This window comes from Anopheles merus, chromosome X (assembly GCF_017562075.2).
Source record: "Anopheles merus strain MAF chromosome X, AmerM5.1, whole genome shotgun sequence".
Taxonomy (NCBI): Eukaryota; Metazoa; Arthropoda; class Insecta; order Diptera; family Culicidae; genus Anopheles; species Anopheles merus.
Window position 1 is genome coordinate 3,220,172 of NC_054081.1, and position 69,847 is coordinate 3,290,018.

At 47.3% G+C, this 69,847-nt stretch overlaps 6 protein-coding genes across 8 annotated transcripts in view; 3 read left to right on the forward strand and 3 right to left on the reverse strand.

The window, feature by feature from the left end:
• Nucleotides 1-5,716: 5,716 nt before the first annotated feature.
• LOC121594460 (proline-rich protein HaeIII subfamily 1-like) lies at nt 5,717-8,425 on the reverse strand. Of its 2 annotated transcripts, XM_041917732.1 has the most exons (3): nt 8,331-8,425; nt 6,609-6,813; nt 5,717-6,542 (listed from the first exon to the last, which is right to left on the reverse strand). In XM_041917732.1, exons 2-3 carry the CDS (start codon nt 6,727-6,729, stop codon nt 5,719-5,721), a joined length of 945 nt encoding a protein of 314 aa, XP_041773666.1. In that variant the 5' UTR covers nt 6,730-6,813; nt 8,331-8,425; the 3' UTR covers nt 5,717-5,718. The 2 variants fall into 2 exon arrangements, with proteins under 2 accessions (XP_041773666.1, XP_041773661.1); XM_041917727.1 differs by lacking the exon at nt 8,331-8,425 and having other exon boundaries at nt 6,609-7,089.
• A 2,167-nt stretch (nt 8,426-10,592) lies between these two features.
• On the reverse strand, nt 10,593-11,942 carry LOC121595258 (sporozoite surface protein 2-like). The gene is made up of 2 exons (XM_041919104.1): nt 11,476-11,942; nt 10,593-11,410 (listed from the first exon to the last, which is right to left on the reverse strand). The coding sequence occupies exons 1-2, from the start codon at nt 11,594-11,596 to the stop codon at nt 10,647-10,649; spliced, it is 885 nt and encodes a 294-aa protein (XP_041775038.1). The 5' UTR covers nt 11,597-11,942; the 3' UTR covers nt 10,593-10,646.
• A 9,429-nt stretch (nt 11,943-21,371) lies between these two features.
• LOC121587653 lies at nt 21,372-33,494 on the reverse strand. Of its 2 annotated transcripts, none has more exons than XM_041904637.1 (9): nt 33,401-33,494; nt 32,270-32,696; nt 31,538-31,768; nt 29,665-29,832; nt 29,395-29,567; nt 29,220-29,307; nt 28,996-29,148; nt 28,628-28,924; nt 21,372-26,113 (listed from the first exon to the last, which is right to left on the reverse strand). In XM_041904637.1, the coding sequence occupies exons 2-9, from the start codon at nt 32,330-32,332 to the stop codon at nt 24,404-24,406; spliced, it is 2,883 nt and encodes a 960-aa protein (XP_041760571.1). In that variant the 5' UTR covers nt 32,333-32,696; nt 33,401-33,494; the 3' UTR covers nt 21,372-24,403. The 2 variants fall into 2 exon arrangements, with proteins under 2 accessions (XP_041760571.1, XP_041760580.1); XM_041904646.1 differs by lacking the exon at nt 33,401-33,494 and adding an exon at nt 32,839-33,368.
• Nucleotides 33,495-35,542: 2,048 nt separating this feature from the next.
• On the forward strand, nt 35,543-37,034 carry LOC121591584. Its single transcript, XM_041912286.1, has 3 exons — nt 35,543-36,161; nt 36,479-36,703; nt 36,769-37,034. The coding sequence occupies exons 1-3, from the start codon at nt 35,966-35,968 to the stop codon at nt 36,795-36,797; spliced, it is 450 nt and encodes a 149-aa protein (XP_041768220.1). The 5' UTR covers nt 35,543-35,965; the 3' UTR covers nt 36,798-37,034.
• A 13,713-nt stretch (nt 37,035-50,747) lies between these two features.
• Nucleotides 50,748-51,317, forward strand: LOC121589259 (alanine and glycine-rich protein-like). The gene has a single exon (XM_041908032.1). It carries the CDS (start codon nt 50,748-50,750, stop codon nt 51,315-51,317), a length of 570 nt encoding a protein of 189 aa, XP_041763966.1.
• A 17,707-nt stretch (nt 51,318-69,024) lies between these two features.
• The window catches only part of LOC121590815, a 15,645-nt gene continuing 14,822 nt past the window's right edge, over nt 69,025-69,847 (forward strand). Inside the window, 1 exon segment of the mRNA XM_041910831.1 lies at nt 69,025-69,257. The gene's annotated coding sequence lies outside the window, so the exon portion shown is untranslated.

Here is a 69,847-nt window from a genome sequence, read left to right on the forward strand (position 1 = left end):
ACGCCGTCTGACTCCCCTCACCAGGAAGATTTCCCTATCTCCTCAGACCCCCTCCCCCTTCACTCGTATCGAAGTCGTCAACGCTTATCGCCTCAATAAAGATTATTTTAAGCTGTATTAATAGTGCAGCTCCTCCATATCACTCTATTTCTCCGCTGTGGTAGCCGGTCGAGATTTCCAATGCATGTACTGTGGGAAGGTTGAGTTCGCTACACTGAGGTACGAGCTGAGCAGTTCAGCGTGACCCGTCGATACGAGCTCCATCCGGCTGCGTTCGTTCGCGTCTGGACTGTAAGGTGCACGTTTTCGCGAAACGCGTTTATCACGGAGGTACTGCAGCCTTCATCAGACCAGGTGCGGTGCTACCGCTGTATGGAGAGAGGCCACACATCGAGAGACTGTTGGGGAATAGAACACTCCCGTAGCTGTTCCCAGTGCGGTGGCCAAAGGTCGCTTCGCTTCGTGGAGAATCGCAGTGATAACGCCGTCTTAAGAGGCTGGATCTGGGCTGTGCTGAGGTGGTCTGCCGAAGTACCAGCAAGTCCGCGAGTTTTATCAAAAAGTTGCCGGAGGATGTCAGCGCGCCGATATTCCCTCAGTGGAATATCCCGTGTCGGATCCCGACTCCTCCTACTAAACCAAGAGGGACCCCTGGACTCACCATGATAGTTGGGCTACCATCGGTCGATGTCCAGGGGTTGTTAGTGTCACGGTGCAAGGTATGCGACGGCAGATTGGTGTCAAACCAGTTAGCTAGCTGGGTGGCCTACTTATCGAGGAAGCTACACGAGTGCACAAGCGAATACGCTCATTGAATCGTACGTGTTGTGGACAGACGTGCCGAGTCCTGGATTTGCCGCAGCAGTTGCGTTGCTGCTGGTCGACATCCAGGGATCGACAGTGCGCCCACGCACACTACAAGGCACACAATAGCGAGGTGTGCTAAGTGTGTGCAGAGCGCACCTGAGACAGTGTGTAACAGGCTACCGGCCGAGCAGGGCTCTCAATATGGCTCATGATGCGCGCGGCCCAAGTTTTTATCTGTATTGTTGTTTGTGTATTATGTATTATGTGTTCGTTTGAATAAGTGTGTATAATACTTCAACACATAAACCTACGGAGACGCGCGATTTTGCCAAAGCATCGGAGCGCCAGCGGACAAATTTGCAGCGGGACCGTTGAAAAATCGGGAAAACTCGCCGCAAAGTGTGTCGCAGCAACAGTAACCTTGCGTGACGCTTACCTCACGTGAGCCCAAAGGTCTGAAATGATCGAAGAGTCGCCCAGCAAAGGCGAGTGTCTCGGTAGGGCCTTTAGTGAGCAGATGCGCAAGACCATTAGCGAGAAGCCCGCCTCTTGCCTTCACCTCACCAAATTCGAGCACCGCCTGAAAGCATCAATCGCTCCCAAGGACAGCAAACATTACATAAAGCGAGCAAACATTACATAACTACAGACCATCGTTATGTGATATTCACCGAAAGCCCAACAATGTCGCCGACTATCGGTTGGCACCATCAGTAGTCTTTTAGTATTGTTGCTAAAAGGGCCTTTTCACCGCAAGCCACATTGGCAGCCGAGTCTCGATGCTGTCCGCCAGCTGACAGCATTCGAAGTCGAACGGCCGTAAAGGGCACTGCACGTGCACTCTCCGCGTGAGGTTTTCTCTCGTCAGTTGACAGTGTGCAGGTGCACACTGTCCTCCCCATGGACGTAGACCGGTAGCATCAGCAGCAGCGCCAACGGCAGCAACAACAACAGCTGCAGGCCTGATCTCATCGTTGTTTCACCTAGTGAGGGTCAACCCTGGGATGGCCTCTACGATCTAGTGCGTAAGACCATCCGTTTGGATCAGCAGTACAGTGACATACGCGAGGGCACATCCTACAGGGACGTCGCACTCACTCGGCCAATGAGCATGCTCGAGACAGTGTGAAAAATCATCGGTGACAAAGGTGTGAGTCGCCTTCTTACGCAGGTGAGTCAACTAGGACTGCACGTGATCAATCGCGGCTGGGACGATACGTTCGACAGCAACGGTGTGGCCTCTCCAAACATTGTTGACCTGCCATTGCGTGCCCGTCGATTGCTCGCCCTTAGCACCTGTACGCCGCGAATTTCGTTCAACGCGCTACGAGTCACGGGGTCAGGAAGGTATGATCGCGACTATGCTCAAAGTCTACGACGAGACACTTGCATCAGGACTCGCATCGGGACACCTTCTGGTGGTCTCCCTTCCTGCGAGGAAAATCTGCGAGGTCGCTCGCATGATCGTATGCTGCTGGCGATTGACCTGGAAGAGCGCAGCGTAGCGGAGCTCAGTTGCGCGATTCGAGCCGGCATCCGGAACATGTTCCAGGTGCTGATAGACATTGCGGAAGAGAATGCGTTCGGGGCAGGATATCGTGTCGTCATGTCTCGGCTCCGTGGAAGTCGGAAACCGCCAGAGACGATATCCTCGCACGTATTGTATCCGACCTCTTCCCTGAGCATCCGTCCTACGACTGGTCGCAGCTAAGCAACGGGGGAAGTGATGTGGGAGCAACAGCAGCGAACGGGTTTGAGCCGGTAACGGACGACCAGCTGCTGCACATCGCGAACCAGACCTCTAACCACAAGGTGCCGCGGTTAGATGGAATCGCGAATGCAGCGGTGAAGACGGCGATCACCATGTTCTCGGGCGTCTTTCAAGTACCAGGATCATCTCAGCCGTGCCACATTTCCAGCGCAGTAGAAGAGGCAACGACTGGTGTTACTGGCGAAACAGGGAAAGCCTCCGGGTGAGAGCAGCTCGTTCCGATCCCTTTACACGCTCGACGCATTGGGCAAGGTACTTGAGCGCCTCATGCTGAACCAGCTCTCAATGCAGCGCGTTGTTGAGGCCGGCAGTGTCGCCATGTCGTTTGGGGTTAACGGTTTTTGCATGTAGGCGCGTTGGAGGCCGTGAAGACCGTGTTCAACACGGCCAGCTGGCAATCTATTGCCCTGCAAGCATAGGGATTCCCGATCGACCTCCAACGAATGCTTGGGAACTATTTCGAAGTCCGCTTGTTGTTTTTTCGATACAAGCGATTTTGGGCCCCCTACCCTGTGGAATATTATGTACGACGAGGTGCTGTATGTTCCGCTATCTCCCGGCGTCTCGGAATCATCGGGTAAGCGGATGAGCTGGCGCTGCTGGTCCCAGGTATCACCACTGATGTGGTGTACGCAACAACAGAAGAAGCCGTGGACCCTTCCAAATCATCCACGCTATCCACACTTCCAACCTTACCACCCATCCCATCTGTCGTGATTTATGGTTCTTTGAGATATTTTTCTTATATAGAATTTAAGGTCCTTCTTTTAATTATAATTAGCACGCTCTTTCCTTTACGTCCGTCTTTAACTTCCCTAAACCCAACCCTTCCAAACCAACCTTATCTTACCCACACTCCCATCCCACCCAACATAATCTACGATCTTCACATCTCGAGCTATCGACGAAGAAGTGACGTAGAAGTGCGGTCATCCATGAGTATCCGATGCCTGGGTAGACAACAGCTGCACGACCACCTTTAATGGTCTGGCCACGTCACAAATGTCACGGAGAAGGCATCGCGTGTGGTGGCAGCGGTAACGCGCCTGATGCAAAATTTCGGCGACCCGAGGATGGTGTAGTGACGGCTTTTAGCGTACGTGGTAGAATCGACGCTGCTCCCATTTGGTCCGAGGAGAATCAGGGCGAGGGAGCGGCTGTTGAACCTCTCGGTTCGTCAAAACAAATGTCCATCAGGAAACACAGAACCAATGCCTATCAGGCAACACTTTGTGTATCACACAACTGGAAACAGATCGTGAATAGAGTTCATTCCTTGTTATTGCGTACAATCATTCACAGGTCTTTTCATTTGGTTCACTGTTCCCTCGTTATTCCACCTTCTGTCCTTCTACTTTGAATAGTGTCGGCGGCTACTGTTGAAAGTCTAGCGGAAATCCGTCATCAGGGTGTGGCACGGGCATTCCGTACCGTCAGTTATGAGGCGGCCACCCCTGCTCGCTGGACTTGTCTCGATCTGCCATCTTGTCAACGAAGTAGCCCGGGTGCACCAACGACTCAACGCGCCAAGACCGTGCTGCCACGAGGGAGGACATCCGGACCATGGAGCATCAGACCGCTATCGTCTGCTAACAGGAGGAACGGAACGCTGACGCCCTTCACAGCGTGTGTCGGCTTGCGTGGTGTTGGACACACCGGGTGCTTCCATCAGTCGGCGACTGGCAGTCATGACTTTCTATCTGGCACAGGTTTTGTCAGGAAACGGTTTTTTCCGCGATCGCGACCCAGGTCGGATGTGATTTACGACGTCCCTGGACTGTCAGTCGTGCTGGGGTGTCCCGGAGACCGCCGAACGTTAAGGATTGCTGAAGTCCAGAGGTCAGAGCACACAGCTGCTCACAATACTATCGGCTGTCCGACCGGCTGTCCGATAGGCTGTCCGATCGGCTGTTCCACACACTCTAACGTGCGGTGCTTACGGATGCGCCGAAGTGTGCGTGCGCACACTCTCATCTTACCTGAGTCTCCACCGGTGAAAGGACGACTGTAGAGGTGTGCCAAATGAACCAGAACCGCACGGTTCATTCAGTTTACGTAAAAAAAATAATGAACCGGTTCAAAAGAAAAGAAGGCTATAATTTTTTGCATATATCTAAATAAAAAATCAAGAAACTGAGTGTAAACATTAATGATCATTTTTAAATAATGAACAGAAAAACCATCCAACGTTCGCAAATTTAGAGTAAAACCAAGAAATGGCCGATTTTAAACTGTTTGTGGGAATCGCTTTCTAGTGCCAAATGATAGATTGTTAACATTGATTTGCTTTTCATGCAATGAGACCAACGGATTGATCTATAGTTCTACCTATTTGCGAATAGTGTACCGATTCACAGATTTTACATGTGCGGCTGTTTGAAAAAAAAAAAACGAAAGAACCGAAATCACGTTGACGTTCAGTTCAATGAACGACTCGGTGCATCGAAAAAAATTCTCCTATGCAGCGATGATCTCGACGTTCGCTTCGGCGCCGTGTGATCCGCTCCAAACCTTGCTCGCATTGGTTCTCAAAACCCGTAACCCTCCCCCCCCCCCCCGCCTCCCTCTCCATCTTGCAAAACAGGCAAAACAGGCAGGATCGAAGATGGGTATAACAACCATAAGGATGCTACAAGCGGAGGAGTGGGGGAGTTCTGGCACCGAGACAACGGGAAGGATCATAAAAAAGAAACATAAATGGTACAATCGAAAGCCAAGCCGGTTGCTGCCGCAAATCAAAAAGGGTGCAAGCAAAAGGAAAAACGCAAAGCGGCTGGATTGAAGAATTCCTCAATGCTATGGATGCTGATGTTGTGCTGCAAGTGAAATATTAAATTTAAAATAATAGTTTAAATCCATAGCAGGATAGGCAACCCTACGTATGGGGACACGGTCCATTCGGGGCTTGAATTCATGGCGAAGGGCATGATGTTAAGTCGTTCGAGTTGACTATACCATGGAGATCGGACCTCGTATTATGTATAGTCGAACCTTGTTATGTATAACCAAAACTTAAAAAAAAAATTCAACGTAAATTTCATGTTTGTTCAATAACTATTTTTTATCGTCCATGATGTATGACTGTATGTTATATAGATTTAATGCACAATAGTTAAACCTTAATCTACTTAGCCTGGCTACTAGTTATGATTATATGAATCCGCTGATAGAGCGAGTAGTTCTGCAATAAAAAGCAGTTCAATTATGTCGTTTTTGGCCTTATTACGCTGCAAAGGTGGCAATTTTCGCAGCACCGACGCCATAAACATGGAAAGTAGTAACTCATGTTCATCACAATTAATGGTGATTCTTGCATGCCCCGTGTTTGTGCTGGGTTCCGGCGGCAGTTCTGGCTGGTTGGCGTAGGGTTCGCTGGCCCCGCTGGGTCCCGGCGGCAGTTCTGGCTGGTTAGCTGAGGGTTCGCTGGGTCCCGGCGGCAGTTCTGGCTGGTTGGCGTAGGGTTCGCTGGGTCCCGGCGGCAGTTCTGGCTGGTTAGCTGAGGGTTCGCTGGTCCTGCTGGGTCCCGGCGGCAGTTCTGGCTGGTTGGCGTGGGGTTCGCTGGGTCCCGGCGGCAGTTCTGACTGGTTAGCTGAAGGTTCGCTGGTTACGCTGGGTCCCGGCGGCAGTTCTGGCTGGTTAGCTGAGGGTTTGCTGGCCCCGCTGGGTCCCGGCGGCAGTTCTGGCTGGTTGGCGTAGGGTTCGCTGGGTCCCGGCGGCAGTTCTGACTGGTTAGCTGAAGGTTCGCTGGTTTCGCTGGGTCCCGGCGGCAGTTCTGCCTGGTTAGCTGAGAGTTCGCTGGGTCCCGGCGGCAGTTCTGGCTGGTTAGCTGAGTGTTCAGAGTTTACGCTGGGTCCCGGATCCATGCCCGGTGCCGTGGAGTCATGCAGTATGGTGGTCCCATTGTTCGCCAAATAGTTTTTAAATAGCTCCTTTCGGGCTATGTACTGCTTCTGACATTCAGCGACTGTGTGTGAAGAATGCAGCATGTGTAAAAACCAAAAAACAAAACCATAAAATTCAATGGGCTTACCGCTCTGCTTTAGTTGCTTCGAGACGAGTTTCCATGATTTGTCCACTTCTGCTGGATCAAAGGAACTATTTTTATCATATAAGCACCGATATTTGCAGATTTCTTTGATCCATTTAGCCATTATTGTGTATTGTGTGGTAGATAAATGAGTGTGTACTGTTCGTTTGATTTGAAACTCTCAAATGAATGGCTTTTTTTTAGTATGCTGAAGGGCAGTAAGGTATATACAAATGGGATTATGAGAGCTGGGCTGCGCTCGGCCAGTTATCGAACGAGAAATACTTTTATTTTATTTCGATGAATACAAGAAAATAACTGTATTACACAGTGCACATACAGTTTAACAATATATTAACACTTATACGAGTCACAATAACGCTTTTAAAAACCCTATCCGTACGCACGCACCTAACTGTTTTGATCACCAGGCTTGAAGTGTGGCTCTTCGCTTCTTCGGGACGTCGTTCCGGCCTCGTGTCCCACGACACGATCGCGATGGCCCCGCCGAGCTCTTTGCGAGCATCAACATGCCGGCCACGAGTCTGCTCACGCCCGAATGCAGAGCCGATGGCATACGATTCTATCTTCACCATTAACAGGAGAGGGACAGAGCTTATACCCCGAACGTACCCGAAAGGTATGCATGCTTCACTCATCAGGACCCGACAGCGGCATACGGCAGGTAAGCAGTACAAATGCTGCTTCCCCCTTACGCATACATGTTTAACGAACACAACTACAGGCGGTCCCCGAGATACACGGTTGATAGGGACCGAAAACGGCCGCAAAAAAACCGCGTATCTCGAATTTCCGCGTAAGTCGAATCTCGTGATTTCTAGCCAAAATATCACTAATTTTCGTGTAAATTTGCAACTAGGGGGTGGTTTAAGCCACTTGATCAATTATTTGATATGATTCTGAACGAAATAACTGTTTCAAACCTTTTGAAATAGATTTAATATCCGATCAAAACAGAAATTATTTGGCATTTTACAATAGATGTGTCAAATCAGTACAATTTGCTCAAAGAACTATCAAACTTAGGAAACCGCGTATAAGAGGTACCGTGTATCTCGGGGACCGCCTGTATTCGGATTAGCTCGGTAAAAGTCGGATGGGTGCCAGAACGCAAAGGCGCAGACTTTTACATGATTTTGTATGTCTTCGGGTGTTTTCCCAATTGACATTTTCGAGCACATTCCCTTACACTGGAGCCTTATACTTCCCTTAAACTGCACCAGTCCTTTAAAATCAACAGTGATGCGGCTTTTTAGGAAATAGTTGGTCATGTGCCCATTTTATACTTAAATAATACCAGTTTTTGATAGAATAACATCACACAAAATTAACTTTTCTTTTTCCTGAAAAACCATAGCTACGAATGTAAAAAGAGCTCGGCGGCATCGCCCATCGATAGAGAAACGCCTATTTTACGAACACACCAAGTCTTAGCGCTTGCAACACACTTTATCACACACATATTCACAATTTCAACAACGAACGTAGCTCAGTTCGGCTGTAGCTCAATATACCGAAATAGGCACGAACTGTCAACGCGGCTTCTCCGTACGAGTCGGCACGTGGATTCGCTTTGCGTCAGCCGATTTGCTTCCATTCGCTGAAGCTTAATGATGGGATTCGACGCCTGCGCTAAGCTATACCGCCCCGGTTCGCATCAGTTGCAGGATCCATCCTTCGTCATAAAACATTGAAATTTTTCACCTTAGCACTAAATCACAATTATAGGCCACAACACAATTCACCACGCTGCAAAAAACATTTCTACACAAGCAGCCTCCCGATGTGTGGCCTCCTCTGTACATTCAGTGGTGGCAATGGCCACTCCCTGTTGAAAGCGGCCACCAATCCGACACGAAGCCGCTTATCCACTAGTTCCCTAGCCTCGCTCACGAAAACGCGCACCTTACAGTCCACACGCGAATGAACGCAGCCGAATGGGATAATTATCGACGGCCTCGATGAACTGCAGGTGACCCGTGAGCTCGGTGGCAGAGGTCAGCTCGTCCAAACCGGTGTAGCGATCTCGCCCATCCCGCAGTACATGCAATGGAGATCTCGACCAGCAATATCTCACATCATTGAAACCCACTCGCCGCATGTGGTAGCCAGCCGAGGCGATTAAAGTAACTTGACTCACCCAAAATTGTTGGAGAGGTTATCCAAAATGTTAATCGAAAAACGTGAGGAAGAAAACGCACAGTTCAGGCTCTTAATCTGATGGTGGTTGTAACGTTTGCGGCGTAAGATTGCTTTCCTCTTTCCTAGCTAGACCAGATCTCCTAGGCGTTTTCTCCCAGCATAATGTTTTCGTATCGACCAATCACGGTTCATCGCGATGTCGTCATCCGTTCCCTTCCGATGATGCTGTGGTGACTTTCGGAGGAAATCTTCGTCCGGCCTCGAGTGGTGTCTTCCGCTTCTAGACCACACGCTATCGATCGCGCTAATTTGCACGGGTGTAACATGATTGTCTTGTTTGTGCTGCACGATCCATGGTTCAACTGTTAGTTGTAGTGTCGTCGATTTTATTTGTTCGTCTTGCTACTGCTCTGTATAGTTGTCCGATGTCGATTCTGCCGGCTCTCGGTTTACTTCGCCTTGCCGGTGCTACAATGTTTCCCTCTCATTCGTCCCGCTATTGCGTGCTCGTGAAATTAATGATGGTCGAAACCGGGTATATCAGCTAGTATGCCTGTCCGATCTCCGGAGGTCCTGTCCCTTCACGAGGGATCGTCCGCTGCTACAACATCCAAAACAATCCCCTGATTCCCCGAAGAATCCCCTGATCGTCAGCAAATGGCTGCATTTTTTCACGTAACAGCAGTCAAGTTGCTGGAAGCTGCGGACATTTGCGATGAACACAAATGCACCGTAGTACCAGTGCCAAACGAAGCTCCCAACATGGGTACCAGGTACGAATGACCCCTGGGCATCGACCGATGATAGCCTAACTATGATGGTGAGTTCAGGGATCCCTTTATTTATCCGGAGGGATGGCACCCTCCGACCATAGCCTGGATACTTACTTATCTGGCGCTACAACCGCTTTCCCGTTAACACTATGACCGCCGGCCTGACGTCACAGTTTTTGAGTGAGCACGTAGCGCATGGCAAGAGAGCGATGAGAGCGACAGTTTCTCGTACCATTGTTATCACTCTTTTGTTTCATTGCGATAAGCGGCGTAGCACATGTCGTTCTCGTTCTCTCTTTCCTACCTCATTCGTTCTCAAGAGAATCACTGAGCGCCAGATGCAAAGCTGAACGGTGAGCAAAACCGTCATGCGAATCTATATGACACGGCGCTTGAAGTGTTAAGCAATACGAAAATACACACCATCGGATCCTTAGGCGCGCATATTGTTGTTCGCTTCGGCGCCGTGTGATCCGCTCCAAACCTTGCTCGCATTGGTTCTCAAAACCCGTAAACCTCCCCCCCCCGCCTCCCTCTCCATCTTGCAAAACAGGCAAAACAGGCAGGATCGAAGATGGGTATAACAACCATAAGGATGCTACAAGCGGAGGAGTGGGGGAGTTCTGGCAGCGAGACAACGGGAAGGATCATAAAAAAGAAACATAAATGGTACAATCGAAAGCCAAGCCGGTTGCTGCCGCAAATCAAAAAGGGTGCAAGCAAAAGGAAAAACGCAAAGCGGCTGGATTGAAGAATTCCTCAATGCTATGGATGCTGATGTTGTGCTGCAAGTGAAATATTAAATTTAAAATAATAGTTTAAATCCATAGCAGGATAGGTAACCCTACGTATGGGGACACGGTCCATTCGGGGCTTGAATTCATGGCGAAGGGCATGATGTTAAGTTGTTCGAGTTGATGACTTTACCATGGAGATCGGCCGAATTATGAACCTTGTTATGTATAATCAAAACTTTAAAAAATTCCATGTTTGTTCAATAACTATTTTTTATCTTACAACGTCCATGATGTATGACTGTATGTTATATAGATTTAATGCACAATAGTTAAATCTTAACCTACTTAGCCTAGCTACTATGATTATATCAATCCGCTGATTGAGCGTGTTGATCTGCAGTACAAAGCAGTTTAATTATATCGTGTTTGGCCTTATTACGCGGCAGAGGTGGCAATTTTTGCAGCATCGATATCATACACATGGAAAATAGTAACTCATGATCATCACAATTAATGATGATTCTTGCTTGCCCCGAGTTTGTGCTGGGTCCCGGCGGCAGTTCTGGCTGGTTAGCTGAGGGTTCGCTGGTCCCGCTGGGTCCCGGCGGCAGTTCTGGCTGGTTGGCGTAGGGTTCGCTGGGTCCCGGCGGCAGTTCTGACTGGTTAGCTGAGGGTTCGCTGGTTTCGCTGGGTCCCGGCGGCAGTTCTGGCTGGTTGGCGTAGGGTTCGCTGGGTCCCGGCGGCAGTTCTGACTGGTTAGCTGAAGGTTCGCTGGTTACGCTGGGTCCCGGCGGCAGTTCTGGTTGGTTAGCTGAGGGTTCGCTGGGTCCCGGCGGCAGTTCTGACTGGTTAGCTGAGGGTTCGCTGGTCCTGCTGGGTCCCGGCGGCAGTTCTGGCTGGTTGGCGTAGGGTTCGCTGGTCCCGCTGGGTCCCGGCGGCAGTTCTGCCTGGTTAGCTGAGAGTTCGCTGGGTCCCGGAGGCAGCTCTGGCTGGTTAGCTGAGTGTTCAGAGTTTACGCTGGGTCCCGGATCCATGCCCGGTGCCGTGGAGTCATGCAGTATGGTCCCATTGTTCGCCAAATAGTTTTTAAATAGCTCCTTTCGGGCTATGTACTGCTTCTGACATTCAGCGACTGTGTGTGAAGAATGCAGCATGTGTAAAACCAAAAAACAAAACCATAAAATTCAATGGGCTTACCGCTCTTCTTAAGTTGCTTCGAGACGAGTTTCCATGATTTGTCCACTTCTGCTGGATCAAAGGAACTATTTTTATCATATAAGCACCGATATTTGCAGATTTCTTTGATCCATTTAGTCATTATTGTGTATTGTGTGGTAGATAAATGAGTGTGTACTGTTCGTTTGATTTGAAACTCTCAAATGAATGGCTTTTTTTTTAGTATGCTGAAGGGCAGTAAGGTATATACAAATGGGATTATGAGAGTTAGGCTGCGCTCGGCCAGTTATCGTATTTTATTTCGATGAATACAAGAAAATAACTGTATTACACAGTGCACATACAGTTTAACAATATATTAACACTTATACGAGTCACAATAACGCTTTTAAAAACCCTATCCGTACGCACGCACCTAACTGTTTTGATCACCAGGCTTGAAGTGTGGCTCTTCGCTTCTTCGGGACGTCGTTCCGGCCTCGTGTCCCACGACACGATCGCGATGGCCCCGCCGAGCTCTTTGCGAGCATCAACATGCCGGCCACGAGTCTGCTCACGCCCGAATGCAGAGCCGATGGCATACGATTCTATCTTCACCATTAACGGGAGAGGGACAGAGCTTATACCCCGAACGTACCCGAAAGGTATGCATGCTTCACTCATCAGGACCCGACAGCGGCATACGGCAGGTAAGCAGTACAAATGCTGCTACCCCCTACGCATACATTTTTAACGAACACAACTACAGACGGTCCCCGAGATACACGGTTGATGGGGACCGAAAACGGCCGCAAAAAAACCGCGTGTTCGAGAATTTCCGCGTAAGTCGAATCTCGTGATTTCTAGCCAAAATATCACTAATTTTCGTGTAAATTTGCAACTAGGGGGTGGTTTAAGCCACTTGATCAATTATTTGATATGATTCTGAATGAAATAACTGTTTCAAACCTTTTGAAATAGATTTTAATATCCGATCAAAACAGAAATTATTTGGCATTTTACAATAGATGTGTCAAATCAGTACAATTTGCTCAAAGAACTATCAAATTTAGGAAACCGCGTATAAGAGGTACCGTGTATCTCGGGGACCGCCTGTATTCGGATTAGCTCGGTAAAAGTCGGATGGGTGCCAGAACGCAAAGGCGCAGACTTTTACATGATTTTGTATGTCTTCGGGTGTTTTCCCAATTGACATTTTCGAGCACATTCCCTTACACTGGAGCCTTATACTTCCCTTAAACTGCACCAGTCCTTTAAAATCAACAGTGATGCGGCTTTTTAGGAAATAGTTGGTCATGTGCCCATTTTATACTTAAATAATACCAGTTTTTGATAGAATAACATCACACAAAATTAACTTTTCTTTTTCCTGAAAAACCATAGCTACGAATGTAAAAAGAGCTCGGCGGCATCGCCCATCGATAGAGAAACGTCTATTTTACGAACACACTAAGTCTTAGCGCTTGGAACACACTTTATCACACACATATTCACAATTTCAACAACGAACGTAGCTCAGTTCGGCTGTAGCTCAATATACCGAAATAGGCACGAACTGTCAACGCACTCGCGAACTTGACAGTACAAATGACATGTGACCTAACAAAAATGATAATATGTGTTACTTAAACAATTGTAATAGTGTTGCAAACATTTTTATTAATCAAAACAATTTTACAAAGATTTTGATTTTTGGTTTGAACGTGTACACGACAAAGTTCGTGTTGCGTTCACACCTGCAGCGTGCGCGACCACCACGAACTGCCTGAATTTCATTCATACCTTAGGAAATGAGCAAAGTTCGTCGAACGCGCGAATTGTCACATCCGTCCGGCGTGAGAGAGCTCTATCGCTGACGGCTATCACCGTTTCAAATAGATATAGAGTAACAACGTCGCGCTAGATTACGAGCTAGATTAATGCCAGACGCAAAAATAGATTTAGAGACATTTTAAATTATTTTTTTCTGATTTCAAACATAAATCAAGTTGCTTGACTGCGTTACATGAGCTACTTTGATCTACTTGGAGTGAAATTTTGAGCAATTTTTTTGGCGCGCGAGTTCTTTTTCCGTACTTGCGTACAACCTGGGTTATAAGTACTTTTCGACATGGCAAATAGCCCGTTGTAGCGCTGAACAGACTCGCCATTTAGAAACACGGGCAAGTGATCTTTGCCCTTTCATTTCGCCGCTTTGATTATAGTTATTCTAAATTTCCTCTTCATATTGCATTCTAGATTGTCTATAGCGCTCCGCTGAGTTACAGAATCCTTCTTTCTGACCATATCTACCCCATTCGTTGCAGTGAGGAACATTATGCCCGAAAGTGCCATCACTTCGGTGCTGCTCTATTAGGGCATCCTTCAAGTCTTTCTTCGCGACTCTTGCTACCTCGTCTCTCAAACTACCCGTCATTCACGATGTTTACCTCCTTGTCCTCATTATCGCAAGGTTTTCCTTGCGATCCACATTGAGACGATTTCTACACCGTTACCACATGTACAAAAGTACAAGCCACAAGCTGAAAAAATCAGGGGCGTAACACAGATCCCAAGCGTCACAGTCAGCATAAACTACTGGAAAATCAAATATCCATAGAAAAAAATAAGATCCATAGCTTCACTGGTTTGCTTCTAGCATCATATAATTATAGCCATTCCGTGCAAAAATCTATTAAGATGATCATGTGTGTGGTCCAGATACTTGAATATCAACACCAACGACTATTGATCAAATCTCACTTGCATCAGTTGTGATGGTTTACATTGGAGTCTAGTATTGAAACAATCGTATCGCCGTTTATAGTTCTAGCGATGCATAACTTTTGCTATCCCACCAACAGATGGCGCCTCCAGGCTTTTTGTTTTTGTTTTTGCTATTTTTGGAATGCATCAGTCGTTTACCGTCTGCCAAACGAAGTATTTTTGGCAAACTCGCTATCCTTCCTTGCTACCCATCTAGCGCAATCCTTACAATTCTATTCTATCTACCCCATCATCCCAATTCTCTCAAACATCACAACCCACCCTCATAGCTCACCCTCGTTTCCCATCAAAACCATTTTCGCTACCCCAATCACAACCCTCACAACTTACCGTCACTACCCACCCAACCCTTCCAAACCAACCTTACCTTACCAACACATCCATCCCATCCAACATAATACGATCTGCACATCTGGTATCGAGTTAGTAACGTTATTCTTATTCGCTTGTCTTCAACAGCGCTGAGCACGCTCTCCTGCTTAAAACGACCGGCTAACGAACGAGGAAGCAAGGACGGCAGAGGTACGTTGTTGTTGTTTGAAATGTTTATAGAGGTTTTAGCAAACACTTCAGTCTCGACAAACAACGAGAGCGCTGGAGAGGGATGAGGCAACAGACTAGAACAGGTCCTCTTCACTTACCCGTGCGAGTGTGTTTGTGCTTATGAAGAGTAGATTAAAAATAAAAAATAAAAATGTATTTCGGAATTGTAAGAGAGTCTGTATTCATTTCAATACGAAAGAAAGGAAAATGTGTTCACATACAGGGTTTTCAATGATATTATTGACATGTTCAGCGAGTTGTTGATTCGTTCGAGCATATAATTGACTCTTTCAGCGAGATATTGATTTTTTCGGAAGCAGGCGTTGACACGATTTGCCCCAGTCATCGTATCCTGCCATCCTTCACCACCGTCAGGAGGCTCGGTTCGTCGTACAGCTCAGCAAGCTAGTGGTTCATCCTTCTCCTCCACGCTCCATGCTCGAACACACTGGCAAAGATGGCTCGGATGTGTCACTCAAACACGCCTGAGCGTTTGCATCCTCTGCTCGGATGGTCCAGGGCTCGTGTCCCAGGCCACCGGGCGAATCAATGAGCGATATATCTCACATTTTGTGCGGGCCCGAAGACTTCTGGATCTCGGCAGTCTGTGAAGCCCATAGTAAGTACAACTCCCATGCACAATGCGTCTCCGGATTTCGCCGATGATGTCGATGCAGATGGTCTGAGTCTCTAGCAAGCAGGTACCTCATCATTTTCGCATTGATTCTCAATCCAATTCACACACACTTCTTAGTAAATCTTCTGGAAGCAGCTGGTAATGAATACGCGTTTGGAAGACTCCATCTTGGCACTTGTTCCGGAATTGGAGACCAGCAGTGCCGTGTTGACTTGTTGCTCCAGCCATGGTAGGCTCACAATCGGGTCAATGAGTAAGGACAATGACTGGCACATAATCTGCTAAAAAAATGGTCGTTATTAGGCACTGAACAAATGAAAAGCAGGCAAGAAAGATTCATATTTTCTTTCAAAAACGTGGTTCGTTTATAAAGTGTTGGTCCTCGACAAGTGAAGACATCAAGAAGCTGTTCCCCCGGAATCGGAACACATTGACCATATGTTTGTCCGTAATTACTCATCTCCAGATACCACATCTTCGTCTCTAGTTTTGTTGTGTTCGCCAGTAATCTAGAATTATATAAAAATATAATTGACCGAACGACCAACAATGTGAGTGAAATTATTAGACGGCAATAATTATCAGCGTTTGCCCTATGCATCGGTTTATTTTATTCAGACTCCGAAACATAAATACTACATTTTTTACTTAATGCAACTTATTAAGGTTTGGATTTCTGTTTCCTTTAATAGAGATTAAACTCACCAAACAAGACATTGATCCGGAGGGAATCAATAAGCCTACCTGCGCTACACACGATATATTAACGCTTCTAGCAGTAGCTAAGCAAAAACGATCTCTAAATTCGGCACTTTCCAGTGTAAACTATTATACTATCGCACGGACACTGTTTCGCGCACATGCCACAACAAATGGGGAGCTTTGTTTTAGTGAGATTTTGCATGATTTCAGAAAAAAAAATCAACAATATCAACACGCGCTAGGAGGACCACGCAGTATTGCAGTGTTACTCAAACCGTCTGTTACGTTTTTAACGGAATCGATTCAAACAGGACGAAACAAAAACGAATGGATCTCACAAACGCGCGTTCAATGTTCGTAACAATGTATATTTATCGCTAAGGTGGTATGTATTTAATTAACTCCATCAATGTATTAATTGTTTTTCCTCCCCACGTTTACGACAACTTTTGCTTGTCTAAACGTTCATTTACGTGATCTTTTTTTTTAATGACACCAAATACATCTTCGTGGCTTGATAAAATTCATGTATGTGTTTATAAGAGCATATGGTTGTATATGTTCGGTCATGATATTGTATCGTAAGATATAGTTCGGGCTGGTCGGTTCGACGCAGATGGACGAAGACGCACCGGCTGCGCACTCATCACGGGCGGTCAACTCTATTGGACCGGAGTGTAGAAAGGTGGTTATCCAAAGTGAGCTACAAACTGCACACATACACGCGCGATAGGGTGTATGTTTTCTGTCAAGCCCGACTCGGTTAAGGAACACGCACACACAATACCTAGGTTTAGCTGTCGCTGATTAATAATATTACCACACTCGTATTATCCTTTATAACGATTTAACAACAGTTATAGTGATAGTGTTTGCCTTGCCATTATTTGCTTAACCTGACGAAACTAGTATACTGTCTGCAAGCATGAAGCCGCATTAATATGCATTGAATTAATGTCACAATATGATTATCGGGGGTTTGGTTTTTGTTTTGTATTGCACTAAAGTTTGACTAGAAGTATTATTGTTATCTGCTCTTTTTTGTTTTGCTTAATTCTTGCCACGATGCTCATAGTAGGACGCGCACGTAGAAATGCCAAATACACAATTGCTAGCTGGTGTGCCGCCTGCTTCTTGCACCGTCCAGGATTGTGAGAGTTTCAACATGATATTCTAGGCGGTTTAAAAAGAACGATAGAGTAAAGATCGGTAAAAGCTAATGAGAAGATCGCCATCCTAACACCGCGAACCGTAATATACTTGTTTATCTCTCTGTATGTATATTTTCCCATTTTTTCCTCCCTCAAAAAACTTCTACCCTAAAAGCGCTTGGATTCCAGAGAACATAACAACCATCACAACACACGTCCAAACAATACCAATTTGCCCCCTCTTCTCTCTCTCTCTCTCTCTCTCTCTCTCTCTCTCTCTCTCTCTCTCTCTCTCTCTCTCTCTCTCTCTCTCTCTCTTACAGCATTAACACCAATTGCTAATCGCAAAATATCCCTGTGTTTTGGTTAATTGATAAAAAACGTTTACACGCAGCAAATCTCAGACTTTTGTTGTTGCGCCCCCTCTGCCAGATTATTAAGCTGCTGCCGCGTTTGCTGCCCGTGCGGGTCTGTCGGCCTGACTTTTGTGTTCTGATTAAGTACTGCACAACATTCACATATTATGTCCGGTTAACCGGCTGTCGCTAGCAAATTCATCCATACTTTTTGTTCTAATCTCATAATACTACCACTACCAGACAGAAACGTACTTGTTAGCCTATCTGCTGTTTGCAAGACTTCTCGAAAAGCTTCTGCCCTCTTTAAATACTAATCCCATTGCGGTCAGTGGGGGTGTCACATCAAAATCAATGGGTTTACATTACTTTTTTCTTCACATTTGTTTGCTCTATTATTGTGATAACACGTTTTTCTTCTACGGCAACCGCCGCTACAGCAGCAGGTTGAGAAACACTGCTACTAGGGTTGCTAAGCGCTTACTCGAGCGTTTTACTGTTCACTCGCTAGGAGGACAGAGTGAATGGTGAGACATAATACCCCGGGGGCAGGGAAGAGAGTAACACATAATCTTACATTGTATGTAGAGGGTTTCCGTGGAAGCGTAATCGATTTGTATAAATATAGTACAATACTGGGCCAATCTAGATGGAACCACTTCGATGTTGGACACGCTGGAAACGAACAGTCTGCATAGGAATATGCATGTTCGCATAAATGTCTAGCAATGCCACCTTTTTTTCTTTTTAAGCACTGAAGAAGAAATTGCCCAAACTCTAAGTGCCAGATTTCGATCGCCCAGTACCGCAGAAAGAAAACAAAAGCTGAAACTCATCAGCGTCCTCTGTTAAGGCTAACGAGATACATTGTTGGCTTTGGCGTTAACATGTTTAGCACACAAAAATAAATAAATAATCTACTCGATACTACTCGAGAATACGCTATAAAAGTAGTCAAATTAACTAGAGCACCGCTGCGCTCAGCATGAGGATCATCAAAGAGTCTGAGGTAAGTGTAATTGGGATCGTTAAAACAAACACAACTGCACACGGCTCACAGGTTAACAAAGTGTCCGGAGGGAAGTTGGGGCATTCACTGTGTTCGATCTCTCTGTCGCTCTGAAAAATCGCTTGCACACACTCATCCTCCCCAACAGCTCAAATCACTGCTTTCATTCTCCTGCCTTCTCTATCGCTCTCTCTCTCTCTCTCTCTCTCTCTCTCTCTCTCTCGCAGCACGCTGGAAAGACTCTGGCAATGAACAACCGTACCATCTCGCTTTAGACGGTCGTTTCGCGAAAGATCAGCGCGCAGCACGTGCCGGAGGTGGCCGCGTCGCCGTGACAGGCGCTAGCATCCTCTGGAGGCCCTCCACCACCACCAGCAGCAGCAGCGGCCGCCGCTCCCTCGGTACCAGGCGAGGCTACCTCCTGCCGGGCGCCGCCGCCGTCCGGATTGATTGGTGTTATCTTAACGTACTGCGAGTGTAAGATCGTCAGGTTCGACTTGTCCAGCTGCTCCTGCTGCTGGTCGTGGATGCGCGTGTTGAGATCGGTGTACTCCTGCAGCCGGTCGAGAAACTCCTGCGCCGTCAGCTCGCCGCCCTTTCCGTCTGGTCCGAGCGCAAGCTGCCCATTAGCTGTAGCGTAAGGATTTTGTTTTTGGGAAGGTGGGAGATATTGTTTTTTTTAAACGAGAAAAAGAAAAAGTAAGGAGGAAATAGAGTAGAAGTATAGAAGACATCCATTTTGTTGGTGGTATGCGTGTGTGCATAAGGTCTCGTTTGGGGGAGTAGAGACTGTGGGTATTTATTATTATATATTTTTTTGCAAAGCTTCATCAAGCGTGGAATTTAAATGTAATGTAAACTCTAAACAAAACCACAAGCACAACGCAAACTGATGCAATAAGGGCAACCGATAGAACAACCAAACGAAACGAAAGGCGAACAAACCGATAAAACACACGACAAACGGGATGACGAAACGGGAGACTACCTAGTGGGAATGAAAAAGTACGTAAAGTGTATAATGCACACACACACAAACACACATGAATCATTCCTATGTGATCACAACTACAAACAAATAAAACTCAATGAAACAAAACCAACAACAACACAAAGAAAAAAACACAACAGAACAGTAAAACATCCTTTCTTGACGACAACGTGTATTTGATAAAGGCTTTTTAGGGCTCCCGTTGAAGGACTTATGCAATTGCTTAGGCTACTACTGACTGAGCTGTAAGGATACAGCATCTTACCTACACATTAAAAAAAACCCCTACTGACTGACCCTGCTGCTGCACGGCTGCAAAGATAAATAACTGCTCTACTGTCTACTACTCATTGTGCTCAACCCTCCTTTGTTTGGCTGAACCTGAACCACAATTTGTATTACTTAAAAACTCCCCTGCACAAAATGGCGACACACACACACACACACACACACACTGGAATCACTGGTATGTGAGAAAGGGTTGGTGGAGGGGTAGGGCCGCTTTTGCTTCGAAATGCCTAATATCACCGATAACAACCGTTACCGGTGTACCGTATTTGCGCCGCCTCTAAATTATCTAATGGACCAGCAGCAGTGGCGCGACGAATCTATTGAAACCACCCCCTGTGTTCCGCAGAAGATGTGTGCACGACAACCGTGTGAGCTCTTGCAATAGTGAATTAAATGTCTAAATGGAATAAATAAATGCACTCTGCTTCATTCCTGCGAAGCCAAGCGAGAACCCGCGAGCCCCGGTGGAAGAGAGGCAGAACAGAAACAAAAAAGCAAGGCTCAAACCTTTATCGCATGGATGGTGATTTTTGTTTTTCAGTGGCACTGTAGCACGCTGGTCAATGGATTTAGTTAGTGGAGGCAGTTAGTGAGGTTAAGTGCGTGGTTAAGTACTGCGAGCTGTGGTAAAGGGGGAGAAGTAATTTAATAACCCATTTTCTCTCTCTTTTATTCGTATGTACTAGGTCTAGTAGTATGTCACATGGGCAACGCGCGCGCCAGCGAGTGCTGGAAAGAGCCCAGGACGCTCCGATGCTGCAATAAGTTACTTAGTATTTTTGTATGGTTCGACAAAAGAGACGGAACAAACTGAAGAGGAACGAAACGGGCGATCATGACAGGACATAAGTAAAAAGAGAAGGTAAGAGGGAATAAGGATTGATTTGGTTATAAAAAGGTAAGCAATGGCGAAACAGACAGTTGTTAAGAATTGTACAATGTACAGCAATTTCACTGGTTACGCGTATTTACAATCCTTACAGTTATATTAAGTATCCTTTTTCTCTCATTCAGAAGGAACAATCCAAATAGGCCGTATTGCTTAACATATTAAGTAACCTTGGTTAGTTAAGTATTATTAGTAGTAAGATGCAAAGTGCCTGTACCTGAGAGCCATCAGAACCCGTACCACAAAGACACGATAAAATCATTTTGCTGCATGATAATGCTCCGACCACATGTGGCAGCACCGATGAAAAAAAAATTGGAAACACTGAAATTGCATGTTCTATCCCACCCGCCGTACAGTCCCGACTAGTGATGTGCTCTATGAAGCGTACCTACGACTCCGATCTGACTCCGTCTATTGTTAGTCCTACTCCGATTCCAACAAAATCCGAACGAATAGTCTCCGCCCGGAGTCATCTGGGGTCGTCCGGAGTTGTTTGGAGTCGTTCGGAGTCGGAGTCGTCGAGAGTCGGTTGGAGTCGGAGTCGTCTCGAGTCGTTAAAGTCGTTTGTTGTGTTTTTTGTCTCTTACTTTGTGCGTTTACTTCATATACAGGCCATTGTTCCGAAGGTCGACTCGGGCTGACTCCGGAAGGCTCCGACTCTAACTGAATCTGGACGACTCCGAACGATTTAAACAGACAGCAATTCTATTGCACCAAAACAACTACAGTGAGGCATTGACCGATGCCGAGCGATACCAGTGATATTGACAACACCGGCATTTACATATAGTTACGTGGGTAGCAACACGTACGCCCATCGGACCAATTGACCAGCGCACCACAACATTGGGCGATCGCCACAAACAGGAAATGCTGACCAGCGCATCACGACCACATTCTGAGGATCCTAAGGTTCAAATTTTGCACCAACCAAATGTTTACGAAGAACTCCACGAAACTGCAATACTGGTAGCATATGTATATTCTTGTTGTGGTTCGTATACATTTGGCATTATACATTTTTAAAGCCCAACAGCATAGACGGCGATGTCCAAGTTAGTATTGTGAATACATTGAAACAACACTCGGCTGATCACGATAATCAGGACATACAAATATGGTTTCTTTAAGTGATCTGCACTATCCAACTGGTGCTATTCATCTGGAACATGGGGAAAGCTCTGATGCAAAAGCAAGCATTGAGAGCAGCACAACTCCACGCCAGCACAAATAACCTATAGAGAAGTTGAAAGAACCAAATTGTAGGACCAATGTGAAGGAACTATAGGCGTGACCATTTAACAATAATGATTTTTACCAAGTGTGAAAGTGCAACTCGAGAGATTGGCGGAAGTTTTTCGCCGGGAGCCGAATTCGATCAAGGTTGGCGTACAGCCCCCTGAGTGAGCTCCAGAGGGAGCTAATTGGAGTGGAAAGTGGTAGTTCCCTACAGGTCGACCCAAGAAAGGAGTCTAGAATCTCGAGCCTGGAAGCCTTGCTCTGCAATGCTTGAGGGTCTATCACCCGGCGACCAATCGGAACGAGTAAGATTAATGTCCTCGAGCACATCCGCGAAGAAGAACACCCCCGTGTGATCACCAAGCAATTGAGCGGAATGCTCGTCGAGTGGGATATGCAGACGATCGTAACATCGTCTCGTTTTTTCCAGGATTGGGAGAACAGGATCGACCCACGACCAGCAGAAACAATTCAGTGCCATACCAAACAGGCGACCAGGCGACCCGGTTATGGTTCATAACATAACGTCTCATGTCTTAAGGATCAATAGGTCGAGAACCTTTTCAAAAATATTAAATTAAATTAAACACTACAACTTTTAACTTCTGCTTATCTGATGATCAAAATCATCCACTGTCAATAGAATTTTAAAATTCCACACGGCGCCGGAGGACATCTTGTGCAGGCATATCTTCTATACCTTGTAGAGTTTCTTCCTTGGAATTCTTCCTTGTAGACAACTACTTGGAATGGATTGGAATGGAATGGAATGTAGCTTGGAAATGTATCCCTACCCATAAGGCCGCAAAGCTTCAACGTTTCCAGTAAGGGAAATCCCTTCGGGTTCCTATGATAGCCTGGACGTTCAAATGCCGGGTTCAATCAATCCGCTTCGAACAGTTCGTCGAACAGTAACCACCTCGGCTTAAACTGATCTCCCGGAAGCCAATGACATTACAATGTTGTGTAATGAATGAACGAAACAACCATCTGAAGAGTTTACTGTTTCACTATGGGACTGACTATGAAGACTATATTGCAAACAAAAAAAGGAGATCAGAAGCTGTGTCATACGACGGAACGCATATTTGCGAAAAAAAAAGGAGAATGAAAACATCTACTGCAGAAGAGACTTCTGATTTGCAAACTGAACTGTTATGGTTATCAATGCTCAGTTATTGGGCCTTCGCATACGAAGACACACACCTCCGTTGAAAGATCATTGTCGGAGGTCCGGCAAGCGGAATAGGCTGGCAGAATCCCGAGTAGCATCTGAGACTTCCAGGATGAGGAGAAGATATTATGTAAGTGACGAATAAAATTTGAAATTCTAGCAGGTAATGAATATTGGCTACCCAGAATGATCACAGCTCCAGAACTCAGTAGCAGCCTTGCTTTTTGTCTCAAACAAAAATGTGAAAAAAAAAACTGAACTGAAGGCTGCCAACATTCATACAGAGGAGAAGAATAAATCCAATCATATTGACAAACGAAAACAGACTAATTTCTAACCGTAAGTGCATCAAAAACAGTAACCACACTGTAAATTAATATAAAAATAAATAAATAAAAACAGACAACACTGTGCAAACTGTTAAACACACACACACACACACACACATAAAAATACGGCAAAACGGTTAAGGGTGCCGCACTACTGGGGAAACGAAAATTGTAGTGACGCAAAGGGGAGGGGAACTACTTAAAACAAACAATAACAACAACAACAACAGTACGAGCAAGCGAGTAGTGGTAGTATTGGTTAGCAGTAGTAGCATTTTTGTAGTAGTGTTAGTAGCTGTGCGTAGTGGTATTTTAAACCCATTCTTATAGCAGCAACACAGCCCACGGAGGAGAAGGGTGGGCTGTTGTTTTGCCCATCACACCACACTGTTTTTCTTTTTCTTTTCTTTTTGGCACTAATGCTTTTCATTTTCCCGGCTCTGTCCGTTTTCGCCAGTGAGTTAGTGGGGCGTTTAAGTGGCACCATTAAGTTTGCCGCACAAGATATGCACAACCGAGTTGAGGTAGCTGCTGTCTTGAGATGATAAGTACGAAAGGTTGCCCCTCTTGGAGCGTGTACAGGCGATTTGTGTAAAGGTGAATACCATCCATGGAAATGACTCTGCATCTGCGCTCTGCATCCACTCAGCTGCAGCATTCAAACACATCCGTCCATCCCTCTACCGTCGTACGGTTCCCCTTTTCGGTCGCGCATTAAAAGTAAAGATCCCTAAGATAAGTAGTCAACCTGAGCCACCTGCAAGAAGCTCGTATGCTGTCGTTACGATTGAAGGTAGTTTTGGTGGTTGTGCCTAAATATGTACGCTAAAATATTCGATCATCAAATATTCGAATTTCCCTCTCCCCCGCTATAGTATTGTGCACATACCGCGACAGCAGTTTGCTATGACCGAGTCCCTGCGTATTGCAATCGAGCTAGTGACGTTTGCCGTCGCCGCAGCAGAAGCGGCAGCAGCAGCAGCAGCTGGCTCATCGTGGCGGTGGTGGTGGCTGTTAAAATGATTATTGCTATTCGCCGATCGTACGAGCAGCGCACTCTCTGCCGGTTCGGCCGCACTACTGTCGATCGTCGGCACCGGTTCATCGGTGGACGGGGCATCCGTGGTGGTGGTGGTGGTGGTGCAAGAAGCTTTGGTTTGCTTGGCGCTGGTGTCGGACTGCGAGAAGCTGCGCGTCCATTCGCCGTACTGTTTGCGCCGTTCGTCCGCCAGCCGCTTCAGCTTCTCGAGCCGCGACATGAGCTGGCGGGGCGAAACGCCCCCGAAGCTGCCACCGTCGGTCAGCTTTGCTCCCCGGTGCTGCTGTTGCTGCTGCTGCTGCTGGTGCTGCTGTGACGCCTGCGACCGTTTCGCATCACTGGCCGGGCCCGGCGCGATCGAGTATGGCAAATCGGTTTCCGATTTCGAGCCGCCGCCTTTTTGCTCCACACCAGCCGGTTCCTCGCCGGTGGGCACGGATTTCGAGCCCGCCCGGCGGCCGTCCCCTTCCGCCGGTCCGTCACTGTCGTTCGTCGGGATGGTGCTGTGCGAGGCTTTGCTGCTATCGCTCGACTCCGGCAGGGGCGAGTGAGATTCCGCACTCTCCGGCGTGTACGGTTCGAACTGCTGCTGCTGCTGCTGCTGCCCGCCCGCACCATTGCTATAAGCTCCCGCTCCACCGCCCGGCGGCAACGAGTACGTGTTCAGGTAGTGGGTGTCGATGCGATTCACGATCACGTCGTTGGCAAGCATCATCCGGCGGGAGATGAGCGTTTTCCGGTGCTCGACCGGCTGGTGCTTGATGATGTTGCGACAGTTCGGACAGATCGTGGGGCTGCCGCCCCCCGCCAGCTCCTGCTCGTCTCCGTTACGCGCCGCCGAGGCGCCCTTGCCCGCGTCCCCGCCCGCGTTACAGTACAGTGCGCACATGCATACGTTAAGGTTGCTGTCCGTGTCGAACACGTTAATGCTGACCAGCGGATGCTGATACCGAAAGCAGGCTTGCGACAGTAATTCGAGCGGTCCCGCCGCCTGCTGACCGGTTTCGAGGTGGGCAAGTGGCGGCGGCGTTGCCACCGCCCCCGACGACACCGATTGCTCTTTGCCGTCTGCAGCGACGGCCACCGGCACGGTGCCGGTGGTGCCGGGGGGTTCGAGCGCGAGGAGATTCTGCGCGTAGCACTGCTCGATGCGGGCGGCACATTTGGGACAAGCGGACGGGTAGTGAAGCTGATGGTGGTAGGCGAACCGGCCGCCAGCCACATCGAGCGGCGGCCCAAACGGAATGACGGTGGTGGCGGCGGCACTAGTGTTGCTGCTGCTATCGCTACACTGGGCCGCGGTGGCAGCCAGCTGGCGGATCAGGGCGGCGTCCGGCGACGGGCTGGCACCACCGGCCGCAGTACTACCATAACTACTAAGACTTACTACGATCGTGTTATTATTACTACTACTATCCATACTTGCACTGTTACGATAAATAGGGTGTTCAACACGCAGCTTTCTAGGCACATGCGTATCACAGGAGCAATTATCTACAATACCTTGACTCGTCTTGATTCTAAAGCTGAGAAAAACCGGCTGGCGGGTCCGTGGAAAAGGTCGCGCGTCACAAAAAAAGGGAAGAGAAAAGAAATGGTTGAACAAACGGGATTAATACACGTGCGCTTCATGTGTTTTACTTGGGCAATGACCCAAGTCAGTTTTCAAACGTGAACAGCAGCACATTTTGCTGCTTCGTTTTCATATTCTCAACGGCTGACCTGACAAACGCATATTGCGAAACTGTCTCGGGAAACTCTGTATTTTAACAACCATTACGATTTTTTTGCATCGATTTTCCTACTTTATCCGCGAGTTAGAGATGGGCGATAAATTTAGAATTATAGAGAAACACATTTATGGTAGGCCACACACTGAACTTTTGCACAGAACCACGTCTTTTTGTCCCGCAGTACCGTACTCTGCGCGGTAGCTGTTTGCAATCAAGCATTAAATATTGTATCGCTTTTTAACACCTTATCGATGGATGACACACCCACACACGCATCTCCACGGTCAGTTTGCTTTCGGGGGTGGAGGACGAATCTGTCCAGCTCAGCTGTGGGTTAGGGCTTTAATAATTATTTCCGCCTTTGTTCGTCTAAGTTCTTCTTTTTGTTTGACCTAGACTATGTTTCATTTACATTTCTTTAGAATTCTATTTATGAAAAATAAACATTATTGGACAAAGCAGTTTGCAATTATAGATTTAGTCGTCAACACCATGTTAGAATTTAAAATTTTGTCTATATTTGGCACAATTCAATCGATTATAGCCCGCTCTTAGATTCGCTTGGCAAACCGTGACACGCTCAAAGATTTTTCAATACTATTTTTAGCAATATGATTTATGTTTGCCTGCCTAAAATCAATAAAATGGCTTATTGATTTGATAGTTAAACAACAGTAGGCTCTGTTTATATACATGACGTAGATATTGTAATGTCGGGCGCGTTGAAAACTGTACCACGGGTGTGGCCCAAATAGATTTAAAATATTTAAATTTGCAATTAAATGCCCCGAATGTTCGGTTGGTGATCAATGTTCATCGCGTGTTCTTACTGCAACTGCAAATCTTTCTATGTTTGGCAAAAAATAGTAACAACCGCCTACCACTCAGTGCTGCCAGCGCCACTACAGAAGAAAAAGACACGATTATTGAGCAAGGTAACGATATTAACCATCACATAAGGTGCAGAACTCATTTTTAAAGTTTTATGATTCATTACGATCGATCCTCTAAGCTGCGTATGCGATTTGGCAGCCGAAACTCTCTAAGATGAATTTTTTAGTGACAGTTCTTAAACATATTGGTCAATGGATGCCACATTTTTCCCGAGGTTTCTTTGTTATTGCATAGCAACAGCTTCATTAGATTTCTTCAACATGAATATCTCTATAAGCTGACGGTCCCTTAGAAAGATTTCACAGTACGTCGATTGATTCAACTTAAGAATATGATTTTACTATGATTATATTGGGAATGATTCCGTCAAGATGTAACGTTTAGCACAATTTCGTTGAAGTTAGTGTTCAAACATCGTGTAGTGCTATAAATGACTTCTATTTTACCAGCCACATATGAGTAATGTAGTGTCAATTGTGTGCTTGTTGACGTGTTGTGGACAATTGTTGACCGCAATGTACAAAGCTAAAAAAAAAAAAAAACAACCAACTCAGTCGTTCATAGCTGAACACTGTATGATGGTGACACTCAGCGCATTTATTCCGTACGAAATAAGCTTCTCTCAGTGCAAAACGCCACATACCTTTCATATAGGGTTTAACGAGTTAGTTACTACTGTGCACAACATTATTCACCTCTTGTCAGATGTCCTAAAGATGTCAGCAATTGTCCATAACACACACAGCAAGCACACGATTGACACTAGATTACTCATACGTGGTTGGTAAAATAGTAATTACCTACACCACTACACGATGTTTGAACGCTAATCTCAAAGAAATTGTGCTACATTGCACATCTTGATGAAATCATTTCCTATATAATCTTAGTAAAATCATTTTTAATAATTAGTTGGTTCAATCGATGCATTTCGTATGTAAACGATAAGTCTAGAAAGTAGGACAAAGTTGATCTAAATATGTAACCGATCGCAAAGCATTGGGGGCCGGTCTGGTGGTACAGTCGTCAACGCGTACGACTTAACAACATAACATGCCTGTCATGGGTTCAATCCCCGAAAGGAATGTGCTCCCATACGTAGGACTGACCAACCCCGCTATGTGTTATCAGTAAGTCACTTAAAGCCAAGCCCACTAGTAGTAGTACAGACAGGCGCCTTGCTCGACAACGGCTGTTGTGCCGAAGAAGAAGAAGAAGAATTTATTTGATTTGATGAAACTGTCTCAAATATAGATGTAGCAATTTAAGACAAAATCAAACGACAATCTACAATTAAAAAACTCCAGCTTCACAAACGGTAAGAAGCATCAAGATCATGATTTTGTGCAGAAATTCGGTACGGTAATATGGGGCGAAAACGAGAATGATGAGACTGCTCTACACATTTGTCATTCAATTTAGCTTACCTTATGATCACCCATGCAGACGTTCGCACCAATAATACCGTAGCTAACGGTGCTAGTGCTGGCGCCGGGACCGGCACCATCGCCGCCGGGCTTGCCTTCGTCCAGTCCGTGCTCCCATACGAGCTTGCGGGCCGCCGGACTTACCAGTATTCGATCGCACCAGGCGGGACAGCGGGTCGCCATGTACGAGACCGGCTGGAACGGGTCCTCCTCGTACGGGTAGGACGGTGGGAACGTGATGGGAAACTCGTACAGGATGCTGCGAAGCGATTCCAGCTCGCGGTCGAACTGACGCAGCTGCAAAAAGTCGCGTTGTTAAAAAAAACGACCATACACAATCCACCCCAACTGCTGTCGGCTCAACTTACCCAGCCTTCCTTGAACGTGCTCTGATCGCAGTGGAAAAATTCCTTCTTCCCCACCGTCAGCACATTCGTGCCGGTTGCATCCCGATATTGCACTTTTGTACTGTCGTTTTTCGTGTTCTGTACCCGATGCATTGTGAGATCTTCGGTGAGCTTCTGTGGTACGGAGACAAAGAGGCAAGGTTAGCAAAACGGATCGAACAAACGCCCTCGAGCGTATCAATTACCTTGATGACGCCCTCTGTGTCGCAGCGAAAATTAAAATCACCGAAAACAAAATATGGCACTGGTCGGTTTACCGTATCTTTGTGAAATCTGCCAGCGAAAGTGGAGAAGCAATGCAAAGGTTAGCAAACACGGCAAAGGCAGTCACGGGAGAGCATGTCTGCGCACGCAGCTTACCGTTCCAGCGTGTGCACAAGGGCGCGGCGCCGGCTCTTGCAGTACACCGAGGGATACTCTTCGCACGCTTCCAGGTTGGACGCATCGTGAAACAGGTGGATGTTAACCAGATCAAAGACGGTTCCGTTCAGGAACCAGCGCGTACGAAGAAACCCTTTGCGCGACCATTTGCACTGCAATGCAAGCAAACAATGTAACAACGGGCGTAACAACAACCGAATGCCTAGGCGGAGCCGTTCATCTCGCAGGCGGGCGCAGCAACACACCTACCTCGGGGAAGAATTGTTGAGGAAACTTTGCCTTTTCTTTGGTAGCGACCGTTTCGATACTGCCGGTGTGGATGCTCTTGCCCTCGACGGAGTCCCACTCGTGCGTGAGAAAGTTCCACATCAGCACGTGGCTGACCGTGCTCCGGACAAAGTACAAGTTCCCGAGGGCCTGAAAGAAGAGGAAAAACAAACAGACGAATCATCAATAGGAATTTAGTGCTTCTCCAAAGGCCCTCATAATGCATTATCTTAAAGTAAGCTCTTAAAACTAAATTCATTGTGTGCACATTACCTAACATTTGCTTCCGCTGATGTTCTAATGCTTGACCAATGCTCAAGGGGGTAGTGTTTCCACTACATGACTCGTATCTAACCCCCCCATGGTATCCTAGGTCGATAAGTGAATCTATTCCCGGAGGATAGTGTACACACATACCCACATACACACAGACACCATTAATGTAACGAAGTTTGGTAACAACCAGAAGTTTTGTTGTTCTTACTAGTGATGTGCCCTCTGGAGCGCACCAACGACTACGATCCGACTCCGGCAAATGGAACTACAAGATTCGCTCGGAGTAGAAGTCACCCGGTGTCGTTCGGAGTCGTCCGAAGTCGTTCGGAGTCGGAGCCGCCCGGAGTCGTCCAGAGTCTTCCGGAGTCGTTCGGAGTCGGAGTCGACCGTAATAGGAGCCGTCCGGAATCGGAGTCGTCCGAAATCGTTCGGAGTTGTCCGTAGTCGTCTGGAGTCGTCTGGAGTCGTCTGGAGTCGTCTGGAGTCGTCTGGAGTCGTCTGGAGTCGTCTGGAGTCGTCTGGAGTCGTCTGGAGTCGTCTGGAGTCGTCTGGAGTCGTTCGGAGTCGTTCGGAGTCGTTCAGATTCGTCGGAGTCATCGGAGTCGTCCGGAGTTATTGGGAGTCTGAGTCATTGCGGAGGACTCCGAACGACTCCAGATGATTCCGGATGACTCCGAATGACTCCGGGCGACTCCGGACAACTCCAAATCCAAATGACTCCGAGTGACTCCGGGCGACTTTGGACGACTCCGAACGACTTCGAACAATGCAGGGTGGACCTACCTTCCGGAGTCGATTCCGAATTTATCGAAGTCGGATCGGAGTCGACTCCAGATTTTTGCCAACTTTACCCATCACTAGTTCCTACTATTACGAACTTTTTGTATGGCGTTTCGCATTGTCTTTGCTCTGTTTTCCCCCTTCCATCACCTCTTTCTCTTGCTTTTCTTTACTACTGAGTGGACAGGGACTGTGAGTCGTGTAATGCTAGCTAAAAATACACATCCCATCTTCTCGATACATCGATTCCGTTGCCGTTGCCGCTCGTAAGGCTTCCCCACGGCGCCCGTGGGAAAACGACGCAACCAATTCAGGTCAGCAGCACCAACACACGCTGATCTCCCCGCACCACTGATTTCGGTGCATGGATGGATGCCTTTGTTTTATTTTACATTTTTTCTTCTTCTGCCTCCCCGAGAATCGTTGTCGTTATTGAAACCATATTCTTTTGCCTTCCCCCGCCGCTGCTTCGCCGTGCAAATTTTAAAGGGCTTAAGCAGTTATGCACATACACACACGCGCCCGTTTGCACTGATTAGGTTTCCCGTCTCTTGGCTCAATGCGTCACGGTGCGTGTGCATTTGCATGTGCATGAGCCAGGCGCTAGCGCTACCGCATAATATGATTAAGGGTATCGCAACGAAAAAAAAAAAGTATGTTAAACTATGATTCGCAATTGGTCAATATTTGTCCTTGCCGCGGGTCTATCGGGGGGTTGGCTTTCGTGTGTGCGTGTGAATTTTTTTTCTTATAAAAAAGCAAGCAAAGAGCTGTCTTCCTCCATCCCCGCTTCACGTACCGTAAAGTGTTCCGCCGAGTTGTAGTCTTCGTCCAGGTAAACCCGGATACGGTTGTAGCCCTGCAGCTCGTCCGACTCGCACAGCTGCTTGATGAATTCCTGCACGTACTCCATGGACTTTTCGTACGTTTTGCCGCCCACCTCCTGCAGATGGAGCGCGATAAATGCCGGCTGCCGGGCCGCGATGTGATCCAGAAACTCTTTGATCCATAGGTGCAGTAAGTTGGAGGGCTGCGAATAAAGCAAGGAGAGGGCCGAGATGATTAATTTAGAACAATTTTTTCGGTGCAAGTCATTTAAGGGGTTTAATAAATTTTGAATGCCCAATTTAACAATGGTTTACGATGAAAAAACTCCTTGAACTCTTCTAATGTTTCTAAATTAAAAATAAATAACCGGTATTTTGCCATGATGTTTCAAAATGGTTTCACTTATTACAACTGTGTAACATAAATTTTGCGACTAGCATACGTGTTTTTTGTAGAATGTTACTTTTTGTAACTAAATTTCATTTTAGAACAGTTGATCAATGCAATATTACTTCTTTTAGTGCGCCTTTTAGGATAAAATGTACAGAACATCAAATTTACGCGTTCACGTTCGTTCGATCTTCGAACGAACCTTCAGCCTTAAAACTCGCGGGGTAAATAAAATTCTGCAGCCCAGTTGCCTCCCCCAGCCAGTGCAGAAAGGCGAAAGATGAAACGGTCGTACAAACGAGCCTCTACTTACGTCTTCGAACACGCTTCCCACGTTCGCGGTGATCAGCAGAATCGGCAACGACTCGTTCTCCATCCTGTCGCGCGCCGTTTTATGCACGGTTTCTTTTAAAATACTTTTCCTCCGGTTTAGCAGCGGCTGCTGTCGATGGCGGCGGCGGTGTTCGTGGTGTTGGTGGTGGTGGTGATGATGGTTCTGCAGCACATATTATCGCCAGTCAGCCGACCAGTTGCGAGTTTTCTGTTTGCTGAAGCAATGCAAGCAGGAGCTGTCATATTTCGTTGCCCCCCTCGCGGCACCGCTTTTTAGCTTTGGTTCGCAAATCTCGGCTGTCTTGGGCGCGGAGGACGCTTCATGCGAACGGCGGTGAAGCACTCCAGTTCACGCGCATATACACACACACACACACCCTCACTCACGCCCCGTGGAGGAAGCCAGCCTGCAAATGTGTATACAACAGAAAACGCTGAATGAGTAATGAGCTTCGAAAGTGTAGAATCTAGAGAATTTTTTTTTGTTTGTTTTTCATTCTATCCGACATCCAGAAACAAATGCTGACGAAGGAATTAGGAAACATTTACCCACAGGCGTGTTCCTTTTGCGACCAGAAAGTGGAGCGCGAAAAAATAATTTAAAAAAAAATGGTCACTAAGAAGGATGTCACTTTCTCACCACCCTCCCTTGATGCTTTTTGATGGGGTAGTGACGGGGATAAAAAATGGACGCTTCCGCCGCACCGTGCGGAAGATTGGATTGGCAGCAAACTGGTTTGGTTGATGGTTCGTTTCTTTCGATCAAAACATTTTCTAATGAATTGCACACACTCGACACTCACACACACACACACACACTTTCACGTTTGAGGAGGCTTTGGCGTCGTTTGATTGTAGCGAAAAAATTGGCAATGGATGCTGCTGCTGCTGCTGCTTCTGCTGGGTACTACCACCACCACACCCACCGTAAAATACCGTCGTCGTGTGTTCACGCACTTTTGCTAGGCCTTGGCACCGCACGATTCGGGACGGACCAGTTCGGGAGGCGGAAGGAACAGAGTTGGTGGCCAAAGGCATGCGTTTTTGTTTGCGGAGAACAAAAAAGGAGGTCCCAATGTCGAACGCTAATCACACATTGCGCGAAACTTACCCTGTAACCTCGGAGCGTCACAAACAATTGTGCTATCGGTTTCGCACACGGCGTACCAGAAGACGGGGTTTTCTCTGCGCTTCGCTCGCTGACAGCGAGCAACCTTGCCCAATGTGTCATTTCGCTGTACAGGGTGGCCAGATTACATGGTGTATGTCAAGTGCTGTGTAGGAACGGTGTAAAATATTAGCCAAAATCGGATTGAATGCCATTTGATTGCAGAGAGCCGTTGAAAATTCATTAAACCGTCTAACAATTATTATTATTATGACTGTAAGATGCATGAACCAAACAAAAACCTTCTTGTGATGAACAGACCGATTCATCATTACAGGGTTTTTGATGATACAGGGTTTTTTCGATTCGAACGTGACGACACGAAAGTGACAGCTCAATAGTATCGCCGAACATGTCAACAGATACATCCGAACAATTCAATTTCTCGCTGAAAGAGTAAATTATTTGGTCGAACAAATCAACAACTCGCCGAAAATGTCAATAATATCATCGAAACTCTTGTACAATCACATCCAAAATTTAAATCATAACGTGCTTTCAGAAGTCAGATTTTCTGATTAATTAGATTGTTAGGTTCTAATATTTTTGGTGGGTGTGATGACAATTTGGTAGTTTTTGGTTGATCATCTGATGTTCGTTAAAGTAATAAAAAAATAGATACGACCTCACAGAATGTCAGTATGTCTGGTCTCTCTGCCACTGTCAAAATTTTATATGGGATTTGAAAGATAACGGCGGATGAGCGATTTCGTCGTACAATGGAATCAGTTCTTTTGATTCCGTCGGATCGTCACATCCGATTTTATCTGTTAACCCGAGTGCCACAACTTCACTAAACGACCACTAAACGGGTTCTAAACAGTCAACGACTCTCAACCTAAATGGAATATAAAAAGTCTTCTTTTAGCAGACGATAAATGACTTATGCGTTCTAGCAATAGCAAATAAAAAAGCTTGTAATGCCATCTGCTGGAAGGATAGCCACAAAGCGGAGCTTTCTTCTCGTTCCCTTACTTCATTCTCGTTCCATTACTCGTTCCCTTACTGTTCTGTTCTGTACTGTTGTATGGTTTCGCATTGAAGTTATGCATCGCTAGAACTAGAACGGCGATACGACTGTTTAAATGCTAAACTCCAATGCAAACCACCAGTACTGAAGCAAGTGAGATTTGAGAAATAGTCGTTGGTGTTGATAACCCATCCCAAGTGTCACAAATCCACTAAACGACCACTAAACGGGTTCTAAACGGCTCAAGCTCTCCACCTAAAAAGAAACACTAAACACTTCTTTTAGCAGACGGTATACGACTGATGCATTCCAAAAATAGCAAAAGGTTGGTGGTGCCATCTCTCAGCCCACACAGCAGTCCTCTAGTTCTCAGACACACAGTGGAGATTTCCTCGCTTTGAGAGCTTTCTCCTTCCTCTGTACTGTTGTGTTGTATGAATTCGCATTGAAGTTATGCATCGCTAGAACTAGAACGGCGAAATGATAGTTTTAATACTAAATCCAATGGAAACCACCAGCACGGAAGCAAATGAGATTTCAGTAATGGTCATTGGTGTGTTGATACCCACGTATCTGACAACACGATGTATACATATAGATTTTTGCTCCGTAAGTTAGAAGGGTATATAGGCCGTGATTAGATAAAAGGTAGGCAAAACACATTGCAAGAAATGGATAGCAATAGAGTTATAAAACGCGCCATCTATTGAGCAAACCATTGAAGCTAGACGTTGAAGTCTTTTTTATAGATACATGTATTTAATGTTCCAGTTGTTATTGTGGCGCTTGGAATTCTGATACAAAATTTATGGAATGCCCGTGTATGCCGGTCATAGAAATAAAGGATTCGCACACCCTATGCTGGTTGCTTCGGGGGTTGTTTAAGGTGGAAAATTATATGTACAATTTGTTCGCAAATATTCGTCTGTAGTAGATTGCGGCAACATATCGACGAGAGCTTAACTCCAGTGTTGCCGATAGGTTGTCCATCCACATGTGCAGGTGTGCAGTTTCTTCCGGGTGCTCGGTTCCTATTCCGTTTGAATTATTGTACGTTGCGTATCATAAACCTTTAGGGTTTTATTTTACAAACAGCTAAAGTTGCAGCAATTACAAAGCCGCTTTGCATCCATCATCACCGCCGTGAGTATCGCTGATCGCTGTCGAACCTGACGTCATCCGCAATGAGGGGAGGGGAGTGCGTGTGACGTCTTACCAAATGCCGCTTCGATCGGAAAGTGAGCAGTGCGAGCACAACTGATGCGAAGCATTTCACGCACTGAGGCAACGGACAATACGCCCCTCAGCCGCCGCCGCCATCCCACTGCCACCCAAGGTTTTGGGGGTGGAAGTGAGAGTTGTGCTTTTGCTTCTGGCTTTCGGTGGCTGAGGTTGAACCGTTCGCGGTCAGTTGTACTATTGCCCCGTGCGAGGATAGAGAGCGCACAGGCGCGCGACAATCAACACGAACCGTGACACGCTGGTGAAACGATACGCGAGTGAGCGTGAATAGAGCGTTGACTAATCGAATCAGCAGCATGGTACCGTCGGGACCAGCAGGTGTTTGGAAGATGCTGCCAAGCACCAGGACAGGCAGGGTGTTCGCTTTCGGGCGGCAACATTTACTACTCTTGCTGGGTTTATGTTGCCTGCTGCAACTGTGCCTGCTGCCAGGCTCTGCCAACGCTACCTCAATGTACTACAAGAAAGTTAGTGGAGAAAAGTATGAACCAGGTAGGTAACAATCAAATTAAAAGTAGTTGTTTTAAACATTACCAAAATTGATTGTTAAAAATAACAATTTTCGCTTACATCCTGCTCCATGTATGTCCTAAACTATATGTAAAATTTCGCCCATGTAGTGAAAACAAACAAACAAAAAACCAAAACCACACAAAGATCTTCAAACATATTACTCATCATACGGTGTGTTAGTTCGCTTTCCAAACGTGTTCGAGGTGGTTTTGAGTAGGAGTAGTGTGCCGAGCGGATCACATCTCATCTTGTTTTCATTTTATTTATTTTTTGTTTTTCTCTCGCACGTTCCGCAGACTGGGTGCCCGTATCGTCCACGGTGATACCTTTGGTGGAGCGTGTCGTCAGCGTGGGTGCGCGCACGAAGCCGTCCGCCGGTGCGGATGGTTCGCAACACCCCGGAGCGGCCCGTTTGCAGTCGGCGGACGAAAGCTACAAACGCGCGTACGTGAAGCACATCAGCAAGTTCACGAAGATTGGCACCGCCGGAGCGTTGGTTCAGCCGGGCACGCTCATTACCGGTAGGAATAGGTAACCTGATCCGAAAGTGGCCAATTACGTATCCTTCCTATCCCGTCACCCGCAGGTAAACAGGCCGCAAGTGCAAAGGATTAGGAGCTGCCTCGGTGTGGACGGACGTAGGAGCCAACGGGGCGGAATGTGGAGCGGAAACTGTGCGCGATTTCACCTCAAGTTCAATATAATCAGCGTGACTAACGTGTTCCAAATGTTGTGCTAAAGTTAATCACTAATTCGCTAAGTGTTGATATTAATAAACGTTAAACCTACCGCGTATGTGTCGCACGGAGCTCCCTCGTATGTGTACTAATAAAATTAAAACAAAAAACATCTAACAAATAGTATCACTTCACGACGGCAGACGCATTACACAGATTGTTAAAGATGACAAGTAATTTGATGGAGGGCAGGACAGATTATCTCACATTGTGCTGCAATAGAAACATTTTGCTGTTTATTTAATGTTTGTAACAGCTTTGATCGTTTCAGCGTCCTTTATCGGACAATTCGAAGCAACAATAGAATGATTTTTACGTACCGAGGGAACAGCGCTGTACAAAAACAGATGTGTATCTGTTGAACGATGTTTCACCCAAACGATGATTTTACAACCCTAACCCTCTCGGAGCTGTAGAGGCAAACGAAATGAAACAAAAAGGGCCACTATCAAGTTTCCCCTTCTTTTGCATCGTTGCTGCGGCGTGGTTTATTTTACTTGTCGAAAAAAAGGGTCCACCGATAATTGAGTGATTATCAGTGCCGTGTAGAAAAGAGGACGAACGGCAAGGACGAATGCTGCACAACTGTTCGGCATCGTTGCGGTACGGTGTGCGCGTGTCACAAACGCCAACTACTTTAGATGTTAGCGCTTCCCGGCGCACTTGATACGTTGTTTACTTCCTTCCGATATGGCAGCCACGTGGCGGTTAGGGAAGGGAGCGTTTGAGTAAGGGATCCGTTTGGTCGTTTGTCGGTGGGGTAGCCAACCCTCTGCTAACTTAACCCCTAGCTGCTCGCAGTTACGATACATTCCCCTTTACTATTGCGAGGGCTTAGGGCCTACATCCTAATTATTGTGTTTGATTTTCATCTCTATACCAGATCTACATATTTGAAATGCGCCCAATATTGAGGATATCGGTGTTATTTATTGCGTACTATAGATATTCTATTTGCTGTGAAAACGCACACGCAAAACAGGAACACGCCACACACTGGAATAGATGAAAATTCCAGGAAGAAATTTCAATTGTAGATGAAAACAAATTGAGCTAAATTCATACAATTCATTTTTTTCATTAAATTCCCACGTGATATACTGAATTTCTACGTGCAATCTATATACGGAATCTAATAGGATTCAGGAGCAGTTCTGGTACTAGTTTGGTACGGATTACACGACTGGCATAGATTCAGTTTCACTTCCAGGACCAGCATGAGTTCGTGATCGGTTCCAGGACCCATATAAGTTCAGTTTCATTTTCAAGTATGGGTATGGGATCGTGATGGTTTCGTGCTCTGTTCCAAGACCGATTTGTGTTCAGGATCACTTCTAGCATCGGTTAATATTTATGATTTGTTTTAGGATTAATATGGGATCAAAAACAGTTCCAGGACTAGAACGCGTGGTCAGGAAAAGTGGGCTCTGGTTGAAAAAAGTTTGGGAACTACTGAACTGATGAGTTCCTCAAACTACAAAAATGTTGTGATTCGTTAAAACTTGTACTCAAAGCACTGTCGACCCCCGCTCCTTACTTCAAACATTATTTCAAACATTCTTCACGATTCGGGTACATTTTGCGACTGCTGAGGGATACGTCAACGCCGCTTGTACAGACCTTTTGTGCCCAAGAAAGTCCGCAAAGCTGGCTATGGTATGTTTCAAAGCAACGTGCCACAGTTATACAGGATTGACTTAAGACGAATCGCAAAAGCCTGTAACAGTGGTGTGAATCTAGTTTTAACTATGATTTAAAAAAAAATGCATTTTGTCAACGTAAAAAAAACACACACACAAACTTCAGACAACCGTTTTTGGAAATTTCCTGCTGCTATAAATCCATTGCATAGCATCAGGCGCAACACCCAGCGGTACGGTGCCGCTGGTACCTGCAATGGACGTGAACTGAGGTTGCTGCTCCTGCTTAATGGCACTCCTCAAGCACAAGAAAACAGGTTCTACCCTTCTAGCTCGGGAAGATTTGTTTGCAGGTAATGGTTACATTCCTCAATAGAAACTACCTTTCATCTTCGGGGTGTTGATGGTTGCAAAATTAAAGCAATAAACACGAACAATCCAATCATCATCAAAAGGCCCCTTGCACGGCTCCAATAAAACGATAAGCTCAAAACCGGAATTGTGCAGTGGGGTAGGGGGAGAAAGCAAAGTCGACATCTTAGCGCAGCTCCTCTTAGCGCAACCGAGAAAAGGCATCGGGTGATGGTTCAAGCTGCCGCTATCGAAGCGAACAATTGTATACAACCGAATTGGAAGGATGCAGAATACGGGAAAGCATCATTTGTTGAATATTCTACATAAAATTGTGATATTAACCTTTCGGTCTGAAGAAAATCATTGCGAAGCAGTTGCAGTCGAGAAGGCAGGAGTATCAAACTCGTTGTTGTTGAAGTTGAAGGTTTTTTTTTTTTCATAGAACATCATGAACAAAACGAAAATAAAGCAACGTATTTTTTTCTTTGACAATACAAAAAAAATGTACAGCAATCTCATGTAAAAGATAAATAATGAAATATTTACTATAAAATAAAACAGAAACCGATGGTACACCCCTGTAGGCATACGCAGCGGAGGCTTTTCGAGCAGCGGCAGCAGCAGCAGCAGCTTCACCTACACATCCGCAAGCTTTCGCGTCGATCGCGCGTTCCGTACGATGCTCGGGAGGGCGACACGCACACCACTATGCCCTCGAATTCCAGCAGCGGTGAGCGCGTACGGCGGCACTCGCAAGCACCACACACACGCTCAGACGGTCGAAGCAACCTGACCCTCGTCGATCGCTGTGCGGCCCTGCTGGTAAGCGTCGTCCCCGCGGGTGCGTGTACAGTCCGTCGTTTGGTGTGTGCCTTTTCCGCTGAAAAGAAAAAAAAAGCCTTGGAAAGGCGGTGGTGGGCGAACGTGCGCGTGTAGCCAAACGCTACTCCACTCTGCTGGTTGCTGTTTTCGGTAAAAGTGTCTTGCGTGTTTACAAGTGTTTTTGTCTTGATATTTAAGAAGAAAAACCAAAATATCAAACTCACCCTCAGTGAGCGAGGGTGTGTATGTGTGACAGTGTCCGTGTGTGTGTGCATATCTGCCCCTTAGAGCCACAGCGGGTGAAGGCTTCTCAAGTTCTTGGCTGGGCTTTTTCTACCTTGGCGGGTGAAACTGCGAGGCGAAAGCGAACGAAAAAAAAGGTAGAAAAACACAGAGGTGCGGTGGTGACACGTCACTTGGTGTGTGCCGTTTTTGAGTTGTTGTGTCGCTTGTGTCGCTACCCCCACCTGAGTGGGCTGTGCTCTATACCAAGTGTGGATTGACGACGGGGAGTAGTGGAAGATCACCCGGAGCAATTGCCACCACGACCCACCTTCCTGCCGACGAACGGGGGGAGACAGGGTGATCGCTTCTGCCTGGCCTGGCCTTGTTCGCGTCCGGCCAACCCCGCTGGCAAGGCCACTCGCGTTCCAATTCCACAATCAGCGGCGGTGAACCAATCAACAAGCGCAAGGACGAGCTCTTGCGCCTGCAGGTATGCAATGCAGGAAGTGAAAGGACGATCGCGGTAGTGTGCAGCGTGTGCGTGTGTGTGTGTGCAGAGAGAAGGAAGGAAAGAATAACAACAAACAGCGCATCACGTTCGCGGGAGCACATTCCAGCAGTAAATAGTGAAGCAACGGCAAAAAAAAAAACAATAACAATAACAACAGCAAAATCCTAACCAAAAAGACGGTTTTGTTCATCTGTGTGTGCCACTTAGCAGGTAAGAGAGCATCGAAACTCTACCTCGGGGCCGTGTGTGCGTGTGTGTGTGTGTGTGGCAAAGTGTTGAAATGGAAAGCGCGTGAGACGGAATTGGGAGGAAGGCATGGCAGCAGTGTACGTGCGAGTGTGTATGTGCGTGATGCGTGTGTGTGGCAGTGCGGTGGACGCGGGTAGGCGATGTGAAATGTGAAATCCATCTCGCGCACATCAGCATCATCATCAGCATCGTCGCCGCCGTCTACGGTTTGAAAGTTGTCGTCGCTGGCGAAGCAAAAGAAAATCGAAGAGAGCGAGATCCGAAAAGGAAAGAGCGTGCGTGCGTGCGTGTGTGTGTGTGTGCGTGCGAGGTGTGGAACGAGGGGTGATCCTCGGGCAGCGCATCCCACATACTACCTACCTGTGTGTACGCAGGCCACAATCAACGCTGCCCAACCCCGGGGGCTGGACCATCTATCAAACGCGCCATCATCATCCGCATCATCATCATCATCATCATCAAGCGCGCGACATCATCCGCCCATCCCGATTTCCTGGGTTTGAGGGGCACTTTCGAACGAGCGCGAATCGCGAAAGGGCACACTGGTGCCGAAGGTGATAAAACACAACGGCGACGCGACAACCTTGAAGCGCCCCCCCCCCGGTAAGTGAGAAGCTTTTAGCTGGAGAATGTAGCTGAATTGATCTTTGTGTTTTAGTTCTCTCTTAACTCTTAACTCCTATTGGCGTACGTATTGGTCGTCAATCTAATCTACTAATGGCAGATCAGTCCCGCATCGCTTTGTGTAGCTATGGGGGTGTGGGGATATGGGGATGATGATACTGACACATCTACTAACCAGCTGCTTGTAATTTTCACCCGGCACGGAGGGGAGATCCTGAACCCGGAGCGATTTGGGGATGAGTGAAATAATTGTTTTGTTTCTAATCCAAAAACAAGAAAACATCGGGTTTGTTTAAAAAGAGTATCAGTTTTGCTATATGAACGCTTGAATGCTGCTAAAAGAACACTCTGAAACTATTTAAATTTAAAAATAATAGAACAATTTTCACCGTGATAGCCATGGCTGTCATATATGATGGCCAGGGGTTATTGATTTTAAATCCTAATTCCTTGTAAAAGCAACGGCATATTATCACGCATTTTTGTTGCAAGATGAAAACAAATGGTCAAAAATCGAGAATATTGATCGAACAGAACAATTCCTTTGATTAATATACTGTAGCAACGTATTTTCTAGTTATATTGTGCCTTTTCAAACTCTCTCTATCTAAGATCTCTACATAAGATCGCTCTCTAAGAATCTAATTGCAAATATTACTTAAAATATCGACTAAATGTCAACCAACGTTGTTTGCATGATCGATAATTCCATTCTATTAATGAAACGTCTTGATCACAAAAAAAAACAAAACAACAAGGAAACAATTAAAATTATTTTAAAATTCATTATTTTTATCACATGTTAGTTTGTTGATTTACAGTCATTGCCACCTAATTTTTTCTCTAAGGCATCAATTTTTGACTCTAATGCATCTATTTTTGTCTGCAAGTCATCAATTTTTGACTCCTGTAGGAATCATGACAATTTTACAAAGTATTTAAGCGGATTTTTAACATTTGTTATTTTACATCTCAAAAAAAAAATACAAAAACTATGTAAATTGATTGTTTCTTGAGAAAAAAAAATGATGAAATTTTTGAAATTCTAAAGCTTTTATTTACAGCCGTTGTTTTTTTTTCACTCCATTAAAACTTCCAAAATTGGCCAAACAATTGTTTTTTTGTTTTAAATTCTATCAATAAAATGATTCACTACTTAACTGAATTTTGATCATTACAGAACACACAGTTTTAGAAATTATGTAAAATTCTGTAAATAAAGTGACTCACAGTCAAAAATTGATGCCTTCGAGGCAAAAATCGTGACACGCTGTCAAAAATTGGTGCCTTCGAGACAAAAATAGGTGAGTTAGAGTCAAAATTTAGCGGCAACGACTGTACGATTACGCTTCCCTGGGAGCAAAGGCCTAGCATATATGATAGCCATTTAAAAAAAAAACCTAAACTGAAAGTGCTTGGGTCCACCAGAGAAATACTAACAACAATGGTCTGTGGCACCCTCTTAAAGTGTTTCTGCAAAAATCAACCAAACTATAAGGAGCAAAATGTTTGTTTCCTAAACATACATTGCAAACTACAGTTGACATGGGTAACATACACACACGATTGAATTCAATTTCTTTGCACCAAAAACACGCCTAAAGGTAGACAATATGTTTAGCATCGTTCTTAAACTTTGGGCACGGATTGATAAGCTATTCGCCGAAATCAGGACATGTTCCGTTGATGGGGTCGCTTGCACTGTTGTAATGTCAAGCCGGTTTCCTCTTCCGTTTACCGGAGCTCCTGTTACACTATCTGAATGGAGAAATTTCTTTCTAGCGGATCTGTTGTAAAAAAATGCCGCGATTATTCTTGCAATTGACGAGTGACGTCATGCATCAAGTATCCGGTGCAGCACACGCTATGAAAATTTGAACTAAATTTAAGCTAATTTCTTACAGAGTTTAGGGAAAAAATTGATTCAAAAATGCCTTTTTGAAGAGCCGCAGATCGCAAGTTTTTGAGTTACAAAAACTAATCGTTTCTTGTACAATAGGGCTCCGCTAGGTTATCGCAAAGGAAAATAGCAGCAAGACGTGGCCGAGACCGAGTACTTGTTGCGTGACGCGTGTTACATGCTTTCGGAAGCAATTCTTTTTACAACGGTTTTGAGGCGCATCGAAACGTACGTTTCGTCTAGCACGGCGGGAGGCACTGTTCTTATCTCGCGCCCGCGAACGTTCCCAGCCTCTAGCTGCGCCCCGAGCGTGCTGCAACGAGTTCGACGGCAGGCCGGAACCGGAACGCGGCAATGCATCATATCCATCCAGCAGCAGCGGCAGCCACTGCATCCCCAGTGCGACGTGTTAAATGAGTGTTTGTGAAATAGCTTCTTGCACAGCGGTCTATTCCTGGGGAGGACAGGAAGTTGATAGAGGAGGGCGTCTGGAATGCGTTACCAAGGGAGAAAAACACATTAGCACAGCAACAGAAATGGGTATTGAACACTTAAAGTATGTTCAAATACTGGTTTTTTCAAATTAGAATTGTTACGAAGAAGTTGAAGAAAAGCTTCATTTTTTTTTAAATGGAAATTGAGTAGCAACTATTGCCTTTTTTCACAGCTGCTTCCTGCAACTGTTCATTTGCGTTTGGGGATAGTCCTAGTAAGTGGAAAACAACCATTTCTATCCATTTCAATTCAAAATGCACCCAAATGTCTCTCGAGTGTTCCGAGGTGTGCGTTTTTGCGCTAGTTTTTCACCAGGACTCTGCTACTGCTGAACTGCAAAATGGACAGACACACACTCACACAGACAGAGCACGTTAGAATCTTTGAAAACTTTCCACCACACTGCACTGCGATGTGGAGGGCAAACGGTTTTGTGGTGTAGCTCAGGCGCCCAAACCTGGCAAGCAGCTTGGCAAGCTCGCTCCGCTATTGCTGCCGTCGTTCTCCCTTCGCGGCTTGGTGTTCCGGGGCCGACGGCGGTCGACGACGATGATGATGATGCGACGATTTTCCTGGATTAGTTCCGTACGAGTAGGCACGGCCGGCTATGCGCAGTCGCGAGCGAGACGCACCGAGGCGTGATCAATTTATCGATTTTATACGTGCGCTCTCGTGTTGCCCTCTACACACCATCTGTGTGGCTGTGTTTGTGTGTGTGTGTGAGAGTGGCTGTGGAATTTGCCCAAGGATGCCAGCAAAGTGTGATACTTCCGACCAAAAATATTTTTGCGAATTTGAAGAAACATCAAATTGTAAGAGCGCGCGAAAAGATTTTCCTTTTTGTTCACGCGAATGGTGTGCTTTTTTCTTTCAAATCCCGATCCGGCTCCAAGTCTTGGTTTAAGTCTCCCCACAAAAAAAAAAAAAGAAAAAAAAAACGGTGCGCTCAATCGCATCAACACCATCAGTCAACGATCACAACCCGTGCCCGTCGGCAGGATAGGTTCGAGGCTCTATCAGCAGAAACACATTCAACAGCAACAGCATATCATCGGACCCCCCCCGAGCCCGAGTTTGGCTCGCCAGGCTGCCAGTAGCTCCAGCAGTGTTGTGTCGCGTCATTTAAGTGGGTTGTGCATCGGTGGTGCTGTAAGTTTTGGACACAAAAGTGCATTCTGTTTTCAAAAAAAAGGACGTTTTGCGTGTGGTGCGACAAGCAAAAGCATTAGGGGAATGTGCCTCAAACCAACCTAAGCTCGAAGCTGCGATCGAAACATTGGGAAAGCGAAGGAAAATGAGTTGCCTTTTTGTGGAATAATTTCCAACACAAGAATATTAACTTTCGTGTTAGTTTATCCATTTGCAACACATTTTAGCAACTATTATTGCACCGAAACGACACACTAGCGAGTGGCCCCAGATCCGGTTTATCCGCATGTCGGCCGGATGCGCGTATCTGTGTGTGTGTGTGTGTGTGTGTGTGTGTGTGTGTGTGTGTGTGTGTGTGTGTGTGTGTGTGTGTGTGTGTGTGGTGTGTGTGTGTGTGTGTATGGCGGCCATTGCGAAAGGCATTTGCGCGCGCGATTACTTCCAGCCGGGCGGGCTTCACCGTCCGCTTCACTGGCTGCCGTAGCGGCCGACGCTCGCGTCACGCATGAATGGCGGCCGTCCTTCGGGTGTCTGCTATCCCGGCTGCCCCTCTCCTCCCCCCACCCCCCCCCCCCCCCGCCCCTCCATCCGTGCGGCAGTTTTCTTCTAGCCGCGGGTTTTCCACACGATCCCCGGGCACACCGAGTTTTACCACTTTTAATTAGGTCGTACTGCAGGGTGGGTACGGGGATTGCGTGAAACATCCCGTCGTCAGTGTGTGTGTGTGTGTGTGTGTTTTTTTTGTTGCTTTTTCCAAAGGGGGAAAAACTCATCTCACAGAAGCTGGCGACCTGTGCACGTTCCCGGTGCGGAAACACCCTTTACGAATGATTCTGGCGCAGCGCGCTACGCATCGATGGCATTTTTCCGACGGATTTTTCCAACTTCATTTCCATTGATTCCGGCAGCCGGGGGCGAGGGTGCAATTTTCCCTTCCTGTGTTGCACTGCAAGCACAGGGGGTTGGAAACCCCTCCCGCTGGAATCTTTCGATTCGACCCGAACGTCCGGCCGTCAAGAGGTTTGGCGTAATTGAAAAAAAAAAGGAATAAGGCAAGAAGAAAAAAAAACAACCCCGAACGCGTTCACCCTCGCGACGGAGCGAGCGAGAATAAGAAAGGATGCAAAGTGGGCTGCATGCGTGCGTGTGTGTGTGTGTAATTGAGATGACGACAAGGGCAATTGTGGGAACAATAAAACCGCCCTTAACTCGCACAATAGTCGAGCGATCGTATCGCTTGTTTTCGGGGCACAATGGGACGCCCAATACGGCCGGGAGGGGCACGGCGCATCCTGATGACGTTTCGGAAATTGGGATTTTTGGCAGGGGGGGGGGGGGGGGAGTGTTAGAGACGAAGAGCGTGAGCATGGTTTGGCTGCCTTTTGCTTGCAGTTAAAGGTAAAGGCTAAAAAAAAAACAGAAAAGAGTGTCAAAGTGTTGCATTGTTTCTGGTCTGTTGGAAAATGTTGGAACCATCGAAATAGGTCGCCGTGTTGGTACGCGTTTCAAGTTCGATTTATTGCTTTGATTTCAATTTTTCTTTGAAAAATACAATTAAAGCTAAAACAAGTAGCTCTTTCGGATATTTTAGCTATGATTTTTGATGGAAACGATGCTACTGTTCCTTTGATTTAAATGTTGAACAACAACAACAACATCTACCACAAAATTAAATGCATAATATAAATGATATGAGTGAGATTACTTACTTTTACTCGAATTTACTTGAATTGAAACAATAGTGTTGGTGTGTAGTGTAAGTGTAACGAATGTTGCAAAATTTGGTCCTTCGAACCGGATACGAACAGTGGAAATGGATGAACGTGACGTCCAAGAATTGAAAGTAGTGGTGGGAGCACACCGATGGTTCTCGAACAGACCACTGCTATTGTTTGTTCCATTCTGCACCCGGCGAAAACTGAACCACCAGTTCCGCTCGGAGTCATTCGGAGTTGAAGTCGTTTGGAGTTGGAGTCGTTCGGAGTTGGAGTCGTTCAGAGTTGGATTCGTTCGGAGTTGGAGCCGTTCGGAGTTGAATTCGTTCGGAGTTGGAGTCGTTCGGAGTTGGAGTCGTTCGGAGATGGAGTCGTTCGGAGTTGGAGTCATTCGGAGTTGCAGTCGTTTGGAGTTGGAGCTGTTCGGAGTTGGAGTCGTTTGGAGTTGGAGTCGTTCGGAGTTGGAGTCGTTCAGAGTTGGAGTCGTTCGGAGTTGGAGCCGTTCGGAGTTGGAGCCGTTCGGAGTTGAAGTCGTTCGGAGTTGGAGTCGTTCGGAGATGGAGTCGTTCGGAGTTGGAGTCATTCGGAGTTGGAGTCGTTTGGAGTTGGAGCTGTTCGGAGTTGGAGTCGTTCAGAGTTGGAGTCGTTCGGAGTTGGAGCCGTTCGGAGTTGGAGCCGTTCGGAGTTGAAGTCGTTCGGAGTTGGAGTCGTTCGGAGTTGGAGTCATTCGGAGTTGGAGTCGTTTGGAGTTGGAGCTGTTCGGAGTTGGAGTCGATCAGAGTTGGAGTCGTTCGGAGTTGGAGCCGTTCGGAGTTGGAGCCGTTCGGAGTTGAAGTCGTTCGGAGTTGGAGTCGTTCGGAGATGGAGTCATCCGGATTCGGAGTTGTCTGGATTTGAAATCGGCAAAAGTTGAAGACGTCCGAGTAGGAGTCGTCCGAATGCAGAATCGGGCCGAAACAGATTCGAACAGAGCTGGAGTCGTTCGGATAAAGCAGTGGTCTCGATTTGAATTCAACCGAATTCGAAGACGTCCGAGGTTGCAATCGGCCCGAGTCCTTCGGAGTCATCCGGAATCAAACTCGGAGTCATTTGGAGTCGAATTCCGAGTCATCCGAAGTCAGAGTCATTCGGAGTCAGATTTGGACGGAGTTGGAGTTGACTGAAAGCATCCAGAGTTATCTAAAATCGGTTGGAGTTGTTCGGATTCGGCCAAAGTCTCTAATATGAGGCATAAAACTTCATTTTGTTTAAAACTCCATGCACAAATGTTCACAAAATATATCGAAATATGAATAAAGATGGCTCCACACTACTCCAAAACTGGCTGACTAGCCCAAACTTCGGTCGATTCAAAAAAAAGAAAAGGGCTGGTGGACCTGCCTTTCGGCAGTCGATTTCGAGATTTTTGTTATTGGAGTTCCGAATGAATGATCTGCGAACTTTGTTTGCCCATCACTAACGCAAAGGAATAGGGTTTATTTTACCCTCCAGGGGTTTCAATCGCTCTATGAACGTGACTGTTAAAAAGCGATTGAATAGCGCAGTAGAAAGCGTTGACATATTGTTCATTATCCGGTCATTGTTGCACAGCCTGTGCCAAAAAGGGTGAATATTTTTCTTTCCTTAAATTCGACGAATGCCTCCGGGCCTCCATTCTACTGACTATCAAATAAATTGTTGCCTTTTGTTGAGTGCGTATTGCAATATTTAATATTGATTTAAATATGTCAAAAAATTATCAAATCTGCTCTGTTCAAAACGTTTCTACAGCTGTTCGCGCGTGATATTGTAAAATGTCATAACAAAGAAAGCATCTAGTTTCATGTGAATCATCCGATATCGAGGCATCGTTCAAATCGTGTCATATCAAATGCAGCAGAGTTCTGCCGAACTCAAATGATTCATTCGAAACAGAACAGATTGTTTACGGTTGGTGGGGTGGTTCTGCTGAAGTCAGGCGTAATTTGATTCCCAATCAAACCGTCCCTCCGCTCCGGTTGCGTGACAGAAGCAAGCTAAGCAAGCTGATATTTAAGGGTCCAGAGCACAGCATCTTAAAACCGTACAAGGAAGTACGCTGTAACGTTCATTTGCATTAAAGGCTAAAGGTTAAACACCAAGACGCATCAAATGTGGGGCAGCTTAACCTTAAGAAGAGTAATATTTTCCTCAACTAAATTGAAGACGTCACATTGGATATTTTGTTTATTTCTCCTGTTATTAGTACACCCAAAAATACGTAACTCGCAACTATTTTGTATTAGACAATACGGAGGTGCCAAGCGCATCCTTTCTTAGCCTGAAGAGCCATATACAGTAAACTGCAGCTCTCCGGCGAAAAGGGATGATGCGATTGGTGGATCATTCGGGGCGCTGGGTCTCCCATAATGTTCTCCCCGCTGTTTTCACGCTTCAGTTCGACGATGGGATTGGATGTGCGTGCACCGAAAAAAGAAAGAAAAATACCAGCAACAACGGGCAACCCTGCGAGAAAAACAAACCGCCCGAGCTGCTTCTACATCCATCCCCCTTGCGGGGTTTGTCTCAGCACGGGCGTTGGGCCAGAAAATGTTCCACTTCCTCCGAATCCAGCGAAAGAGAGAGAGAGAGAGGGAGAACGGCAAAGCCGGAACTAAGAGGGAAGAAAAGAGACTCCCGACCACCACCATCCGGTGGGTAACAGCATCCGAGGCGGACAACCGCTCATTTAGCGAGTCGGCGCAGTGAACGATTCCGGCGACGAAGACGACGGTCCCGCGCGTACAGGCGCAACTCGTTCGTCGGAGATTTTTCTCCATTCGAGGCGCGGGAGAGATTTAAAAGCTGCAGTGGAAATGTTGCTAAACGGTTTGCCTGCGGTACGGCATGGCAAAGGATGTTGCCGAGGAAACATTATGCGTTCTTTTTTTTTTTTTTTTTGCTTTTGCTCGACAAATAATTGTTCTTGAGTTGGTAGACAAATTGTTCTTGGGTTTGGCCACACTTCTTTGCCCTTGATTGTTGCAGAGCGTTGTCGCTTTCTGATGCAAATTCACGAGGCACTTCGGCTTGCTGGAGAGCAATTTCCATCGGGTCAGAATATCGTTCAGATAATTAGGTGTTTTACTTCCACTACAATTTACACCAAAACTCTGTACAGCAGCAGAAGAGGACACTGGATTGATTTCAAGTATTTTTTTTTAATCTCTCTTCCTTCTCACATGCCGACTTACGGGAAAGGAAATGGGATGTGTGTCTTCCTGCCCAGCCAGCAATTTGTTTTCTCCATCTTCTCTCTCTCTCTATCTCTCTGTTTTTAGATCTCTTTCTCTATTTCTATTAACAATATTATTTACTTATTTAGCAAACTGATTACTAACTAACTACCTGCAGCAGCTTCCAAGGCAGCTTTACAAAAGAAACGAGCATCGAGCAACTTGTTTCGCCTTTTTATTATCTTTCTTATCTACTTTCAGCTACTGTGCACTCGAATTAACTAACCATTTCTGCTATATTTAATAATATCTAATGCTTTGCTCCATTTATATCTAATACTATACATTAATGCTATCGGTTATCAATCTTAACATTGTTGTACACATTAAAAGGATTGCTATTTACACTAACTCGGTGATGGGTGATGGCGGTAAAGACTAACCTTTTCTCTTTGCTTTTTTTTACGCTAATTTCGTCCCACCATGGAACGGCACCTGTGTCCGGCCTGTCGCGCATAACATAAAAACCTCCCATTCAGGTTTGGTTTTCGAACCGGCGCGCCAAGTGGCGCCGGGAGGAGAAGCTCCGCTCGCAAAAGCGGCTAATTAACCACGTGGGTGGTGTGGGCGGTGGCGGCGGCGGCAGCGGTGGTGGCGGCGGCGGCCTCGGGAACGGGGGGCTGGTGGGCAGTGGCAGCCTCGGCGGTGGTGGCGGCGGCGGCCAGTCGGGCGGCGGTACGGGCCCGGCTGGCGCGGGCGGCGGCGTGATCGGGAGCATCGGCACGGCGGCCATCTGCTCGCCGTCGGCGACGGCCGCCAAGCTGTACCAGTCCGAGTACGACAACCCGTACGGGGCGGCGGCGGCTGCGGCCGCCGTCGCGTCCGGCCAGCCCACCACCGCCGACTGCTACAGCAGCGCGATCGGCAACTCGGCCGCCGCCGTCGGCCTAATGTCGGCGCAGCCGCCCCGCGACAACTACCAGTACTTGCTGTCGGATTCGCTGCATTCGCTCAGCATGCCTTACTCGTTCCACCACCGGCTGCCGTGCAGTTCGCCCTCGACCGTGCAGCCGATGGACCTGAACACGCACTCGGCTGCGTCGGCGGCTGCGGCGGCTGCGGCGGCCGCGTCCGCCGCCGCCTACAGCCAGTCGATCAACATGACGGACCTGTCGCAGATGACGCCGCCGAGCGCGGCGGCGGCTGCGGCGGCCGTCGCCGCCGCCGGGCTGCCCCCGGTTCCTTCCCGCCACCTGCCGATCATTACCAGCGCGATAGCGGGCGGTGGCAACGGTGGTGGAGGAGGCGGCGGCGGCGGCGGCTCAGCAAACGGTTCGGCCGGGTCGGGCGGCGAGCTCGGCGAACCGGGCAGTGGTGTGGTGACGGCCGCCAGCGGTGCCAGTGGGGGCGGCGGAACCAGTGGCGGAAGCGGTGGCACGGGGAACCCTTCCGCACAGCAGCAGCAGCAGCAGCAGCCGCCCCAGCAGAGCGGCGGCCATTACATTACGCGGCTAGAATAATCTTCAATCTCGTCGGCGGCAGCAGCGGCGGCCGCAGCGGCAGCAGCCGCCGCGGCCGCAGCCATGTTACCCATGCTGCATCCGAATCCGTCCTCCTCCTCCTCCCCGACGCCCTCGTGCTCGTCCAGCTCCTCCTCCCATCAGCCGCCGCTTCACAATCCGCACGCACACCATCACCCGCATCACCACGCCCACCTCAATGCGCATCTGCACGGGGGCGTCCCGGGCGCGCTGTCCTCCCCGCCACCGGCCAAGGTGTCGGCCGAGCTGGTATCGGGGCTGTCGCATCATCTTTCCATCCTTTCGTCCTCCGCCTCCTCGCCCAACTCCTCCTCCACCTCCTGTGCTACGGCGTCGCTGGGTCATCGGCTTCAGCCGCCCCACCATCTGTCGCACAACCTGCACGACCATCACCATCACTATCTGCAACATCACCATCATCAGCAGCAAGAGCAGCAGCAGCAGCAGCAGCAGCAACAGCAGCAGCAACAACACCAGCAACAGCAGCGCCATCTACATCCTGCGCTCGGATCGCCCCGGCTGTCGCCACTGCACGGCAGCTCCCTGCTCGACCAGCACGCGAGCGCTTGCAGTGTCCCGGGCAGCATCCACAGCAGCCTAGCGACCCATCCCACCCACCAGGACAGTGGCCAGCTCGGGTACCACGGGCATGGCAATGCACACGGCCACCTGTTCCGGTCGTCGTACCGGTCGCTGTTTCGCCATCCCGAAACGGCAACCATCGCTGCGCTGCGATCGTGCAGCTCTCCCACCCACCCGCCACTTGCTACACCTACTTCAGCACCTCCCCCTCCTCCTCCGCCGCCTCCTCCTCCTGCTCCTCCGCCGTCCGGGTCAGGTTCGGGAGGAGGTTCATCTTCCGCAGCAGGGCCGAACCCGGAGCAAAACACTGACGGTGGGCCCACTATCGCTGGCCCACCCTAAGGGCAGGCACGAAAACAGCAATAGGCCATTGGGATAATTTTTTTTTTGTTACACTTCAACTGGCAAACGGGTCGGCAAATCTCGCAATAGAAATGGTAACACACGAAATATGGATTAAAAGTTCGAATCCGACAACTGATAAGTACCGGTACCGGTGATACATATTGACAAAAAGCGCACTGGTATGAGCGCGGTCTGCTAGTACCGTGGGTAAGCGCATGGCCTGCCAGATCGTAGTTCGTGCGTTCAAATCCAGCCGCGTATTCACACTCGGTGCACGACGAATATAGCAATAATTTGAAGTTTATTATGTTGTGCAGCAACGATCGTATTTTAGCGTATGAAAATAGAAGGAGTTCATGTCTCAGTTGATACCACATATCTTCCAATTATCATGAAGAAGAAGAAGTAAAAAAAAACAGAATTTGACGGGCAAGAGTAACTCAATATTGATTCATTTCTGTCAACAGCTGTCATGTGCTCAACCAATTTGTGTTGTTGGTGGTGTGTGGTATGCAAGATATGCCGATCCGTGGGCCAGTTTTGTGGATGCAAAAACGAACTATAGGGGCTAGCAGATACGAATTTAGAAAGCAAAAAATATGATATATATTTAAAACAGCATTGTGGTGTGTGGTAAAGGAAACGGCCAAAACAAGGCAGTAAAAAACACAATAATCGAAGAAGATTCTCTTCTAAATGAACAAAACACACACACAAAGAAAAAAAACAGAATAACAACGCACACACACTCACAGTGGAAATCATGTGGATAGCTCGTAAACAAAGCAAAGAAGATAAGTAAAAAAAACAACCCCCAATTGTGATAATACCGTAATACGTGTTAATTAAAAAATTGCATATAAACAAATTAAAAGCATACGAATTACTCCCGTGTATATGGTATATGTAGGATTGTACATTCGACCTTAACGCCGTGTGTTGTTTTTTTTTTTTTTAGTTTCCTTCTTGTTTTTGCTCCCCATTTCGGAATCAAAATCGGCTGCCATACTGCCCTTTTATTTTTGCAGTTTTGGTTGTATCATTTTCGCGAGTGCGCCTACCCCAGCAGCACGTTTATTTGTTTTTTAGTGTTAAAAGGCAGCAAACCTGTTATCCAGCGCTGAAATGAGCTGCACTCTCTTTCCTCCGTATCGGACGGGAAGCGCCCGTACCAGCGAGGAGGGGGAGCGGTTACACAAAGGTTTTAGCGATTAAATTTGCTCAAGTTTCTACATCAACACTACATTACATTACAACTACGGACGGCCTCAATGTAGCGGCGATAGGAGCAGCATTTAGTGGTTTTTGTGTTTAGTTTTAAGCGATTATTAGTAACACACGAGACATGCCCCATCGATAATCGCGTTATTCTTTTTTCCACCCCCCCTCGGGCTGTTGAGAACCGGGCGGTCGCACACTCAAAGAGTCGCACCGTCGTCGTAGGCCAGCATAGAAGCAGCGTTTTGTTTTTTTTTGCAAAGAGCACCACATGCAGGAAAAGGGAAGGAAGGAAAAAAAGCAGCTATAATGTCTTGTTACGCTGTTTATTCTACGCATTAGTGTGAGGCCAAGCCAAATCGCCCAACTGCAAAGCCGACACCGGCGAAACGAATGAATTGGGGTCGAACGAGGAAGGCAAAATGCCAACGGCCCCGGCGATATGGCTGCTGCTGCACTTGCTGCACCGATAATAATGATGATGTATTGCAGTTTTTAACTCCAGAGCGCGGTGGGCAAGTGGCAATTTTAAGTAGATTATTGCATCGGAAGACGAAGAAAATGAAAATTTAAAAAACAAAAACAAAAGGAACAGGGCAACACATTTAGCGACGCATTTACTACTTTCAAAGTAAGCAAGTAAACAGTAAGCGTGAAATAGCATTTTTTCACAAATTTTGACTGAAAGCAAACACCGTTTGTCGTTGAAAACTTGCAAACGCACAGAAACGAAGGTCGGAAAGGCAGAAAATAAATGCACTAAATGGATGAAATCATGTATCGATTTTAGTTATTTTGTACTTTGTACAACAGGGCAGTAAAAGAGTTTAAAAAAAATCAAACACCACTGGCCGGTGGTACTGAGCAGTGGGTGGGGGAAATTACAACCAGTGAAAATAATAATCTAGAAGGAGAAGCAATAAATGAAGCAAGCATAGTTTGTGAAAAAACAAAGGCTGGAATCGAATAATGGGGATGGGGAGTGAGTAAAGAAAGGCGTTAAAATTGTTTATCAGTGAAGCAAATAAAAGCAAGCAAAACAAAACAACACTATCAGTGGAAAAAAAACTTACGAATTTTGTGAACAGAAAATAGCAAGCAAACAAACGAACCTAACAAAAACGTGTCATACACAATATACCAGAAAAGAAAACAAAAACAAAAAAAAAACGATTAACACACTCTCTCACACACAGCGTGCGTTTCATTTTAACGGTTCGTAACGGTGACGGGGTTCTCTATATCGATGTGAGAAATTAATCCCAAACGCAAGAGTTTTCGTTGGGGATGGGGGTTAGAAGTTTTTATCTTTGTGCTTTATCGTAATCGTAGGGCTTGGGCTTATGGTGGTTCTAGAACGGTCGCTCACTTACTACTTTACTTTGTTAAGCTTAGGTAAGCGCAAATGGATTCGTTTTAGTAGTTGTGTTTGGTTTTGGTTTTGTTTCGTTATTTTTTAGTTCCTTTTGGTTATAATTTGTTTAGCTTAGTTCTTCCTTTTCATTGCATTTTTTTTTAATATTTCTGTTTTCCTATATTTTCCCTTCGTTATATGTTAAACCTTCGTTCAATTATTTTAACACCTTTTTATCTTTATCTCTCTCGTCCTTCATCAAACGTCCTCTCCCGGCAGCATCTGCTTTTCCCGGCGGACAATAATGATCGAAATTAAATAGACAATCAGCAAGCGGCTCGCCTCTTCCCTGCCGGGTGTACCCGAACGCTACGGAAGAGCTGACAGAGGCGTCAGCAGTGAACAAGAAGAAACACGCACACACCATCACAACCGGACACAACCATTATAATGATATCGCCCCGCTTTAATGTGGTGGATGTGACCGGTTTGGGGCCGCCACCGCCGCCGCCGCCACCGCCGGACAAAGCGCGCAGCAGCAACACGACCGGCGGGCAGGCGCCAGCTGCCGGGATGGCACACGCCCCGGTGGCAACGACCGCGGGCGGCAGCAGCACCAGCAGCTATCGGACGGAGGCGGACCAACTGATGCACGGCGTCAACTTTACCACCGCTAATCATTGGCCGGTGCGGCACGCCAAGGGGCTGCTGAACGGGCCCGGCCAGAACAACTGCTTCCTCAACTGTGCGGTACAGGTGAGTGTATGGGGGGGCAAATTATTACTTCGAGAATATCAGTTGGGGACAGTCTTGGAAGATTGCATTGTTTTTGTTACGTTTACGTTTTTCTTAAATATAAATACGTTGTCAGGCATTGGAATAGATTTTTCCTCATGTTCGTGGCTGCTAAAGCAGTGTGGCTAGCTCTACTCTAATTCTTCGATGAGTCATGCAAATCACAACGGTTCTTTGTTTTAGCTGTACAAGATTGTCCATGTGGTATTGCTCCAACACAAACGAGCCACGGATTTGACACCCAAAATGGAATGCTTTCCGTTTCCATTCTTTTCCATTGCCAGTTCCGTAGAGTTGACAATGCCCAATCAAAGATTTACAACACCAAAATGAGAAAATCTCAAACTGGGACGTATCAACTTTGAGAATATCCTTAAGCAAATGTGGCAGATAATCTTTAGGATCATCTGCCACAATTGAACAATTTGAACGGATTTTCTTTTAATTTTTACTGCCATGCTCGAAAGATCAAACACTCACTGTGTTTAAAGACATTTTTGGACCTATTCCGAATAAAATTGAAGTCTAGTTGAGTCGAGATGTATCACAAAACTGCATCAAGCAGCTCCAATAAAGCAATCAAGATATCGTTCCACATCTGTTGTGACATCTTGACAGTCGAATTATTGTCTTTATTTTACTTATTATTATCTCTTATTATCTGGCCGAATTATTATCTTTTAGTTTTTACTGCGATGCTCGAAAGTTCAAACACTCACTGTGTTTAGGGACATTTTTGGACCTATTCCGAATTAAATTGAAATGTAGTTGAGCCGAGATGTATCACAAAACTGCATCAAGCAGCTCCAATAAAGCAATCAAGATGTCATTCCACATCTGTTGTGACATCTTGGCAGCCGAATTGCTGTACAGATGTGTTGAGATCCGAATGTAGGATATACAGGTGGTCCTCAACATCCACAGTACCTGATTTACGAATGTTTGAAGATATGTAGAGGTTTTTTTCGAGCAATTCTTATTGACTTGATTCTTCGCCAATTCTTCATACAATTCCTTTCTGAAAGCTCTTTAAAAGCTTAAAACAAGGCATCATGTGCGTTTGTTAACAGACATGCTAGTCTTGCTTGCTGCCTTCAAAACAGCCAATCGGAGCAATATTTTCGGGGAGACTTCAGCTAGAAGCTCTGAGAAGTTTCTAACTAGCCGCGCGAATAAAAAAAAGATGCCCAAGACACAAACGAAGGACACACACTCATCGGCGGATGGAGACTTCAGCGCGTTGCTTCCTTTTTCACTCCCGGGCAACACGTTTCCTTCTCACAAACACAGATACACACGCACACACACACATGTAGATCCATCTATATTCTTCCGCTTTTCACCGTCGGCAACCGCAGCCCGTCCACCGAATGTGAAAACATAAATTATCCACGCTCGGTGGAGCTTTCCCACACGAACCAACCATGCGGGACCGGAACGGGGTGACCAAGGGGGTCCCACGGCAAGTGCACATACAAACACACACACTCACCCATCAGCGCATCTGCGTGGAAACGCTGTTCACCGAGCGAGTTCGCTTGGGTGATGCTTTCTTTCGTACAAAACCTCTACCAGACGGTGAGGAGGGGGGAGGGCTTGGTGGTGGTACACACATGGTACCCGTCAGGTGCCTTGAGAAAAAAAAAAGATGGCAGTGCTGCTGCTGCTGTTGTGTAAATGCACATGGCCTGTCCACCTGTTCCGTCTGCCACGCGTTTTCAAGAGATTCGCTTGCCGCGGACACAAAGTTTTAAAGGGTTTTTGGTTTTATTTCGTTTTTTTTTCGCCTTTCCTTGGTTGCCAGAGACAGAGCAGGTGGTGATTCTGTTTCCCTTCTTTCCCTTATTGTGTTGTTGTTGAGTTTACTTTGTTCTGCTCCCCACCAGCTCCTTCGGGCGTAATTTGCTTTTGATTTTTGAAACCTCGTTCTAGATCGCTTTTTGGAGATGGAGCAAAAATGAGTCATTGCGTGAGCGCTTTTCAAGTGGAGTTTTTTTTTTTGAAGCACACGAAAGAACTCCAAACAGCTGAGGTTGACGGTGAAGTTGCGCTTGCTCGGTGCCTCGACAGGCCAACGGGTGGAACACAGCGAATGCGGGAGCATGTCACACGCTGCTTCCTTTATGATAATTAGCACCGGGCGGCGGGAGACATTATGCGTTGCGTTAGAAACATGTTTTAATTTCCTGCCCAGCCCGGGAGGGTTCTGGGTGCATCATTTTAAACTCCAGCGTCCAGTCCAATCCCCCTTTCCAACCACTTCCCGGTGCCCGGAAGGAAGGAAAAAGGAAGAACGAGCGATAGTGCAAACAACTGGTGCCCGCGCTGCATTGCACCGGGCCCAGGCAGGTGTGTACCGTTACGCCTGCAATCAGGCGTCCCGCGGGCGGGGTGGGGGGGGGGGGAGAAGGAGGTGGCAAAAAAGGGGCAAATGGGCGACACCGGACCGATTGATATGCGAACCAGAACCATCAATTTATCGAACGGGGCAAACAGGGACTTGCTTTTGCCCGATTTTGCCCGATCATTTGGCGAGCCATCAACAGGTGCTAAGATGTGCGTTTGTGTGTGTGTGTGTGTGTGCCTGCTGGGGCACGTTCGCTTCTCCCCGGGCGTGTGCGTTTAATAACGCGCAGCGGAAATGATTAGTGGCACACGACGGCCACGGACCAAGGAAGCTGATCATATGTGGCAGCAAAGGAGGAAGGCCTTTCAATAATTGCTGCTTAATTACATACCGCTCTGCCGGTAGTGCGTACTGCGCGCAACATCCTGCGACAGCGTAGTTGCGTCGCCACGAGAACATCCGCCACCGGGAGGGTTCGTCGCCTGGTAAGCAAATACTCGTATCCGTTCTAGAAGCGGCGCCGGCAGCGCTGCGGTGCTGCGAGTTCCGCTAGCAGAAGGCTGTAGTAGCGTCGTTGGCTTTACAAGATAACATATTAGCATATCTCGACCCCGTTGCCCCCCCCCTCTCGCTTCTTATTACGGCTGTACCGATAAGCGTCTGTAAGGTGTGTGCGACTCCATGGTTGATGTTGATACAATTTAAATGGCTTAAGCGGGGGCACGGTACGTGTCTGTTTCAACTGCTTTTAAAACTGATTTCGCTTAGACATGCGTCAGACACTCACATGCACACACACACACAATACAAAGTGTACTACATACACCACATACCGACGCTGTTAGGCAATACCGGCGCTGGCGTACGGAAAAAAAGCGCGATCGTAAGTAGCTTACCTGCCCCAAAACAAAAGCACACTTTCATGCACATTTCACCAGCTTAATTTTCCTTTTTTCGGTACGTTGGCTACCCACTTTTCCACCACCTACGGTGAGACGCGAAGGGAAGAAGGGGGAAAGGAGGTTGAGTGCAGTTTATCGATTATTTTCGGGCCATCAGCTTCCAAAGCGAAATTTGAAAGGAAAAACGAAACAAAACACACACAAAAAAAATCGCTGCACAAGAAGTAACACATTCGGGCGTATCATATCGGTTTCATTCTCACTGGCGTTTGTTTTTTTTTTTGTTGCTCTCTATCTCTCTTTCTCTCTTTGTGGGTTGAAACTGATTTGCATCTCTCGCTTGCTGTGCTTGCTTGCGGGGTAACGACATAAAAACCATTTCCCGTAGGCAATTGTCCAGCGTGTAAATGAGTGATAGAGGGAAGAAGCGAGAAAAAAAGCAGCACCAGACACAAACCACATCAATTTTCACTCTGGTGGCAGTGTGTCTGACTGCGACCTTCTTTACGGCGCGCGCGCGTGTGTGTGTGTGTGTGTGTGGATGAGATTTCTGCGCTTGTTCCATTTACGTACGCCGCGCATACACGCACGCTGAGCTAGTTTTCCTCGACCGCGGTGTGATAAGGCGGAGATGAGCCGTGCGCACACATTAACGCGGGTTGTGGAACCGATGGGACACAATTTTGCGCTCGCGAAACAATGAGGAAGCTGGCCTGGTTGCTAGAAGTTGTGTAAAAAAAAAGGTATTTTATAATCATATTTCTTCGCCCCTAGCACAGCCGCGGGGCGTCGCGCGTTCTGTTGCGCTGCTTTGCTAAATCCAGTCGAGATTAAGCGCAACGGCAATGAGACCGGTCCTGTGGTCGTGCGGGATTAGGCGCTGCGCACGGGCGTGTGCTTCGTTCGTTTGCTGGCAGAGATCGAATCTCCAAAAAAGCGCATCTTTTGTCTTGTTACCAATCGCGATTAAAAGCGTTGGAACTATTTCAAAAATTGTTGATTTGATGTAATGGATTAAAGTAAAAAAATTGTAAATGGGAAAAATACGAAACGCGCATATATTATAAATACTCTAAAAACATTTTTACGATATCCCCTTGCGCGCTTTGTGCGCATAAAAAGGGTTGAGTAAAAACATCTGTACCTTCTACTACACGCTGCTCTCCGTTTTTATAGTCAAAAAGCAAAAAGAAGAAAAAAAAGAAAAACCACTGAATTGTTAATATGTGTCGTGTCTGGCTTCACGAACTTCTCGAACCTCGTGTGTGTATATGTGCTGCCGTTTTTCCTTCCCTTCGTCCAGCAACAACCAATTTTAAATCCCTTCGCCATCGCGCGCTTAGATTCGATCGCCGTATACGTACAACGTGCGCGCTCAAGAGAGTGGGGGGGGGGGGGGAGGAAGCGTTGCGAAAGACCTCTTAAGGAGACTAACGAACTAGTCGACGCACCGAACAGAGTGGAGACACAGAAGGAGCGAGAGTGAGAGAGAGAGACTTGGATGAAAAAAAGAACGACGAATTGACCGAGCGGAATCGAACGGGGGGAGATATTGGGGAATGGTGTGGTGGGCTTGTCTTGGTGTGGTGATTTCGTTACTTCTTGGACCGCTCGGACCCGGCCGCCCTCCCTTCTGCATCTTCCCCTCCGGTCGTTCGTTATCCTCCTCCCACCCACGACTCCACGGCCGATGGCCGCGCGCAAGCGAGTGGGTGCTCACTTTGGGCTGCTCGGCGCGGGCCCGTCGAGGGGGCTACCATTTAAAGGGTTTTGGGCCGGCCAGTTGTGCGTGGCAGCGGGCTCCTCGAACCCGAGCCCCAGTGGGGTGCGGTGTTTTTGGGGGCTCTCGCCTTCTTGCCTGCGAGGCTTAATGCGTTTTTATAGCAGCTTTGCTGTGTCTCCCTGTTTTGTGTAAAGCAAAAAAGGGAAGAAGAAGAAGAAAAACATCTATGTAGCGCGCTTGTGTTAGAGATATGTTCGCGGCATGTTTTATTCAGCGGTACCACACACACACACGTGCTTGCATCAATCGTACGTAGCCCCCGTGCCGGCCACTAATGCTCGGACGAAGGGGTCAATTTAAAAAAGTGACCGGTCGTTTTTCTCCGTACGCCCCTACCTCGCTGGCATCCAATCTGGCGCGCTCTTTGTCTCTTTGGAGACACTCTAGGCGGCTTGGGCCGAAGTGTTGAGGGCCTATTTCACTGAAAATGTCACAGTTTTTCCCGTATCTGCAACAAGCTGCATTAGGCTGCAGAGTTTGAAACGCAATTTTATATGAATAATTGTAAAAAAACTTGTATTCTGACCCAAAAGCACTCAAAAATGCTGCCCACACGAGTGCTCTATGAAAGAGGTCACTCGCTGGGTGCTGCTGCCAATCGTCCCCAAACGTTGTAAGCGACGCATGGCTTTGCCTCTACAGTGCTTGAAGCTGTCTCGTTATGCCTTTAAATAGCAGCGCCCCGAGCACGAGAACGATGCGCTCCGTTCAAATTCGCTGCTATCTAGTACACGTTAGAAAACCGATCCATAATTCCTGCTCTCGGGCCCGCTCGGCGAGGCGAGATGAACACGGATAACACGCCAACAAGGTGGATGGATTCGCCCCGGCAGCAAAGATGAAAAAAAAACGTGAAAAATAAAAAGAGAAATAAAACAAGGGTGGAAAGGTTATAGTACGGAAAAACGTGCTGTGGGAAAAGGAGGACGGGGAAGACATTGAAAAGAATTAAGCAAGTGTGTAACCTGAACTAAAGATAAGGAAGAGAGAGAAAGAGAGCAAGAAAAAAAGGAAGCAAACCAAAAAGGAGGATGAAAGAGAGAGAGAGAGCAAGAAAAAAAATACAACAAAAGAGGGAGCCCTTTTCCAAAACCTCGAGGAAGACTACACAGACGAGCAAAGAAACGAAGACGCACAGAGCGCACACGAAGGGTGAAGTGCGGGAGAGCAGGGCAGAGGCAACAAAACAACAACAGAAAAAAAAGAGCTACCACCGGGGTACCATCGAACGCTTTTAAAATCGAAAGACTTCAACCAGCGGCAGCAGAAGGAACGACGAAAAGCGACGAACCCCCTGTGAGCGTGCTGCTGCACCGCGCTCCGGTTTAACCTTTCGTCTTGAGCTACCTGTTTCCCTGCCCGGTCCCTTCTTGTCCTGGTCCAGGGCTCTCTCTCTCTTTCTCTCTGTCGCTGGCATGCGTTTTCTTCGTTCGGTCGTTTTCCTCCCGGTCCTTTCCGTTATGCTACGGCTCTATGCTAAGACGTGTGACGCAGCGTTACGATGCTTGCGAGTTTTCTCGTCTCGTGTATTGTTAGAGCGCTTGCTGGTTCCACCGTTCCGTTCCACGCCTGCGCCACCTCTCCTCCCATCGAATACAAAACATAGCGTTAAGCCGCACGAGCATATTTCTTCTTCTTGCTGCTGCTGCTCTGTGGTGTGCTTCGAGACAGGGGCTTTTGCTTTTCCCTCCTGCTTCGCCCCCGGGTTTAGCGAGCTCGTTTTGCCTTCTCCTTTGGTTTGGAGCGTCCGTTTCACCTGAGCGGCAGCGAGAGAACGCGGCGTGTGCAGTAAGAGTGAGCGAGCGGCAGCGATCGAACATGTGGGCGACCTGGGCAGGGACCGGAGGCGGGGTGTTGTGCGCTCGGTGTGTGTGTGTGTGTCTGTGTGTGGTGCACGATCGCGCTTGTGTGGCGCGCCGTCTTCCGAGATCCCCCAGCAGCATGATCAGTCTTCAGATGACCAACATGATCTTAAGACGTGTTTCGTGTCAGCTGCGTTAGTTTTATGTGGCGCGACGTTCGTACATAGGGGCTCAGCGTGCGAGAGATTTGTGTACGTGTGTGTGTGTGACAGATAGAAAGAGAGAAGAGAGGGATCAGTGTGAGTGTGTGCGCTTGGATTCATCGCTGTGGTGGATTCGGAATTAAAATCGGCGCAAAGCATAAATGAACGATCTGTTTGGACATCGCGCGTGGTTTGTGGTGTGTGTGTGTGCGAAGCGTTTGGTGAACTCCGCCTGGATTTATGCAATCAAACGGGGGGCACCATTTAAATGAGTTTTGCCAGTAAGAGCGCGTCGTCCCACAATCAATATGGCGTCCAGTTACTATTAGCCGACGTTGTGTTTGTGTTCATTCGTGAGATGAAATGTCTGTGTGTGTGTCTTTTTTGTTTTCTTCTCTCGATTGTTTGATTTAAACGTTCCAACTGAAGTGTATGGATGAAACGTTAAACAAAACGCCACCGACAAATCAATCCAGAATGCAAACGTTCACTTCAATGTACCAACCGTCGCACACGCGGAGCGAAAAACGGTGGCATCAATCAAAAAATGTTTCTACACTCAACGCACCGCAGCGCCTTTGGTAGCGCGCACGGGAAGGAAGCTGAAGCGTCTTCGGCCGCAGCAAGTGCAGCCAACCAGCAACAACGCCGAGGCAACGTGCACACCTCATGCGGAACACTGCCGTGCCGCGCGTTCTTGCCGGAAGAAGGGAGCAAGCATTAATAGGAGGGACCAAAGCAGCACCCTCTCTCCAAGTGAGAGCCAAGTGCATCGCGTTTTGCTGCACGTGTGCGTTTCCGTGTGCCCGTTGGGAAGGTTTGGGAGTGTTGTTTTACATTTGTTTGCGGCTGTTTGTACGAAGAAAGTGCTATAGACTGCTTACTACCCAGCACTGTTGTGCACAGGTGTATGTGTGCGAACGGACGTTTGAAGAGCTTTTTTTTGTTAGTTCTTACACACTCAAAAAAAAAAAAAAACAAAAGGAATACGAGAAAACAGAAATTTGAAAACCATGAACAATCGCATTAAAGCGTCCGGCCGTAGAGAAGCAAACCCCGTGTCCGCATCGAGAGCAAACGTGCTGCCACAATAATGCTGCTGCAACAAATCAACCCGATCGGAGCGTTTTTTCAAACGTGCAAGGTAATTCAAACGTTCTGTGGGGCGTGTGGGCCTCTCCCAAAGCATCCGTGGTAACCGCAAAACCATTTGTTTGTATTGTACCCGTAAAGCAAGGGACGTGTCTGTGTGCGAGGCGGGGGGGCAGAAGATGAAAAATTTCATTCCATTTCAATTAACGACCCACTACTACTGCGCTGATGCTGTGCGTGCTCTTGCTGGCGCAAGTGTAAAACGGCGCCCCCAGAGGGAGAGAACGCCTGCGATGTCTCAAATTGCCGGCCGCTTGGTGGATGAAATTACGGCAATATGTCCCTTATTTCCCCTCTTCTCTTTTGCTCGCTCTCTTGCTCGCTCTCCCTCTGTTTTTCACCCCGGTTTTCCGCAGCGCACCGTAATGTCTGATGTCGCGGCAGGTGCGCGCGAAGCGAAAGGAAAACATACGACCGGACACGATTTTCAGAACATCTGCTGTCATAAGCTCTTCTACGTTACCGGTACTCCTGAGTGGGGGAGAGGAGGGGGCAGGGGGATAGAGGGGGTTAGCTAATGAGGAAGTGTATGACGTCTGGTGTTATTGTTATTTTTATTTTCGGGCTGTATTAATTACAAACAAGTAGAGCAAAAGTAAGAAGGAGATAAAGAAGAAGAAGAAAAAGAAGAAGAAAAAGGAAAGATGATGCCGGTTTCGAAAATCTAACAAAACAGATAAAAATAACGCAAGACTTTTCGATCAGGCGGTGGGATAAGCGACGAACCCTTCGATTTTATTTATTTTTTTTTAATTTTCTTCACATTTAAAACTCATTCTAAACGAACTTTTTTGTTGTTGTTGCAAGCAATGTATGCTTTACGATGAAGTAACACAACCATTGATTATGTTAGCCAAACGTTAATGGCATTTTTTTAATGCTTTATTCATTACAACTCGTATTTTTTCCCACCACTAATGTTCTTCACACATTTTGCTCTCCTTTTTTCATGCCCTTGCTCCGCGTGTGCGTTATTATGTGTGCGTCCGCGCATAAATCAAATAGGTGCTCTGGCATCTGGACGCTTTCCGGCGCTCGTTCCGCCAGCTACAAACACACGACTGTGGAGGTCCGGACTGCATATTTTGCGCTCTCAAGGTAAGTAGTGAACGAATGTGGTTTGTATGAACCGTAGCGCCTAACTGGAGTTTAAAATGTTCCACCTAAAGTCAATTTGTTTCGTTGCTACAAGAAGTTTTAGCTACGACTGAAAAAAGAGGATAAAAACTAAATTTAATTTTAAATTCATTTTTGTCGCAGTGGTTTAGAATTGTAAATTTAATAAAAATGAGCTTTGTTGCTGCTCTGCACAGTAAACGAGCGTAACGTATCGAAAAAGAATATACCGTGAAGCGTTTTTCCTTCACTGTGTAGCATAACTTTAGGCGCTTGCGACTTGGGGAGCGCACTGAAACGCTAGCGACGCCTTCGCTCTGCCTTTGTCCGTGGTTGGTGAGAAGACACGCCGAGGCGCCCTCTAGCGGTAGGTAACGCTAACTGCTAAGTGGGCTACTGGTGGAATTTAGATTTCCCCCACAAATTCCTTCACTGTTTTAATGCGTTTAATTCATTGGTTTGTGATTGTAGAAAAAAAAATGTGCTTCACTGTAGCAACAACACAATGGTGACGGTGATTGCAAGCAGAATATTGATGTCCACCAAGGCATTGATGATGATGGGGGGTCGTTACAATCGCAGTTTCGCGCCCAAGGCTTGGGCGGCGAAGACTCCCCACCTCCCCCACTCCCTTTTTTCTGCCTTTTACCGAGCCCAACCTGTGGAATTCCCATCATAATCTCTTACCAATACCGATGCAAAACCAATGGCTTTTTACGGGCTGGCGAAGAGAGGTTAAAAATCGTTTTCGCTGTGGCTTCGGAGCGTTTGATATGGGATCAACCGATCATGCAGGAAACATGATTCAACACTTTCAACACACACACACACACACACAGACACGTATGTGTTTGTGTAGGTGCGGGTTTGTGTGAGAGCAATCTCGGTCAAACGAAATTGGAAGTTTCCGAAAGTTTCGACATTCGGTTGGGTGGTGTTATGATTGCGGCCTGTTTGGGGAGAAATTGCCTACGCGGTCGCCACCCTACGACACTGCGGGTCTCGGGCGCGTTTTGTGGGTGGGAAATTCTTTTGCGTGAAAACTGTGTTTCACGACGGCGGCCGCTTTGGTTGCGAATTTAATAACCAATTTTTGGCACTCGAGGGAAAGAAAACAAAAAAAGAAAAAGAAGCAGATATCAATAAAACCATAAATGTCTGAACGCTGCAGGAGCCTTACGGTCGAGCAGAGTCCCGCGTGCCATTAAATCTGAACATGTACAGTCAAAAGCCACGTAACACCACCGGGCAGCTTGCCTGGAATGTGTCTCGAAGCGGAAAGAGGGAAGGAAAGAAGACACACACACACACAAAAAGACCATTAGAATTCCACGCACAAAGCAGTGCGATCGGATTCGAAGAGGAAAAGGATCTTTAAGGAGGTTTAATGGAGGGTTTAACACACGGCACGGCGCGGCGCGGCGACACGGACGGACGGTTGGAATCCTGCGACGGACGGGGGCTTTTGCCTGGAAGGAAGTGCGTGACAGTGAATACGAAATGACGAATATCCGTCTCGAAATGGGCGAGTCGAGAGAGGATCCATACCTGTTTCGGTGCTGGCTGTTTTTTTTGTTGTTGTTTTGTTTTGGGAAGCAATCTCGGGACTGGGACTGGGTAATTTCCACTACGGCGACGGTGTAATTGCAGCGATCCCTTCGGGGTGCCTTTGCCTTGCAACCGAGCGTCCCGTGTGCAAAGTGCATCTTAATGGTCTGGCTGGGCGCATGGGGTGAGCTTTCCAGCCAGTGAGAATGACCCTGGCCAGATTGACAAGCACTCGGGAAAGCCCGCGAGAGACGGACCGTACCGGAGTGTGTGTGTGCTTTTCCTGTCCCATCGTTGCGGCAGCAATCGACTGTACAGTGCAATAATTACGCGCTGCCTGTGTACCGCCAACCTGCAGGGAAAAGAATCGCAAAGGAAACACGTTTTCCCGCCTGTGCCAACCGAAACGTGTTCCAGAATATTTAACCCCCACCCGTCCAGTGCATTAAGGGCATTATGTTTGCAGTTGAACACACACTAAAAAAAAACATACAGGCAGCGAGAGAGAGAGATTAAGTAAAGCAGCACGGAATCGAGGCTCTTTAAATCGCGCCGTAAAACATCGAAACGGGTTCGTCGTCTAGCTAACGGTGCGCGCGGCTTTGTGGTGAGTTATTTGGCCATACTCACCACGGCCCAACAAAAAACTCACCACAAAGCCGCGCGCGAGAGCTACACGCCCCGGGTTAGAACGAGTTTGTCGTCCACCACTCGGGTCGGCGCCACTGTGGAAGAAGTTTTTGTGCAATCAGCGACACTTCATTACCAATCGAGCACATTTTATTGAGCCCCGCTGGTGGTTAAATAAACCTGGACTGGTTTGTTGGAGCCGTTTGCCCACCGCCATCTTGGCGAGACGAGCCAAAAACAAACGTGTGTACCCTGTGCCTTTCGTCTAACTGTGTGTGCACACATGACGCGCGCGGACACGCAAAGCTCCTCCGTGGTCAGCCGTTTTGAAAACGGTTCACCGAGAGCCTTACCACACCTTCGAACCCCTCGTCGTAGCCGCCTTCCAGGGAAGGGACAGATCGAGGAAGAAAAAAGGTTGATTGATGTGCTGTGTATAAATACAGCACACAAAGACAGAGGACACGGCGGGAAGAGGTAGCGCAAAGGTTAAGGCTCCTTAACTAACAGGTAACTGATGGCAGGGCATAGAACAAAGCAAACACACACACACACACACACACACACACACACACACACACACACACACACACACACACACACACACACACACACACAAAATATATATATATTATTCTACACAAATGTACAGAAGAAGAAGATCCACTAGAAAAAGGCACACAGCAAAAGGTTAAAGAATCGATAGCGCAGCTTTCCGGCAGGGACCAGTAGTAGTGTGTCAGGGAGCGGCCCAGCTCAGGGAAAGCCACCGTGATTTGTTGTTGTATTATTTTGCTTGCCTCTCCACCGTTGCTTTGTTGGGTGAAAAACAAAGCAACTTTATTAGTTAGTCGCCCTATTCCACACAACCCTTGCCCGCCGGGAGTGGTAAAACGAGAAAAAGCCCTCCGAGCGTGTGTGTGTGTGTGTGTGTGGTAAGAGGCTAAGAATAAGGCAATCGAGAAGAAGAAGCCGAACCCGAGACGCAAACAGACGGAGCAGAAAATCAAAGAAGCTGAAGCTAAAGAACGTGAGCTAAAGGCGAAGAAGCCAGAAAGTTGTTCAACTTGAAGGCAAGAAACGAGTTTTTCTGTGTCGTTTTCTCTTTTTTCTTGCTGAGTTGTGCTCTCTCGCTCGCTCTCTTTCTCACACACACACACACAACCACTCTCTTTCTCTCCTTCGTAAGCAGGAGCTTTTCGAGCTCCAGTCCAAGTCTCCAGAAAGATACAAAGAGACGAACGTGTTTTGCAAGAATGGTGCACAGGAGGAGTGGTGAAGGTGTAACGGCGGAGAAAGGAAAGGAGCTGCTAAAAAGAGGGCGAGCAAGAAGGATGGGGAGGTACCATAAAACACAACTCTAAGGGGGTGAGTTTGTGTCTCTGTGTGTGTGCCTCGAAGAAGAAGAAGAAGGAGCGGGCAGAAACCTTCGAGTAGAATCGAAAACTTGAACTGTGGCTTTCTTGTAAGATGGTGGGTGCACGCGCTCAACCTCTCAAAACCGGAATAGCGGTGCGAACAGAACTGAAAAACACTCAATTAGCACTCTTTCTCGCTCTCACTCTCTCTCTCTCTCTCTCTTCTCCAAGCCTTCTCCTACTCTCTTTCGCTCTCGCTCGCTCTTCCCACCATCAGAAACAAGTTCGTGATCAAGTGGGGTTCAGGTTTCGGGGCGGATCGGGTGCGTCATTCCCCTACTCGAATGGAATCGGTTGGCCACGGTTCGGCTTGTTCGGGCCGAACTGCTCGAATTGCCTCCCGGGGCACTCACTCACTCACTCACTCGATCGTGTCGTGCACGATGCGCAGCAGCAGTGGTGGTGGTGAGCGATCGCAGACCATCCGTGTATTGGTGGGCGCGCTGCGGTAAATCAGAAATATGAGAACTTAGTACATTTTGCAGCCGCGCGAGCTTTTAGTTCCACTGCACGGCAAGGTGCGAGCGGACCACCACGCCGCCACAGTGCACGGGCTGTGTATTTTGTTTTTCGTTTTTCGTTTCCTTCTTGGTTGGGTTGCTTGCGGCAAACGCCGCCCGGAGTGAGTTGCACACTGCACCCTTTACCCCCCGGGGGGTGGGGGAGATTTGCGGTGCCAAGCATTTCGCAGGCGCTGCGCAGCGCACCTGCAGTTCAGTGCACGGTAGGCGACGAACCCGCTGGTGTGTGTGTGTGTGCTCGAGAGCGGACGCGCGCAATCGGTTTAATTTGAAGTGTCCTGTTATAAGATAAAAAGTAAAGAATTTATTAGTTTAGTGTGTGTTGAGTGTGAGCACAACAAAATAATAACAATACAACCCGCCCATGTGACTAATGTGATCAGCAGTCTTAAGCGGGTCTTGAAAAGGTTAACGAATGACTTCAGAAGTCGGAGCAGTGCTTCCCTGACTCCCCGTTCGAGTACGAGAGACCTTCCAGGCACGTCTTGTCGGGCTTCTGGCCGTCGTTTGTGGGAAGAGGAGAAGAAAATCAAGCTCTTTTCTTGTGCCTGTGTCTATGTGTGTGTGTGTGTGCGGTGTGAGTCAGTTTCTTAGGGCCAAACTCCTCCTCCACTGTGCGCGTTTGTTGTGGCTCGAGAGTGCTCGGGCCTCACACCTTTGCTCGGGCCAACAGCACCTGCTATGTGGATGAGCTGTGTGTGTGTGTGTGACACGCTGTTTATGGCGCTGGCTGTGTGTGAAAAAAAAACGTAAAGCCCGCAAAAGGAGAATCTGGAAAGAAAGAGGAATAAAC

What these genes read in the sequence shown, in the direction of transcription:
- LOC121594460 (XM_041917732.1), bottom strand. Translation starts at nt 6,729, where the DNA reads ATGGCTAAATGGATCAAAGAAATCTGCAAATATCGGTGCTTATATGAT. An exon ending in GAAGCAACTAAAGCAGAGCG is followed by an intron (nt 6,543 to 6,608) that starts GTAAGCCCATTG and finishes CTTCACACACAG; the next exon opens with TCGCTGAATGTCAGAAGCAG.
- LOC121595258 (XM_041919104.1), bottom strand. Translation starts at nt 11,596, where the DNA reads ATGACTAAATGGATCAAAGAAATCTGCAAATATCGGTGCTTATATGAT. An exon ending in GAAGCAACTTAAGAAGAGCG is followed by an intron (nt 11,411 to 11,475) that starts GTAAGCCCATTG and finishes CTTCACACACAG; the next exon opens with TCGCTGAATGTCAGAAGCAG.
- LOC121587653 (XM_041904637.1), bottom strand. Translation starts at nt 32,332, where the DNA reads ATGGAGAACGAGTCGTTGCCGATTCTGCTGATCACCGCGAACGTGGGA. An exon ending in ACACAGAGGGCGTCATCAAG is followed by an intron (nt 29,149 to 29,219) that starts GTAATTGATACG and finishes TCCGTACCACAG; the next exon opens with AAGCTCACCGAAGATCTCAC. An exon ending in TCTGCATGGGTGATCATAAG is followed by an intron (nt 26,114 to 28,627) that starts GTAAGCTAAATT and finishes CGGACCCGCCAG; the next exon opens with CCGGTTTTTCTCAGCTTTAG.
- LOC121591584 (XM_041912286.1), top strand. Translation starts at nt 35,966, where the DNA reads ATGGTACCGTCGGGACCAGCAGGTGTTTGGAAGATGCTGCCAAGCACC. An exon ending in TGGAGAAAAGTATGAACCAG is followed by an intron (nt 36,162 to 36,478) that starts GTAGGTAACAAT and finishes CACGTTCCGCAG; the next exon opens with ACTGGGTGCCCGTATCGTCC. An exon ending in GCCGGGCACGCTCATTACCG is followed by an intron (nt 36,704 to 36,768) that starts GTAGGAATAGGT and finishes CGTCACCCGCAG; the next exon opens with GTAAACAGGCCGCAAGTGCA.
- LOC121589259 (XM_041908032.1), top strand. Translation starts at nt 50,748, where the DNA reads ATGTCGGCGCAGCCGCCCCGCGACAACTACCAGTACTTGCTGTCGGAT.